The sequence below is a fragment of the Anolis sagrei genome, chromosome 2, assembly GCF_037176765.1.
Source record: "Anolis sagrei isolate rAnoSag1 chromosome 2, rAnoSag1.mat, whole genome shotgun sequence".
NCBI lineage: Eukaryota > Metazoa > Chordata > Lepidosauria > Squamata > Dactyloidae > Anolis > Anolis sagrei.
Window position 1 is genome coordinate 246,462,829 of NC_090022.1, and position 72,089 is coordinate 246,534,917.

The window sequence follows — 72,089 nt, forward strand, 5'->3', positions numbered from 1 at the left end:
CCTATCTTGGGTATTTATATATACTGCTTCATGCACATAAACACAGTCATGGATAACTAGGACCACAGATAAGAGGATCCATGCTCGGTGAATGCAGACTATTGCCACAAGCCACAGAGGTTTATTCGATCTGGCCAGAAAGGATGCAAATACAAGTGGATGCTTTCAAAGTCCAAGCATAATTTTGAATACAGAGACACCAGATTTTGTACATTTTTAAATCTCCTACTCCCTTCCCTGATTGGCCAAGAAAATGTGTGGTTTGGATCTGTGCCTTAATTGGCTGGGGCTCTGATGATGTCACCTCCTCCAGGCGGGGATTCTCTCTGACAGAGAGGAGATGGCGGATTGGTCCTGGAAAGGCCAATCAGCTGTGGAAGGTGTCCTCATGTGAGGTGGTGAGCTCCAGAAGACCAATGTCCATATTTAGAAATGCTAATGAGTTTCTGATTGGTTTAATTGTCCAGTTCCAGGAGATGGGGAAATATCTTGAGGAGAACAAGATGAAAGGTCAGAGGAGCAAAAGGTGACGATCTCTTCAATCAAGCCTTTCATTTGAAATGAAGGAGTTTCACAAATGTACATATTCTAAGCTTCCATTTCCGGGGTCAGCAATCTCTCAGCTCAAGTGGGGTACTTGGCTGAGCAAACATTGGCTGGCTTATCAGATCAGACAAATAAACTTTCTATCATTCTACACATATGCACAATGGATCTTGATTATCACCTTTGCCAGAAATAGCCGGGGGTTAGCCTAGCGTTCCCTGTCTGGGAAATTTCTCAGTGAGGTGGCTGAGAGGTGAAAGTCTCTGAGGCCAGTTTGGTTATACTTTAACATAAATCACATATAGTGTATACACACATAAAGGGATAGAAATAGTAGTAAAGGATACAAGGTAGGCTGAAAGTTGAAAGAAAGGATACATTTTATTAAGGGTTCAAACAGTAAAGCTTTTGTGTGGAAGTCATTGTTGCCAGTCTGCTTTGAACTTTCAGTGATGCATATCTGCAGACTCTAAAAAACAATAAAATTCATATACTTCCATGCTTGCGACCCTTGGGAAACTATCAATCATTGCCGGGAGAAGGGGTACTGTATTCAACAACAATATTTCTTTCAATGTGGCCCATGAGATGGTAATTATGTTTTTCTAGTATATCGTTCACCAAAACTGTGCTGTTCGAGGATACCTTATTGTTTGAGGGGAAGAAAATGCAATTCTTTCCATTCCCCGTTTGCCATACTTAAAGTTCAACTGAACTGACAGTTGCACTTTGTTGCAAAACTTCCAGTGAGAAAGTTGCCTCTCCTGTACTTGAGAAAGAGGACTACAAAATGACTTGTAGGCCAGCTCTCTCCTTCAGTACATTGATGCTGCTTCCCAGCAACTGTTACCTGAGCCAACTACTGCACAACCAAATTCAGGAGTGGGCAATGTGTGGCCCTCCAGCTATTGTTGATTGCAACCCCCAGTAGTCCAAGCAAAGCATAGATAATTGTGAAGGACTATGGGAGCAGTAGTCTAGCAATATCTGATGGCCACATTTTCCCAATCCCTAACCTAATGACAGGGCTATATCAAAAGCACTGAAAAACCTCTGATTTTGAATCTGAGGGAGATAGGGCTCTTGCATCAATAGTATGTGAAGGGCATGGGGCTGACAAAATAATTCCCCATCTGAGCAGCATGGTGTGACAATCCCACTTTTCCATCTGGACTTTTTGAGAGGATATTGACATATAGTTAAAAAACATTGATGCTATGCTTAGCGCACGGTGAATGATTTTATACCAAACTACATGGTGCAAAACATTTATTTACTAACTTGCTGTTCTGCAAAAGGTCACTAGGAACATAGCTATCTTGTTCAGTCAGTGCTTGGCTGTAACCTAGATATCTTTCTTTATTGCAGAATAAATAATGTATTATCAACAACCTATGAGACTTTTGTGTGTGTCCTTTTTCTCTCTTGCCTAATAACTTATGTTTATCTTGGCCAACTGCTTTGTCTTGATTCTTTGATCAGGAGGACCGTGTAACTAAGATCCTTTATCAATTGAAGCTCATTCAAGTGCTTTCCTTGTGGGTGCCTTGGAGACAATGTAGTCTGATATTAAATTAGTTTGTAGGGTTACTAAGGCAAAGGTTCTCTTAATAGCTAGCCCATATCCCTGCAATACTGAAATATTTCCATTGCCTTTTTTCTTTCTCTTTGCTCTATTCTGTTCCCAATATGTACAAAATAAAACTACATATTTAAAAATATATTTACCTGCAATACTAGCAATCAGAAAGAATTCTGTCCTTGCTGCAGTATACAATATATTGCATGTAGATTTAGATCCAAGAGAAGCTTTTGAAACAGATATTTCTAAAATGCCTAATCTCAATTTTTATAAAAACCACATCTAATAAAGGTCATTTTGATTAAAAGATCAAAATAAGTTCTCAGCAGGATCTTTCAAGACATTTAAAGATCAGCCATCCCTTAAATTGCCAACATGTAAAGCTTTATATTCAGCAGTGCTAAACAAAAATTAATTCAGTGTCTATTCATTATTTTAAAACAGAAGAAGGTTCTCTTAAGATTGCAAATATTAAAGATCAGTCAACACCATGCAGCACTGTTCTTAAATATCAGATTTTGACCTGTCCTGCTTTTTTGTAGGTAGCAAATATTGGTCAGATAATAATAATAACAATAACAATAATAATAATAATAATAATTATTATTATTATTATTATTATTATTATTTGTACCCTGCTTTAGCTCTCCCAAAAGGAAACTCATAGTGGCTTGACATAAAAACATTAGTATACAATTTAAAATAAACAAATATGCAAACATTAAACATAATTAAATATAAATAGTATTAAACATTCAGTTAAAAACCATTAAATGTAGGCCTCTACTTTTCAAAGAAGAAGCACATATGTGAAGGCTAGCCAGGTATATTCTTAACAATGGAAACTGTCAAACCACTGTCAAAGATAAATACCATCTTGTGCTAATAAAAAAGTAACTGTAGATTGCATTTTTGACTAATAAAAATAAACTTTAACTATATTCTGCCCTAGCTCCCTGAGGGGACTCAGGGCCAATTACAGTACACATATATGGCAAACATTCAGTGCCTTTATACAGTCTAACAAAGACAGGCAGTACATAAACAGAGGTAAAGGCTTCCCACCTTTTTCCATCTCTGGCATCTGGAGGCTGTGCTCAACTCTGGCCTTGGGGGATGGTGTCGCTCCATCTTCCATGCTGAGGAGCTTTGTTGTCTAGATGCTCTCCCAATCGAATTGTCGGCATGTCCGCAATGCATGACTTTTTTTACCTTCCTGCCAAAGTGGTACCTAATTATCTACTGATATTACTGTTTTTGAACTGCTAGGTGAGCAGGAGCTGGGCTGACAGTTGGGAGCTCACCCCAACCCGGGATTGAACTGTCAACTTTTTAATTGGCAAGATTTTCAGCAGCTGTGCTAAAGCCCAACTAGTTTGCTGTATTTGTGCTGCTTAAGAAAACCGACATATGAAGCACTATTTGTAGAAAGATAATATAAAAACACAGAGCATATATGGAAAATATGGAAAGGCTATATATTGCATTGCACATTAAATGATATCAAACCTGACAGATAGCAGCGTTACTCTAATGCAACAACATCATCAAAAATTGTGTGACATGGCTATTTGTTATAGCCATGCCATCCAACATTTCAATGGAGACATGTGTGGCCAAGAAACAGAATGTGAACAATATGGCAAAGTTATGAATGAGGAAAAAGATAGGAGATGTTGCAGCAGTTTGCTTTTGCCCAATTTACTGGCACAGGCAAAATCCTATCCTTCATCTCCTCTCATTCCAGCTGAGTTAATCAACTGTAAACTACACTCAGCCTGAGAAATAATCCTTAATTCAGGGGAAGAAAGTTACCGAGAGCATTATGGTAACACATAATGCTTTCATTATTTTAAAATATGTTTACCCTCTTTAAAATACTGAAAACCTCTGGAATTCCTGGCAAAATATGCTTTTAGTCATTTGCAACTGAGGAGAACTTGTAAACAACCTTATTCTTCAAACATTCCTAGTCTGTCTGTTACCAAGAAATCATATTTACTTCTCTGATCTATCTCCAACAAAGTAGGTTTGAGAACTAGAAACATGATGGATTGATCCCTTCCCATCTGTTCTCCCTTACCGGTTTCCAGGTGACAAATTGAGGCAGCAATACAATTAAAAAACCCAAAAACCCTCTTAACAGAAAGACCTAACATTTTATGGTACCTTCCAGCTGAAACTCAAAAAGTTACTAAACATTAATCATTTAATTTATAACCACCATCTGGCAGTCTTAGGCAATTGACCACCTGTGTCTAGAACAAATGCACCTGCCTCTAAAGTCAGCTTTCTTCCCCTTTGTACCATTTATCTGTTTACCACAACAGAGTAGGGCATGAGCAGACATTGTCACTTCCAGACCACTGAAAAAGGACCCCACTCCATGGCAAGACATATCCCCCTTGCATAAGATAATAGGCCCAGCTTCTTAGTGGGGCTGGGAAGAATCCCTTCTGGAAAGCCCACTCTTAATCAAAACGGATAATACGTATTGAGCTAGATGAGTTGATATGATCTGATTCCAGGTAAGAGCTTGGAAAAATCACTCCTTTGAAAAACAGTCACCAGAACCATTAGTCAAACTTGCCATGTTGTCTGGGGGATTCTGGGAGCTGTAACCCAGAAAATAATTTTCCAAGTTCTGTTCCAGACAATTCCAAAGATAGCAATCAATTTGCTCGATGCCAAACCCAGAAGACTAATCCAGAAATTGAATCACGACCCGGGACAACTCCAGAGAACTGAGCAAGGAGCATAGAAGGCTAGTTTCGGAAGATAATGCAGTCAGCCTCCTACATTTGCTGGGGTTAGGGGGACAGGGCCCCCATAATAGTAGCATGACTGTATGCTGTTAAACATGCATTGGAGGACCTTGAAATTCCAACAGATACATTTTCTCTAAAAATCTCTAAGTCCTCCAGCATGACTGGAGGAACACCATAGAGTCACATTAAAGCAGTGGTTCTCAACCTGGGGTCCCCAGATGTTTTTGGCCTACAACTCCCAGAAATCCCAGCCAGCTTACCAGCAGTTAGGATTTCTGGAAGTTGAAGGCCAAAAACATCTGGGGACCCCAGGTTGAGAACCCCTGCATTAAAGGATCTAGAGATCCCCAGAGAGCATTTTAAATCAAATCCATAAAGTCAAAACTGCAACTGTAGTGGGATGGCTGTAAAGAAGGAGAGCATATTCTCCCACATTTCACAGATGAAAGCTGGAAGACATGTTACTAAGCAGCATTGAAATGGGTCAATATGGAAAAGTTATTAATCAGTAAGAGCACACAATTTGGGAGAGGCTGCATTAGTTTGGTTTTTCCTGAGCATTTTGGGAAGGGTGGGATTCAGACCTACTCTGTTTCCTCCTGCAAAATTAATTGAGTGTGAACTGGGTTGTTGTAGGTTTTTTCGGGCTGTATGGCCATGTTCTGGAGGCATTCTCTCCTGACGTTTTGCCTGCATCTATGGCAAGCATCCTAAGAGGTTGTGAGGTCTGTTGGAACTAGGAAAATTGGGTTTATATATCTGTGGAATGACCAGGGTGGGACAAAGAACTCCTGTCTGTTGGAGCTAGGTGTGAATGTTTCAACTACCACCTTGATTAGCATTTGATGGCCTAGCAGTGCCTGGGGGAATCTTTTGTTGAGAGGTGATTAGCTGTCCCTGATTGTTTCCTCTCTGTTGTTTTGCTGTTGTAATTTTAAAGTTTTTTACTACTGGTAGCCAGATTTGTTCATTTTCATGGTTTCCTCCTTTCTGTTGAAATTGTCCACATGCTTATGGATTTCAATGACTTCTCTGTGTAGTCTGACATGGTGGCTGTTCAAGTGGTCCAGCATTTCTGTGTTCTTAGATAATATGCTGTGTCCAGGTTGGTTCATCAAGTGAGTGTGAACTATTTTTTTCACTTTGAACTCAGTTTGCAGCAATCAAAATTAGCTGAGTAAGAAAGGGTTGTTTTTTTGTGGGGGTTTTGTCATGTCTGGAGCATCTTGTGAAACTGCAAGTCGCTTCTGGTGTGAGAGAATAGGCCGTCTGCAAGGACATTACCCAGGAGATGCCCGGATGTTTTTTGATATTTTATCATCCTTGTGGGAGGCTTCTCTCATGTCCCCACATGAAGAGCTGGAGCTGATAGAGGGAGCTCATGCACACTCTCCCCAGATTTGAACATGCGACCTGACGGTCTTCAGTCCTGTGGGCACAGGGGTTTAACCCACTGCACCACCGGGGGCTCCTAAAAAGGAGTAGGAGAAAAAGAGAAATATGGCCATTTTAAAATGTCTCGAAAGGTGGGATGATGGAGATTTAATTAGAAGTGTCTGGGGGTGTACGAAAAGCTACAAAGAGGGAGAATGCAAAACTATCTGAAGTGATACAGGCTGGAAAGCTTGGGGAAAATACTTTTGGGGCAGACTTCTCAGAATCCTCCACCCTGTAGTCCTCCCAAAAAACTTATCTAAATGCTTGCAAAGTAGCAATGCTGTACAGGCAGGAGACAAACCTTGTCTTAGCTCTTTATGTCATAATGGACAAACACTAGCAGACTTGCTTCTGGCATATGGTTCTGCCATGAATGGTTTCCAGCAGCCTGTGGTTTGTAAAAGAGCCCCAATAAACGCTCCTGTGGTGAAAGAATAAAGTGGAATCCACACAGCTAAATCTTTTATGATGTTTATCTTAGTGTCTGTCTCTGTGGTCTTTGACCCTACTGCAAAAAGCAACAAAGAGACAGAGGTACTATCTAGAAAATGTAGAACCTGCACTCCTCTGTTGTGTTTTGGATCACTTGTGATTATATTTATATCTCTGGCTAACTGGCTCTGTCCATGAAGAATCAAACAAAATGTGACATCCGATGGCCTGCGATCACATCTCTCACTAAAAAAAAAAAAGGAAAGGAGGGAAAGGAAAGGAAAATGCAACATTAAAGCAAGGGAATTCAGACCAGGGTTCTAGCATTAAGGTAAAATCTCTTCCTGCTGCACCCTTTTCCTAATCTAAAATGCACCTTGATTCCAGAACAGGTAAAATAAAGAGGGGCAAAGAAGCAAAAGATGAAGAATGTTTACAGAAGAGGAGCCATGAATCTTTTTTACAAGGGTTGAATGAAAAGTAATGCCTCCACCTTCATACTCAACAGATGGCAGTACTAGTATGGCTTGTTCAGTAGACTCTCCTCTACTGTTCCATTTTGGCGGGAAGCCTTAGCATTGAATGGTTGTGTTGTTGAAGTGCGAAGTATGGAACCCTGCAAAGATGGTCAGTCAAGGTGACTTAAGCAACAAGCAGTCATTGAATTCTTGACAATAGAAAGTTTCACCCCAAATGAGATTCATCAGAGAATGCAAGTTGTTTATGGTGATTGTGTTGATGTGAGTACTGTGCGAGTAAGTTTAAAGATGTTCAGTTGGGAACATCTGACTTGCATGACAAACAAAGAGTTGAACGTCCTGTGACAGCAACCACCGAGTTTCACATGAAAAATTGACACATTGATTCAGGACAATCGTTGTATCACTCAGAGAGAAATTTCAAGCATAATTGGCATTTCACAAGAACATGTGGGTCACCTTATTGCAGTGGTTCTCAACCTGGGTTCCCTACAATTCCCTACAATTCCCAGAAATCCTAACAGCTGGTAAACTGGCTGAGATTTCTAGGAGTTGTAGGCCAAAAATACCTGGGGACCCAAGGTTGAGAAGCACTACCTTATTGCTTTGCTTGGCTATTGGAAGATCTGTGCACAATGGGTACCCGGGATGCTGATGCCTGAAATGAAAGCGCACAGACTTGAAACTTCAGGGACTGGATCTCACCACTGTACAACATCCTCCATACAATCCAGATTTAGCACCGTCTGACTTCCACCTGTTCCCGATAATGAAAGAAGATCTGTGGGGACATCATTATGCTTCTGATGAAGACATTGAAAGAACTGTGAGACGCTGGTTGCGGAAAGAGAGTGTCGACTTCCGTGACGGCTTCAGAAAACTTGTTCATTGTTGGCAGAAATGTATCCAATTGTCTGGTGGTTATGTATAAAAGTGAATAGTGATAGTTAAAGAGCACATTCTAAAGATTATTTCTGCATTTGATTTATTAAAATATTCCCATCCAAGCCCAAGTAACGAAGGTGAAGGCATTACTTTTCATTCTACCCTCGTATTTTGCATGTTTACATTTGAGGGGGATTTTCTATTCAAAAATCCCATATTTGTTACAAAACTGAAGGGTTACGGAGCTTTGGTGAACCTATGATGGGGCTTCAAGGATCACAACAGGCAGGTCCAGGGGCCTCATACAGTTTGCAACCTACACCAATAACTGCTCACCTATGATTGAAAGAATATAGCACTGTCCCTGGGACAGAAAATAGAACTCTCTCACACATCCTATTTCATAATTCCAGCAGAAATTACATCTATTAATATATAGTACTTGATACTTTCACAGGTGGAAAAATCAAGCAATAGATGACAGCTACTAAGTTAGCAACGATGTGGGATCACTCCACATTTATGCCATTCTTGGCTATTCACGCTTTGCCCAACAGTTTCTTCAGATAGCAGATAAAGAGTGGGTAGAACCCTTGATTTTTCATATTTATCTCCCACCTTTCAGTATGAAGTTCAGTTGTCTGCTTCCTATTTTTGCCCTTACAGCAAACCTGTGACCAAAAAATGATGCCTGCCCTAAGATGATTCAGATATCTTCATGATTTCAAGGTGATCTCTTCCAACCTGAGCTATAAGCACCAAACAATATTGCTTGAGAAATCATATAAAACTAATGTTTATAAATATTTACAGATCTTCAGTTCTACACTTTTCAAAACATTCTGTTTCTTATAGGAAAGGGAGATCTAAAAGCCCATAATTTTCTGTATGAGTCCCTTTAAGACCTTCAGAGGAAGGCTTATTCTTGGTCCCATCACTTCACAGTTTGTTTGTTTGTTTGTTTGTTTGTTTGTTTATACCTTGCCCTTCTCACCCCAAAGGGGACTCAGAGCAGCCTTACAGATAGGCAACAATTCAATGCCATATAAACAAACAGTCAATTAAAATAAGCAATTGCATTAAAAACAGAATTAAAACATCTTAGTTCTAAAATTTAAAAACCACGCAGTTCAAAATCATATTCTGGAGCCATTCCAATTGTCAATTTCACATGTCAATTGACTATTTGTTTCTCGGACACTTTAGTTGTTTTCAAAATACCCAGTTTATTCACAGATATTACTGTGTTTTAAATCTAAAATTTTATCATTTGATGATGTCCATTCGCTTGTATTTGTTTAAATGTATGTTGTACTGTTTTTTAGGTTTATGTATTTCTATTTTATCTGTGGAACCCTAGAGTGCTTTTGTGAGCCCCCCCCCCCCCTTTGAGGAGATGGTGGCAAGATATAAATAAATAAAGTTTGCTTGTTTGTTTATATTCCATATGCATTTCTAGTACTGCATTACTTTACTGACCAAAGGCTAAGTCCCACAGCCATGTCTTCGCTTTCTTTCTGATTTTGCTTTGGAGAAAGTTCCATAGCCAAGGAGCCACCACTGAGAAGACCCTGTCTCTCGTTTCTCCCAACCACACCTGTGAATGAGGCGGGACCGAGAGCAGGGCCTCCCCAAAAGATCTTACCCTCTGAGATCGTTCATAGGGTGAGATGCATTTAGACAGGTAAACTAGGCCGGAACAGTTTGGTAAGGATCTGGGAAACACCCTTCTCATTGGCTGCCCTCAGATTTTGGAATTCCCTTGCATGGTAGGTTCAGTTTGTCCTCTCACTCCTTTACTTTTGTTGGCAAAGGAGTATTTTTTCAATCGGGCATGATTTTGGCTGAAAATCTATGTGGTATGTTGTTGTTGTTCATTCCTTCAGTCGTCTCCGACTCTTCGTGACTTCATGGACCAGCCCACGCCAGAGCTCCCTGTCGGCCGTCACCACCCCCAGCTCCTTCAAGGTCAGTCCAGTCACTTCAAGGATGCCATCCATCCATCTTGCCTTGGTCGGCCCCTCTTCCTTTTTCCTTCCACTTTCCCCAGCATAATTGTCTTCTCTAGGCTTTGCTGTCTCCTCATGATGTGACCAAAGTACTTCAACTTTGTCTCTAGTATCCTTCCCTCCAGTGAGCAGCCGGGCTTTATTTCCTGGAGGATGGACTGGTTGGATCTTCTTGCAGTCCAAGGCACTCTCAGAACTTTCCTCCAACACCACAGCTCAAAAGCATCGATCTTCCTTCGCTCAGCCTTCCCTAAGGTCCAGCTCTCACATCCGTAGGTTACTACAGGGAATACCATGGCTTTGACTAGGCGGATCTTTGTTGCCAGTCTGATGTCTCTACTCTTTACTATTTTATGGAGACTGGACATTGCTCTCCTCCCAAGAAGTAAGCGTCTTCTGATTTCCTGGCCACAGTCTGCATCTGTAGTAATCTTTGCGCCTAGAAATACAAAGTCTGTCACGGTCTCCACATTTTCTCCCTCTATTTTCCAGTTGTCAATCATTCTTGTTGCCATAATCTTGGTTTTTTTGACGTTATCTGCAACCCAGCTTTTGCGCTTTCTTCTTTCACCTTGATTAGAAGGCTCCTCAGCTCCTCCTCACTTTCGGCCATCAGAGTGGTGTCATCTGCATATCTGAGGTTGTTAATGTTTCTTCCAGCAATTTTCACCCCAGCTTTGCATTCATCAAGCCCCACACATCGCATGATGTGTTCTGCATACAAGTTTAAAAGGTTGGGTGAGAGTATGCAGCCTTGCCGTACGCCTTTCCCAATCTTGAACCAGTCTGTTGTTCCATGGTCAGTTCTTACTGTTGCGACTTGGTCCTTGTACAGATTCCTCAGGAGAGAGACAAGGTGGTTGGTATGCCCATCCCACCAAGAACTTGCCACAATTTATTATGATCCACACAGTCAAAGGCTTTAGAGTAGTCAATGAAGCAGAAATAGATGTTTTTCTGAAACTCCCTGCCTTTCTCCATTATCCAGCGGATATTGGCAATCTGGTCTCTCGTTCCTCTGCCTTTTCTATGTGGTATAGTGTTTATTTCTTTATTTGATCATTTATTTTTAAGCATGTTGTAGCCTGTCTAGGATTCAGCATAAGGACAAGAACAGACTACAAACTGAGTGAATAAATAAATACATACCATGGGTCACCTTTTTTCAACTGTTTTATGCTTTAGTAGTGGATCTGGGATAGGAGCACACTTGCAGACCACTTTACAAGCAATAGCTTTAGGTTCAGCGTTTGCATCTCCAGATAGGACAGGAAAAATGATTAACACTAAGTTTTATTCTAGTATTGGGCTAGATGCTTTGATTCAATATAACATAGTAGAGGCCTGTAGGATTTTTTTTAAAATGAAGCTTTTTCTTCTTCTTTTGATTAAAGAGATAAGGATTTTTTAATTATGGGAAACCTCATTATGCACAGATGTTTCGACTAAGCAGGTGCAATAAGAAAAACTGTGATTGTTTTCCAATATGGTATTACTTGTTGCAAATATATTCCAGCAGCTTTGGTGTATAAAATGAAAGACCATGCACAATGAAGACAATATTTGGAGAAAATGATAAAGAGAGCAAAAGAGAAATCTAACTCTGGGAGTCTTGGCAGAGGGAGCTAAAGCTTGAAAAAAGACAGCTTGAGTTACAAAATTTTGATAACAATCTTCTAAGCAGGGATAAGACAGAAAAAGTGACTTATACTGGGGACAATGTCCAGAAAATCAGGGCTCATACCTGATGAGGGACAATTGAAGAGTGTGCTGTTACAAATATATTCTATTGGGAAATCAGTAAACTAATGGTTTATTGATAAGCAGTCACTTTTTGAATATTCATTTATTTTTATGAACCCATTTAAATTATTAACAACTTGGATTTGTGCATAAAGAGAGGAAGCATGAGTACAATATCTTTCTGTTTCTTGCTGATCCTTATTCTGACTTCCTCTATTTTGTTTTCTGTTGCCTCATTTCAGGAGATGTTTCCATCCAGCACTCAGTGTCACCTATATAAGTAAGTGATGATGCAAACTTTCTAAGTGATCATTATCCAAAAGGCACATAGAGTCCTTTCACTGTGTGAAAGAGACACAGGGCAGATCTGGCCGAGGGCAGCTAATCATAGCTCAGGGAGGCTGTGAATATGGGCTAGGTATGAGTGAACAGAATATAACAAAATCAGAGGCTTGTCTTGAGAGCAAGAAAAGGTTTGAAGCTGAAATAGATAGGGTTTGGTCTTGGCAGAGATAGGGGACTTTGTTGCACAAGGTAGGCAAACTGGCACTGCGCCTGGACTGTCATCTTTGGTTATCGTCCTTATCACATGATAGTGTGTTTATCCTGCTACTAGTTTTCCTTTCTCCCCCTCCCAATGATTCTCCCTTCCCACCTATTAACAGGTAAAATCCATAAATAACTCTCAATCTTCCAACATCCCCGTTACCTACCATGACATAATGGATCCCTTCAATTTTTGTGTTGATATGCTGGCAATAAGATGATATCTGGAGGGGGGATTTACCTTCTCTCCCTCTCATTATTCCCAAGATATATATGCGGATCTATCTATCTATCTATCTATCTATCTATCTATCTATCTAATATGCTGAAATGACACATTATATGGAAAGTTAAAAAATAACTAAAAAGGGAACTGCAGTATTGTACAAAGGTGCAATTATGCAGAAGTATGATCATGGACTACATAATCGTGAATCAATGCAATAAATAGAGGTACATATTAAAGGCGATCAACTTGGAATTTATGGTTGGTGTGATAAAGTCTAGGATTTGACACTGAAGGAGATTATTAGTCAGAAAGCATAAAGAAGGAGGAGGAGGAGGAGGAGGAGGAGGAGGAGGAGGAGGAGATCCTGTTTGTATTTTGGATGGTTCCCTAAAAAAAGAGTTATGGACCCAGTCTATGTGCGTGTGCTGAAAGAAAGAGTGTGAAAAAAATGAGGAAGGCCAAAAAGAACAGAGAGGGTTCTTTAAACAGGTTTTAAGGTTATTTGGATTTTTTTGATTTTTGGTGCCTCTTCATTTTTTTGAGACATGCAAAGAATGGAAAGAAGACAAGAGTTCTTCCTCAATCTTCCAAAACTGGCAGAAAATGAGACTAATTATCTGGCTTGGAAGAAGGAATTGGAGTTACTTCTAGATTCAAGGCAAACCAAGGTCTAACAGAAAGATCCACCCCAAGCTGATGATGATGATGAGTCTGAAGCATGGACAGAATTTGACAGATAGGTGAGAGCCTTAATTGCAAATTCTTTATCTGAGAAAGCTTTTGAATATGTTAAGAATGATACGTCGGCAAGGGCCACACTTGCACATCTGGAGAAAATTCACAGCAAGAGTTCATTTGATGGAAGCATGTTGATGTATCACAAGCTGTTCACAGCTAAAATGGATTCTGAAGAAAGTTTGGATGATTTTCTGCAACATGTGAGATCTTTAATTGATCAATTAAGATCTATGGGCGAGAATATCAATGACAAAATTGGAATAGCCATAATCTTTAGAGGAATTCACAAAAGTTATGAAACTTCTGTATTAATTATGAAAATACTCATACTCTGAACCAGACGATCTAGATTAGAGGCCAAGCCAATTTGCAAAGGGGAATATATTCCGTTTAGCACAATAGAATTGTGGAGACTCTATTGACCACCTCTGTGAGGTGGTCAATACCAAGGAGTCACTGGACATTTTTCAGCTCTTTCATATTCCTGGCAGGCCAAACCAGCATGCCTGACATGACTAGACTTACTAGACTTACTCCTGGTTTCATTTTTTGGGCATTTTTAATTTAATTTTATGAGGTATGTGGGCGTGTCGATTTGGAGGTCACCTAAAAATAATAATTGTTGAAAGTTTGGAGCTGAGGGGACGGGGACGGGGTGTCATGTAGTCTACATATTATTGTTTTCCCACCTCTGCATTAAAGGAATGGGGCAGGCTATAAATGTTGAGGAACAACAGTTGAAATGCCCGATCCTCAAGTTATTCCTCCTGTGATCCCTAACTATTTTCTTCTTATGAAGGAAATGTCCAGACCTTGGCTAGAGTGCAGTTGACTGCAGATGGTTGAAGTTGGAGAAAAGAGCAGTGTGTGCCACATAGAATGGCCTGAATACCCTTCATCCCAAAAGGTAACTGCCCTCTGATATTTTGGAAGATCCTAATTGTCAGTTGCCATTTCACCAACTTCTGCACAAGTCCAGGAACAAAAACCTCTGGAGCCAGCAAATGATGTGCAATGTAGTAAGAATCTTGCAGCGTGACTACATCCCCCATGATCACCAATCAGAAAATTGTATCATGCATATTTTTCATTGAGAGAAAATTCCAATGGGTCTTTCACTGAACACAAAAGTGTTTATGGTATTGTATCCCGACAGGGAATCTCAGGACTTGAATATATAGCCCTATGATTCCTAGAAGGAAATGATGCTTCATGTATAACCTGTCACCATTCTGGGAGGAATCAGGAAGCATTTCCTGTGTTGAGGGAGTCCTTTGACCTAGCAACAACATCAGTACCAATGAAGGATTGGTGAATGGAAAGAGAGGAAGAAGCAAACAAAAAAAAAAAAGCAGCAAATAGTTAAATTAAGAGTTTCATACTGAACATCTTCCCTGTTCAGCCTGTCAAGTTATAACTACAAAACACTAAAAATCCTCAGGGAAAACAGGAGGAATGTTCAAAGTTATTAGCACTGTGCCATATGTATTATTTGGGAGTATTTTATGTGACAAAATAGAATCAGCGTAACTTTCTGTAGGGCTTTTGTTAGACAACATTCTTTATTCAACTATTTTATTCAAAGAGGCTATCAGTATAGAGAATCTTCTACTAAGTATCAGGAGAAATCATCTATATTGCTTGTCATTGTGCTGAGTGTCTGCCACATTACTGCAAAGTCTGAACTCTGCGTTAATTTGATTTAAAGCAGATTTTGACTATGTTGTGATATAGTCATTTCCACAACTCAGCAATCACCAAACACTTTCTATATGATTTTCTTAAAATCCCACTGAGGTAGATACAACAGATGTTATATTTGATGGTAAAGATAGATACTGGGAAAATGCAAATATTATAATCTTGGGTAATTTCGTGAGTAATTCAAATGTTTCAATTCTTACTGTCCTGTGAATTGTTTTCTTGTTGGTCTACATCCATTGGTCTGTTAGAATTTTATTAATTTTATTGTTTACTGAGCTTTGTGACTTTGCCACAAATGAACTTGTTCACTGACCTGAGTGTCAAATGCTTTAATGAATTATAGACATTTTTCTCACAATGTCAGCAAGGTAATCAAAAGGTATGAGCATATCTGTCAGGCTTCTTCTTTTCCAGCCATGCAGAATCCATCTGACTGTTTATTAATAAATGAAGACCCGATGCTGCTAACAGATGTGCAACTGCCAGCAATGACAAATGTGTCTTTGCATAAGCAAAGTGTCATCAGTAGAATGTACACTAAGAGCTTGGTGAGGGGTTACATGCTTTTCATGGAGAAAGTCTCTATTTAGACTTCTAGCATCTCCATTTGAAACAGTGAGGTGATGCGAAAGGCCTGAGCCAAAAGCTCTGGAAAGCTATCGTCAGACTCAGTAAGTTTTTCAGGCTGTATGGCCATGTTCCAGAAGCATTCTCTCCTGATGTTTTGCCTGCATCTATGGCTGGCATCCTCAGAGGTTGTGAGGCCACCATATAGACAATTTTGGAGTATTTAGGAATTCCAAATAAGAGGTCCTTAACCTGTATAAATATTTTAATCTATATAAATAAAAACGTAATTTTAGTTTGTGGGATTAACATAACTGAAAAACCACTGGACGAATTGACACAACATTTGCACACTACACCCTTAACAGCCCAATAAGTGACCATCACTCATAGCCCCCTCCCCCCAAAAAAAACAGCAGAAAGGATTTAAAAACCAAAAAAAAGCTAAACGACAATATAGTGCATATTTCCAATTTCCTATTCCTGGACTGCAACTCTCAGCAATTGTCCAGATAGATAAGATAGTTAGATTACATATAGGTAGGTAGGTAGGTACGTACGTAGATCGATTGATCAGGAGGACTGCTGGGAGTTGCAGTCCAAGAATAAATAGGTAGAGAAGGAAGAAAGGAGAGAAAGAAAAAAGGGAAAGATAAAGAAAGAGGATGGAAGGAAAGAGGTAGAGAAAGAAGGAAGGAGAGAAGGAAAGAAAAAAGGGAAGGAAGGGAAGGAGAGAAGCGGGGAGGGAAGGTTGGCCACAGCAACACGTGGCAGGTACAGCTAGTAATTAATAAATTACAAAAATAAAACAACCAAACTGAATCTAAAGTATGTAAAGTGGTTTTCATCCTCTTTGCCAAATTCAAGCATCACAGCAAAGGAGAATTAATGAACAGAGTTAATTTGATACAGTTTTGCTTATTCCTTTTGGATTTGAACATACATGTAGAATATAGATTTGTTATTCACCTTATAATGTTTGGACATGCTCATTTTCAAAAGTTGTGGGCTACATTGCAGATTTCCATTTTAGACAGGCTCATTTGTTGTTTTGATGAGAAACAACAATTAATATCCTATCCCACTAACCCCTTTAGGAAAAGTCTGCCAAATTTCACAAGTTATTTACTGGCTGAAGATGGGATAGAGGATATAGAAAGAACCATTTGGGAAAAGGAGAATGGTTTGGATCTGGAAAACTGTGACACCTAGCTCTGTGCAAACGTTCTCTTTCCTTGCTTCCATTCTCCATATGACTGTAGCTCCCATCCGTCTTACCCAGCAAAGCCATGGCTGAGAGATGAGAGGATTTCAACAACATTTCGTGGACCAAGCATTCCATTTCCCATCCTTGTTCTTAAGATTGTATAACCATTATTTGCTTTTCCATTTAAAAGAATGGAAAAATCAGTTCACTTCAAAGTGTATAGACGCTTATATTTGCACTGAATTAAAATTCAAGGAGAGCAAATTACATTTAGTTTCTATTTGCTGACATTCCCGGTCTATAAGCAAATAGTCTAAAACATTAATGGTGTCTATTCTTAGTCAAGCCAAAAATGTATTATACTTCAAATTGCACCAAAGCATATTGTACTTTAGTACGCTTTAGCACAATTTTCAGTTGCATTAATTAGCAGAGGGGAAATCAGTTGAGTATCAAAAAGGAGTCAGGGGAAGATGCAGCTACATACTACACTGTGACCCGTATGTCCCTTTCTTGTCTTTCTCCTTCAAACATACTGCCACCATCTCTCTATTATTCACACATTTAAAATTCAACAAATTATTGCTACTAAGCAGGTCACTAAATAGGTCTGTATTAAACATTAACCCACATAGCTCTTTGCCTGTGTACCCTTCAATTACTCAGATTATTCATATCGATTTGCTAAATTATTCAGCATGTCCTTATGTACATTAATTTGTGGAATCAATTTGTGCTTAATTTCCTGTTACATTTCTCTGGAACTCGTGTATGTGTCTGTTTTGCTACTGCAGTATTGATGTTGTGCAAATTGTTCTGGCTTGCTAATTCATCATTTTAAACATAACCTACATTTTTCTAACTTTTCAACTAGTAGCATTTAAAGGAAATGGGACATGACAACCAGGCATTGTTTTTTGCCTTCTTATACCTCCCACTGTGCTCAACAATTATATCGGCACACATCCCTGATAAGTTTGCAGGATTGCAGGATGCAGGGAACTCAGGGCAGATTACAGTGCACATATACATGGCAAACATTCAATGCCAGTTAGACATGCAACATTTAAAGACAGACGCAGAAGCAATTTAACATTCCAGCTGTGCTCAAGCTTTTGATTCCGGCTCGATTCCGGCCAGAGGGGGAGCTGCCATTCGTCTAGCTTGCTGTCGACCTATGCAGCCCGAAAGTCAGTTGCATCTGTAAAGTAGGAAATTTAGGTACCACTTATGCGGTACCTATTGTGATGCCAAGTACTTTGATGGAGTACCTCATTCTTAAGCACACTGCTGGAAGGTTTTATGGTGTCGTAAATTAGTTAAATTAGCCTCCCCGCATAAGCGGTACCTAAATTTCCTACTTTACAGATGCAACTGACTTTCGGGCTGCATAGGTCGACAGCAAGCTAGACGAATGGCAGGAAGCTCACTCTGACTTGGGCTGGCTTCGAACTCATGACCTCTCAGTCAGTAGTGGTTTAATGCAGCTAGCTCTCAGCTAACTGCGCCACAGCCCTGTTCCCATAATGGTGAGGTATCTAAATAACACAGACGTCACCATTATGAAATATATGCTATTAACAGCCTCAAAAAGATGGTCCTCGATTGAGGAGCTTGCTGTCCACTTCCTTGTTTTAATAACATCCAGGAGGATTATTGTTCTGATATGCATAGTGTTTAATATCTCAATCTACATGTTGTTTGCTTTTCATTTCCTTAGCTTTTTGTCATTTTACACACACACACCAGTAATGCGACATCCATAAACAGGCAAAAACAACATCCCCAACCAAGTATTCTTCCCATGAGCTGGAGGGCAATTCCCATTATCCCAGCCAACATACCTAAAAAGGGAAGCCTGCAGAAATGAGAACATATCTTTTAATGAGGACACAGAAAATAGCAAAACAACAACAAAATGTCAACACTCACCTGACATAAACTTCATTGAAAGTAGACTAGAGTCTCGTTTAGCCACTATTTACCAAGATTTCTTCCTTTTAGAGTAAAAAAAAAAGTACTTAGCCCTGCCCCCTTCCATTATAAATCTCTCCCACTTCAAGAGTATTGAAGAAACTAGCAGAGGACACTTCAGAACCACTGGCAATAATTTTTGAGAATTCTTGGAGAACAGAAGTCTCGGCAGACTGAAGGAGGACAAATGTTGTCCCTATCTTCAAGAAGGGAAAAAGAGGACCTAAACAATTACCATTCAGTCAGCCTGACATCAATACCAGGAAAGATTCTGGAGCAGATCATTAAGGAGCCAGTCTGTAATCACTAAAAAAGTTTAGTTTTGTACTTACTTACTAAGTAATCACTAAGAAAAGAATGCTGTAATTACTAAAAGTCAACATGGATTTCTCAAAAACAAGTCATGCCAGACTAATCCTGTCCCTTTTTTCGATAGAGTTACAAGCTTGGTAGATGCAGGGAATGCTGTGGATGTAGCATATCTAGATTTCAATAAGGCCTTCAACAAAGTTCCCACAACCTTCTTACAAGCAAACTAGTCAAATGTAGGCTAGGCAATGCAACTGTTTGGTGGATCTGTAATTGGTTAAGCGATCAAACCCAAAGGGTTCTCACCAATGGTTCCTCTTCATCCTGGAAAGAAGTGAATAGAGGAGTGCCACAGGGTTCCATCCGGAGCCCAGTACTGTTCAATATCTTTATTAATGGCTTAGATTAAGGTTTAGAGGGCAAACTTATCTGATTGCCCAGTGACGTAAGATACTCCCAAACATAAGCTGGGCTACTTGAACCGGTCTTTTCTTTCCAATGGCATTTAATCCTACATAATTAGATTGCCAATGTTTCCTACTTAAATTATTAAGAATGTCCAAAATCCTGCTAAATGGTAATGGAGCATAAAGTCCCACTGGTGCTCTTATGAGAACAATGCAAATGATGGAAATAGCAGCAGAGATCTGGTTGACTTTCTGACCATACGTGCATGTGTGTGATCATGTGTCCATACACCAACCAGTCTTTTTTTAAAAAAACAATTTTACTATATGTTTTAGAGAACATAATGGTAACTGATGGTTCCCATATTGTTGTGGCAGTGACCCTGATCCAAGTTATAATCAAGGCTTCAAAGGAACACTCTAAGTAGTCTCAGCCCCTTGGATAGCTCATTTAAAGCTATCCAAAATCTATTACTTGGAAGAACAACTTTGATAAGGAGCTATTGGATACCTCTTTGTACAAATGTGTAAGCTTGCAACTATCAATGGAATTAGGAGCTAGCCCAAATGTAATGCTTCAACAAGATTAAGACCAAGATATTAGAATTATAGAATCATAGAGCTAGAAGACACCTCGTGAGCCATCCAGTCCAACCCCTGCCAAGAACCAGGAAAATCACATTCAAAGCACCCCCGAAAGATGGCCAAAGATTAGACTGAATATTGCTTTTTTTACACCTGGTTAAATATGCCTGCGTTTATACTACACAGTTATTACAATTTTGCCAGGATGTTATTCTGATATTTTTCAATACATTACATATTTTATCATTCAAGCGAATAGACCATATTTTCTGAAGTGAGAAGAAATATCAAGGCAAACAGTTCATGGTGTTCCATTACTCACTGTGTTCTTAATGTTTGGCATGTTGACTAAATGCCAATCATCCTTAACTATTCCTAAAAATGATTATTGTGGAATCAACAGGCACTCATTTGAGCCACCATAACAGGATGTGCTGATAAATGATAAATTATTACTTCTATTTCTATAATATCACAATGGAGAAGAAACATTCCTCACATTGATATGTTATTTACTCTTCTGTACTTGGGCTGACACATTGCTTTGCTCAAGTGAGAATTAGTCCTTCCTGCTGTTTCTTCACTGGAAAAGAACCTCACATGAAGAATGTAGCTATAGGACCATATTTTTGTAATTTTTAAATCAGAACATTCCCAAATTTGTACCTGGCTGGAAAGAAGTTGGGATTGCAAGCATTTAAATTTGGGAGAGAGAAAAATTGACAGATTCACCCTTCAGGCAGAGGGCTTTGAGTGCTTATTTCTTAAAAGCCTGTCTGCGGTTGGTATCCTAATGACTGGTCCAAACCAAAGTAAACATATTCAATCAATTTTTGAATGATGAGTCCACACATAGGTAAATCCCATTAATTGAGCCTGGACTAACAATAGTATTTAAGCCTTGGTTTGGTTGTTTCATTAATGGATTTATATCCCACCTTTCTCCAAATATGTGTTTGAATCCCTGAATATTCAGTCATATGTATGATATTAAATTAGGGTTGCCCCTCTATTCCTCATCTTTAATCACTTACATAACTGGGAAATACAATATGGCCGTCTTTGTAGTAAATAACTGTTTGGTGGCACAGTGGGTTAAACCACTGAGCTGCTGAGCTTGTTGACCAAAAGGTCACAGGTTCAAGTCCAGGGAGTGGCGTGAGCTTCCGCTGTCAGCTCTACTTCTGCCAACCTAGCAGTTCGAAAACATGCAAATGTGAGTAGATCAATAGGTACCGTTCCGGCAGGAAGGTAACAACACTCTGTGCAGTCATGCTGGCCAAATGATCTTGGAGGTGTCAACGCCGGCTCTTCAGCTTAAAAATGGAGATGAGCAGCAACCCCCAGAGTTGGACACGACTGGACTTAATGTCAGGGGAGAACCTTTACCTTTACTTATAGTTAGCATATGGGACTAAGAATTTTGCATATGTTTATAAGAACTTACATGTTTATTGGTCTTGTGCTTTCGGGGTAAACTTTACCCCATTTCATGTTCTAGCTTTTGTTGGAGGCCCCAATCCATTTTCGAAAACTTCCCAAAATCAGGAGAGTTTTTTTCGGATTGGGTCCCCAAAATTCAGACCACTATGGGGGGGGGGGGTCCCACCCAGTGGCAAATCTCCCACCCAGTGGCACCTCTTCCCAGTGTTCTTTTTACCTGGCACCTGCTGTTGCTCGTCTGGAGTAAGGCACTCAGCTGCAGGCAGGCCTGGAGCTTGCCTGCAGACCCCACCAGCCACCACATATGCCCCACCACGCTCTCAGTGTGTGTGTGTGTGTGTGTGGCGGGGTCTGCAGACATGCCTGGAGTGTGCCTACAATCCCCTCCAGCAGCCACACATGCTCAGCCACACTCTCGGAGGGTGTGTGTGTTGTGGTGAGGCCTGCTGGCAAGTCCAGAGTGCACCTACAGGCCTTGCCAGCCACCACACATGCCCTGCCACACTCTTCGTGTGTGTGTGTGTGTGTGTGTGTGTGTGTGGCGGAGCCTGCAGGCAGGCTTGGAGTGTGCCTGCCGCCTAGCTAGTAGCTACAGGCCTGCCCAAATGCAGTCAAGCCAGCTTTCGTGTCAAGCTGAAATTGCCTTCTTGCCTGCATTTGAGATTTCCATGTGTGGAGGGGGTTTCCTGCTTCTGAAGAAACAGAAGACACAAAAGAAACAAACAAATTTTGTGCACATGACTAATGTTTATGAAATTTCTTCATAACTTGAATAGAAAGAAAACGAGACCTTAAAAGAACTCAAGCGTGGGACAGAGAGCGAACAATGAGAGATGTATTTAATTTATCCCTAGATGAAAAGTAAAAGTTATGCTAATTATAATTTTTTCTAAAGGTAGTGTTCAGTTGATGCTTATACACTTGGTTTTTACCTACATGAATTCCAAGCATGTGTTGCTTCATCCTTAAGCTTGATTACTATTGAAATCACCAGGAGATGCAGAGCCAACCTTCAGAAATGGGGCTACAAAGTGGAATCCTCGACATGCGAGTGTGGAGAAGAGCAAACCACTGACCACCTGCTGCAATGCACCCTGAGCCCTGCCACATGCACAAGGGAGGACCTTCTTGCAGCAACACCAGAGGCACTCCAAGTGGCCAGATACTGGTCAAAGGACATTTAATCAACTCTCATACTCACAAATTCTGTAATCTGCTTGTTTGCTTTGTTTCTGTTAGAAATGTAATATAATTTGACTGGTTGTTCTGACACGACAAACAAACAAACCAGGAGATACAACAATATGGATTCATTCTATATAGTAACATAATGTTATGCAGGAGTCTTTTCCCCACAAATGTGAAAACACATTAGTTCTATGAGGTATTCAAAATTACTATGACATATTTGTATTGCATTTTCAAAAGCAAAATGGTTTAATTTCTTTTCAATAACAGAGGAGCAGTGCACAAATTATTCACACAAAACCAAATACTTAGAACCAGAAGGTTTGTTTTTGATAATCTCCAGCATTAGAAATCTTTTATTTATAAAAGAATGTGCTATAAAATAAAAGGTAATAAACATTTTGGCTACAAATCTTTAAGATGATATACACAGGATTAAGATAGATGTATTGTTGTGTAATCCAAGTGATTTTTTTTTGCTTTATGCTCTTTTAAAGATTCAATCAGGAAAATTGCTTTGAGACTATGAAGAAGCAAAATCAAATTGCTCTAAAAGCTATTGGCTAGGGACAATAATATTACTAGATAAGTTGTTCATTCTCTATAGTCATGCTTGCAACAAGAAAAGTGTGACCTAACTTCCATTAAGTAAAATTTCAATTTGTAATGTTGGAATATTTTAGATGTGAAAAATTACTCTGCAGGAGTCAACTGTATACCATGCATCTGTGGACAAGTCTACATAGGGACCACCAAACGCAGCATTGCCCAAACACAAATCAAGGAACATGAAAGGCACTGCAGACTGATTCAACCAGAGATGTCAGCCATAGCAGAGCACCTGATGAACCAACCTGGACACAGCATATTATTTGAGAACACAGAAATGCTGGACCACTCTCACAACCACCATGTCAGACTACACAGAGAAGCCATTAAAATCCACATGGATGTGGACAATTTCAACAGAAAGGAAGAAACCATGAAAATGAACCAAATCTGGCTACCAGTATTAAAAAAAACCCTCTAAAATTATAACAGTAAATAAAGAACAATACTCAAACATAGGGCAACTCCAGACAAGAAACAATCAGGGACAGCTAATCACCTCTCAACAAAGGATTAACCCAGGCAGTAACAAACCACTCCTAAAAACTGTCAGGCCATCAACTGCTAATCAAGGTGGCCAAGTGAAACATTCACACCTAGCTCCAAAAGACAAGAGTCCTTTCTCCCACCCTGGACATTCCACATATATATAAACCAAATTTTCCAAGTTTCCAACAAACCTCACAACCCCTGAGGATGCCTGCCATAGATGCAGGCAAAATGTCAGGAGACAATGCTTCTAGAACATGGCCATACAGCCCGAAAAACATACAACTCCAGTGATTCCAGCCATGAAAGTCTTCAACAATACTGTACATCTCCTAATATTGCTTGTGAGTTTGCATGCAGCTTACCCAATACACACATTTCATAACTTTTGTGAACACATACTGTACTTTTGTATACAATATTTCAATGAAGAACTATTCTGCTAAATTCACATAAATGTACAACATTAAAAATAACTGTGCCCCAATCCTCTAATTAGTCTGGAGAGTATATTAGTCTGGGTTAAAATGCAGATTGCATTAAATTTTATCTCATATTTACATTAATATCGTGTACACACTGAGATACAACTTTCCCCATTTCTACCCTCTGTCTTGAATACTCTTCCACCAGGATGTTAGGTAACTGCTTTATATTGGTTTGTTCTAGCCTACATAAGTTTCCTCAGAGATCAATGGATCAAAAAGTGGAAATCTTAAAAAATGAATGAGTATACAAATATTTGTCCAATGTTACATTCCTACTCAGTAATGAAACCTGCTATAAGACCTTATCAAATCATAATGTCTCTGGTTTGTATGTTTTATTTATGTTGCAGAATGAGGTGATGTGTATGTGTGTGGTGTGTGGGGAGAGATTCTGTTGTTGTTTGAGGTTATGGACTAGAAAGAAACAACTGTAGTTCAGTTCACAGAATATGGTAAAAAAGAAAAGAAAAATGAGAATTGAGAACAAAGGACCCAATGAGAATGTGATGTCTAGATCCCTACTTATATATTTCCTCATGCATATATTTAAATATTTATATTCTGCCTTTTGATCCAGTGCGTGCTATACAGTAGAATTAGCAAAGCAACAATAGTCAGGGTCATTAAAAAGAAAGATCAATACACAAAAACAAAAAGAAGCATAATAACCTTGCTTTGTGAGAAACAGAATTCTAACAAAAGTCAAAACAATCCCATTTCCTAGTTCTGAAGACGAACATTATTAAAAATAAATTGATTCCAAATTGTTGCTGGGAGAGTAAACTTTTGCCACCATTTTATGCACTACCCGGTAATTTAGTTCCCCAGATGTTCTGGGGAGGTACTTGTTGTTGTTCATTCGTTCAGTCGTTTCCAATTCTTCATGACCTCATGGACCAGCCCATGCCAGAGCTCCCTGTCGGCTGTCACCACCCCCAGCTCCTTCAAGGTCAATCCAGTCACTTCAAGGATGCCATCCATCCATCCTTTTTCCTTTCATTTTCCCCAGCATCATTGTCTTCTCTAAGCTTTCCTGTCTCCTCATTATGTGGCCAGAATACTTCATCTTTGCCTCTACTATCCTTCCCTCCAATGAGCAGTCAGAGGTACAGTTAAGGTTAAATTTGGGTGCACTGGGCATATGAATTTGTTATCTGTGCATGAATGAGAGTGTGGTCTCAATTTGTTAATCAGCTATTATAGAAACTCATTAGATGATAGATAACTAATATTTATCATTTTAAACTAATCAAAGCCTTATTGTACTACCTATTGAACTGGCTTCTAGCCCCCGGTGGCACAATGGGTTAAACCCTTGTCCTGGCAGGACTGCTGGCCAACAGGTCAGCGGTTCAAATCTGGGGAGAGCAGGTTGAGCTCCCTCTATCAGCTTCAACTCCCCATGTAGGGACATGAGAGAAGCCTCCCACAAGAATGGTAAAACATCAAAACATCCAGGCATTCCCTGGACAATGTCCTTGCAGACAGCCAATTCTCTCACACTAGAGAAGTTTCTCAAGTCACTCCTGATATGAAAAAAGCTACTGAAATCCCAAAGAAGTACATGCTCCTTCTGAATCGTTCCTTGTACAGTACAGCCTGTTCTTTCGTAATCTCTCCAGCACCTTTACTAATATGCTACTAGACCTATTTCTTCCACACCACAGTCCTTTCTTCTCCTTCATAAGAACAGATGAAAAGCCATGCCAAACCAGGACTTGCAATGCTAATATCTTAAAGTAATTTTCTGTGAAAAAGTAAATTTACAAGTTGTTTCAGGTTTCCCATTATTATGTGAACCAGAAATAATATATAACCCTCATGAGTAGTAGTTACTACCAGCTCTATTTTCTATTAAGATGTCTCATCCCTTTTAAAAGCCATCTGAGCTGGTAGTCATCAGTACATAATCATAATAATCATTATCATCGTCATTAGCATCATCCTTATTTGTACCCCACTTCCTCTCCCCAAAGGGACACAGAACAGCTTACAGCAAACAAATGAATACAGTAATATAACACAGACAATAATCACATATCACTTAATACAAACAAAATAACACAATAATATAAACATTAAGAATGGAATATCTGAAGGAAGGGAATCCTGTAGTTAAACTATGTGCTGTGAAAGAAATATTTCCTTTGTCGGTCCTTAATCTTACATGAGTTAATTTTGGGCTCCTCCAGAACTGGTTGAAAGCCTCAGGGTTTAGTAGAAGTTGTACCGGTACGTGTCCCTATCAGGAGAAGAGGAAGAGCAGGAAAGGGCCAAAAGAGCGAGCAAAGGAAGAGAAAACAGGTTAATGAAGAAGCCAAGCAATAGTGGAACTTCATAGCATCAGTGGAAGGTAAGCATATTCTGACCTTTGGCCGAGGAGGAAGAACTGTGGGTCAACTGTTCCATCTCAATCCAAGCAAGGCATGCAAGAAGGGAAGACCACCTTGTTCATAACTGTGGACAAATGCCTGTTTAAATCTCGCCACATTGTCCTGAAACTGTTAGAATGATTTCCCTCATCTTTTTCCAATTATGCACCATAACTTTACAAGATCCCACATAGGATAGCATTTCCATCATGAGAAGGATTATCATATTCTGAGGATGGAATTTTCCAAGAAATTCATTCATTAGTTTTTCAATACAGCATTCAATGGGACAAAGTTTTTCCAGTCTCCTCCATCTCTACATGATATATATGCATAGCCTTCCCTTTTCAGAACTACGTATCAGTATTAGGTGTATGAAATACCTGGCTCTATTCTCAGCAGTCTCTTGTAATATCTGAAGCATCATAAGGGTCTGTGTCATCCCATATAATCTGTGAGTATCTTCCCCAGCGTAGCCGGGCCATTGCAAATGCTTAGATTCACTGCTTCTGACTAGTAGCTTCACAAGTCCCTTTTTGTTTGTCCTTGAAAATGTTAGCCTGTAAATACATCTTCATGCAATTTCTTGGCTTAATGAAATTCAAGCATTTGATCATTCAACTTGTCTACCTACGTCCCCTCCTCTGCATTTTACCATTGATTAAGTGTGATGCAGTGAGGAACTAGGCCTGTGTTGATGTGATTTAAAGATCTGCTTAAGCTGCCATCTCATTTGGACTCATCTAGAAGAAATTACTTTTAAACGGCTGTTATTTGGGACCAATAGTGCCAATGCTCTTCCTGCATACAAAGTGCTCTGGTAATGAAGTATTTAACACAGTGCCAACAAATTCTTTTAGCAGAGAGCTGTAGACCTCTTAAACTTCTAGAATAATCAGATATCCCAAAAGGTCTAATGTATGCCACAAAGAACATAACAGTAGAACAGCAATTAATGAACAAACCAAAAAGGACCAAATTGGCACATTTTATAATTATGTTTGAAAATAAAGTAAAATGGTGAAGGTCAGTGGTTCTCAACCCGTGGGTCCCCAGGGGTCTCCCAGAAATCCCAGCCAGTTTACCAGCTGTTAGGATTTCTGAGAGCTGAAGGCCAAAACATCTGTGGACCCACAAGTTGAGAATCACTGGTGTAGGCAGATCTTCTGGAGATCTTACAGGACATCAACAGTTATTTAAAATGTTATCCCTTGTAAGAAAAAAAGGCAAGAAATACTGTACACCGCAATGAGTCGCCTTCGGGCTGAGAATTGCGGTATATAAGAGCAGTAAATAAATAAATAAATAAATAAATAAATAAATGATCTGTCTTGTTGGGTCATCTCATGTTGGCAGTCACATGTCCAATATAAACAAAGTATCATTTGAATGGGTCTCTTTGTATGAGTGAGGATGCTTGCTCGCCATCTTCTACAGTGCTCTGTCCAGCATTCAGATATTAATCTGAACTACCAGGAAGTGCTATAGTTCAATCAGCCTCTCCTGAGCTTTCAGCTATGATTGGATAGGGCATGAATAGGTCTAGAGTAGGCATGGGCAAACTTTCTACCTTGGGGGCCACATGGCGGGCCGGAGCAGGGTGGGCAGGCCTGGAGGGAGGGGGTTCTCCCCAAGTTCTCTCTCTGCCCTTTCCTCTCCTTCCTCTTCACTTTCGGAGGTAGAAAGTGAAAGAAAGATGTTTGGATCCCAAAAGGTTTGGCCTTGGTCAGGATGAGATGGTAGAAGGAAGAGAAAATGTGTATCCATTAGACCTCATATTGCCTACTACTGATATAGAATCCTAGAATCCTACAGCTGGAAGAGACCCCCAAGGGTCATCCAGTCCAACCCCCTGCCATGCAGGAAGGCACATTCAAAGCACTCCCGATAGACAGCCTCTGTGGAAAAACCTCCGGAGAAGGAGACTCCACCACACTCTGAGGCACCCCATGCCATTCTTACTGTCATGAAGTTCTTCCTATTCTTTGCAGTCAAATCCTTTTCCCTGACATTTGAACCCATTGCACCCTTGTGCCCTGGTCTCTAGAGCAGCAGAAAGTCAGTTTTCCCCATCCCCCTCCTTCTCTTCCTCAATGGGACACTCTTTTAAATCTTGAAACATGGTTCTCATGTTCCCTCTCTGCCTTCTCTTCTCCCACCTAAACATCCCTCAGGAGGAAAGAAGGAAGGAAAAAGAGAAAGAAGGGAGGGAGGAAGAGAAGGATGAAAAGAAGGAAGGAAGGGCAGTAGGGAATGGAGGGAGAGAAGAGAGAAGGAATGAAAGACAAAAGTGTGGAAGGGAAGGAAGGAGGGAGGGAGAAAGAGAAAGGGAAGAAAGAGAGAAGGAATGAAAGACAAAAGAGAAGGAAGGCAAGAAGAAAAGGGAAAGGAAGAAAGGACAGAAGAGTGGAAGGGAAGAAGAAGGAAGAAAGAGGGAGATAAGGAGGGGAGGGAAAGAGAAATGAAAGACAGAAGGAAGGATGGCTAGGATGGTAAGAGAAAGGAGGGGTTGAGAAAAGACCCCAAGGGGTTTTCATTTAATCCCTGGGCCTGGGTTTGCCCATACCAGGTCTAGAGTCTAGATCGCACAAGTGGATTGTACATTGGGTCAACAAGGAGCAACAGCGAGGGAGGGAAGCCACAATCACAAGGAGAGGACTCTTGGAATCAGAGACTGAATCATTGATACAACACTCTGTCCTCTATTGAACAACAGTGAAGGAACTCCTGCTTGAAGCTACTTAAATTCCTTTTCTTCCTTCATACTTTCCCCATCCCAAACAAGAAAAGAAGTTGGACCAAGAAAATATGAGCAGCCAGGAGAGAACTGAAGTTACAAAGCTGCCTGAAGCTAGAAAGTAACACGCAGTAGAAACTCTTATTTGAAAAGCTGTAGGGGATTTGCTCAGGGGCAGCTAGAAATAGCAGATATGAGACAAAAGATTAGCCAGACAGCCTACTGGACTACGGAATTCTCCAAGGCAGACAATGTGCTTTTGTAACCGCCAGATCTAAACTGAGTGCTTACATAATAACATCCAAACTAAACCCATTCCCTCCTTTGTGAAGGATGGTTCTTCAAAGAGTTTGTGTTAGCTTTGTGGCCTAGAGTATTGCATTCCTTCAGTGCTGTAAGGTCTCCTGGTAGGTCCTCTAGCAATGCATACATTGAAGACTGTGTGAACATATGATAGAATGCTTCTTTCATGCTTTCTGGTGGCTTCCTTCAGGAGCTAGAAACACTTGATCCTGAACTAAAGCTACGTTAGTTCTTTCAGGAGTACATCTTCCAGGTTAATTCATGCCCCCATGCTTGGGGATATGCTGCCCCTCCTTTTTGTTTATCTGTAGAATTAATGAAGTTTGAAACCACTTTGACTGCTATGGTTCAATGCTATGGAATAATGAGAGTTGCAGTTTTACAAGATGTTTTGCCTCCTCTGCCAAATAGAGTTAGTGTCTCCTCACATTGCAACTTCCATGATTTCACAGCATTGAACCATAGCTGTTAACGTTGTATCAAATTACATTCATTCTACAGTGTAGAAAGACTTTATCCATAAAGACGAATGTGGCTTTTTATCAAGAAGACAGTTGATGTTACATGTATCTTGGATATTGGGAATGCAGATTAAGCTTTGTTTATCCAGAAATCCTGAAGCCCCCAGTGGCACAGCAGATTAAACCACTGAGCTGCTGAACTTGCTGACCGAAAGGTTGGAGGTTGAATCCATAGATGAGGGCGAACTTCCGCTGTTAGCCCCAGCTTATGCCAACCTAGCAGTTCGAAAACATGCCAGTGTGAATAGAGCAATAGGTACTACCTTGGTGGGAAGGTAATGGCGCTCCTTGAAGCCATGCTGGCCACATGACCTTGGAGGTGTCTACGGACAATGCCGGCTCTTCAGCTTAGAAATTGAGAAGAGCATCACCACCCAGAGCTGGACATGTCTAGATGTAATGTCAAGCGGAAACCTTTACTTTTTCTTACCAAGAAATCCAAAATCCAAACACCCCAAAACCCATTTTTTTGGTGACACATGCTGACATTCACTTTTGTGGTGGTGGATGAGAGATGGAGGGAAGGAGGGAGAGACGAAGTTAAATACTTGAATTCAAACTGCAGGAAAAGAAATTCCACCCAAACATTAGGAAAAACTTCCTGAAGGTAAGAGCTATTTAGCCATGGAACATGCTGCCTCGGTTATCTTTTCACCTTGCCTAAAGGGCCACTGTGTGTTAAGGGTCTCAATCTTAACAGAAGGTATACAGATACCCCCCAAGTAAAGCCAGACACGATAGTTTTCCTGAAGGCTCGGGTATGCCACCACAGCTACTCTGCTCCCTATGATTTCAGGGAAGGCATTGAAGCATCCCCCAACCTACCAGCTGTACAAGGAAGCCTTGTCCATCCTCAGAAAAATCTGTGGCTTTTTCCATATTTATGGGGGTTCTCTATTCCTAATCTCCATGAATGTGGGGAGCTGACTATATATGTAGAGCTGCTGTGAGACCATTATATCTGTTCATATCACTAGTAATGGACTGGAATGTGAGATGTATGATAATTCAGTTGTTTGACTTTTTAATCTCCCTTTAACACTTTTTTTTGTTTCAACATCTACTACATGGATGTCAAAGATTCTGATGAGATGGACTATGTCAACAAAAGCTTATGCTAGAAATGTCTTCTTCCTAATTAGTCTCAAAGGTGCTATTGGATTCCTTCATGTCTTTTTATGATTTTCCTGTTAAAGGCTGACCCTCATTATAGAAAATGAAATGCTCTACTTTGGCACTAGTGCATTTTTGTATTGAAACAATTGATCACACTAAAATGGATTGGTTATGCTGATTTCCCTTTCTCCTGTAGCCTTTATCACTTTTCAATGCAGTAGGAGCGGGGTTATATTAGTGAGAAATCCTTCTCAGACAAAACTCTTCTCTTCTAAGTAGTATACTCTGTACTTTCAAAACAGACAGGAAGAGAAACATCAAAACAATAGAAGAAATGGAATATTAAAAAGGTCATGGCTGTATGACACAGTATTTTAATTCGCAAAATATGGGATGCACTTTAAATGCCTCTTGGCACATCATTGCAATGACAAATATGGTAATAAGAACCGCAGAATGACACAAGTTGTTCTATTCACTTGACAAAGCGTATGCTGAGAGTGCAAAATGGTGAAAAATTAATCCCCTCCATTGTTATTGTTTAGGTAAAGGTTTTCCCCTGATATTAAGTCTGACTGGAGGTTGGTGCTCATCTCCATTTCTAAGCCGAAGAGTCGGCATTGTCCGTAGACACCTCCATGTGGCCAGCATGACTGTATGGGGTGCTTTTATCTTCCCACCAGAGCGGTACCTATTGATCTACTCACATTTGCATGTTTTCGAACTGCTAGGTTAACAGAAGCTAGGGCTAACAGTGGAAGCTCACGCCGCTCCCCGGATTCAATCCTGCAACCTTTTGTTTATCAAGTTCAGCAGCTCAGTGGTTTAACCCACTGTACCACTGGGGGCTCCTTGGTATTGTTTAGTCATCCACTTTGTCCTCAAACATTTTATTTCAAAATATGATATAAATTGGGTTGTTGTAGGTTTTCGGGCTATATGGCAATGTTCTACAAGCATTCTCTCCTGACGCTTCACCTGCATCTATGGCAAGCATCCTCAGACCTCACAATCTCTGAGGATGCTTGCCATAGATGCAGGCGAAACGTCAGGAGGGAATGCTTCTAGAACATGGCCATATAGCCCGAAAAACCCACAACAACCCAGTGATTCCAGCCATGAAAGCCTTTGACAATTCATATGATACATTTATTTAAAACAGCTTAATATGATAAAGGAAGGAAATGAGTTATGTTTTTACTCTAAGTTATTTTTTTAAAAAAAACTACTTTAATTTGTAAATAAAATCATCAAGCAACTGTGCAAGTAACCTGTCTTGTATCCTTTTATTTTCTACTACTATATTAAATTGACTCTCTTTTTCACAAAATGCTCCAGTGGAGCTCAAATCCCATCTCACATGAGTGGATAAAATTGATAAAATCTGTTAATAGTCTTCTTAGTAAGCCTATTAATGTAGCCTATTTCTACAATCCATTAGAATATATGAGAGAATGTGTTGTTATTGTTGATGTATGGTGTTCTCTGTGTCCTTAAAAGCTGTATGTTTCATTACCTTTGCATCATTGTATTGCGGCTCCATTTTGAGTATATTTCCTTTTGATTAAGGACAAGGACAAAAGTGGCCATTATCTCTGCAATGTGCTATATGGAAACTATTGAAGGAGGAACTACAGCCTTCTCAGATAAACTGGAAATAGCAGGTATAATAAGGTTTAGTTCTAAACAAACACTTGGTCATGTTCACTTACTATCCCTTGGAGCAGTTGTGACTGGGGCCTTCCATAATAGTGTGGCAATGCATCTGTTACAATTTGGCCATTGCATTGGTACCAAGGGCCTTCTTGTTAAGTGCTTTATAAATCACAGACACATGCCCTATCTTCCTGTTGCCAAGATAATATTGTTCACTGGTTGTCAAATGTACAGCTGGGGCATGTGACCCACGTAATGCTGCAAAGCAGGTAACCTGTTAATTCTGCATTTAAATTTCGTTGCCTTATCATCACGATTTCCTCCTCTAGATGCATAGTCCTCAGTGTAAAGTGGTTGAACCTTTCTCACACACTAGAGCTGAAAAAGTAGGCAAAGAGTATGCATCCCATCTGAAATCCTCCTACAGAATTCTGGGATTTGTAAGACCCAGGACCTCTCTGGCTGAGCATTTTAAAAACCCCTTCCCTAACTACAAGCCCCAGAATTTTGTAGGAGGCAGCCATGGAATTTCAGATGGGATGCATACTTTTTGCCTACTCTTTCAGCTCTAGAGTCATAAGGAATGGCTTCCAACAAAAATAATAGTAAGCAGATGTCTGTGCCCTGTATACAAGGGGTTGATGATAAGTCTTTGGCTTTGTGTTCTGTTTTGTTTCTATGGTAACGAATGTTACATCACATGAAAGCCCTATGTGTCTCATATATGTTTGCAAAATTCTGTGTTTATAGCTTATGGCTACAAAATTTTGTGTTTGTAGCTTATGGTTTGTGATCTAGGCATGTGGGAAAACAAAATGGTGGAGTCTAAGGCGCTATTCACAGCAAATGAGAGCAGAAGATAAAATTATTGTTTTAGAACATGAAGAAGCTGTCTGCAATGTGAATCCCCAAATGTTTGACAACAGATCAGAAAAGCATGCAAGTGAAAACTTCCTGGTCCTTTTGTCAGCATTTCTGGACTGATAAGAACTTCCTATATTGACTGGTCACTATGGATGAGATCTGTATTTATTTGTATGACCCTGAAACCAAGGAGCAGTCAAAAGAGTGGAGGCACAGTGGTTCTCCTCGTCCAACGAAGTTAAGGGTGCAAAAATCAGCCACTAAGGTGAAGGCATTTGTGTTCTGGGATAAGGAAGGTGTGCTGCTAGTGGACTACTTTCAAAATGGTTCCCTCATCAATGCAAGGAATTACCTTGAACTTTTGGACCAATTGAAGGCAGCTCTGAAGGCCAAAAAGCATGGCAAGCTGTCCAAAGGAATCTTGTTCTTGCAAGGCAAAGCCTCCGCTCACACTGCACAAGTGACCATGGCAAAACTGGTGGAGCTAGGCTTCCAGCTGGTTGACCACCCACCTTATTCACCGGATCTAGTTCCCTCTGACTATGATCTGTTTCCAAACCTGAAGAAACACCTCAAGGGTACCAAATTTCACACCATTTTCTGATGCCATGGCTGCTACGGATGACTGGTTTGAGGCACAACCAAAATCCTTGTTTTTGCAAGGCTTACGGAACTTGGAATACTGATGTAAGAGGTGTGTTGATATCAGTGGAGAGTATGTGGAATAAATGTAAAGTTTTATCTTCCTATCTTGTTTCTTTCTGGATAAAGCCAAAGACTTATCAGCAGCCCCTCATATAACAGCAACTCAGAGCTTATTATGATGCAAGCATATCATATTGGATGTACCTTTCAATATATACCCACCTGTAGTAATTTGCTGGATGGCCTCATAGTAGCTATGCAGAATATGGACCACCCCAACACCCTTCTGTCTCAAGTGGGTGCTAAGATGATGCTCTGTGCTTTATTCCATGTCTGCATAATTTTTTCATCTACAAGTATAATCCTCATTGTAAAGCATAGTCAGACCTTTCTCCATGTTCAACAAAAATAATAGTAAGCAGATGCCTGTGCACTCTATATTTCAGCAGGTCTATGCTCATTTTGATGCAAACTGAATCTTATCTCAGTGTTGAGGGGATAGTTTCCCACACCTTGCCCTGACAGCAGTTGAGCTTAGTGGCTCAGAGCTATCTAACCTGGGGGATTTCGAGGGAAAGAGGGGAGGGAAATGCCATATTTCACAGCATTCAACATCTGAGGTGGTTGATTTATCCTGCCTAATAGTAAGACCAGAAGTGGATGTTCCTGGAAACTATTATGCTTCTGAGGAAATGGCCATTCTATGTTATCTATTCCCAGTGCCAGGTATCCAGAAGTGTGATGGCTCTGTACATTAGGTTTTAGTTTATCTGCAACAGTAATCAAGTAATAGATTATTCCAGAATCAGATTCCACTCCTTCAACCCAGTACTTTCCAGATTGGATTATAATTCCTACCTATGTATAGATGGTATCCCTGTGGCTGTTAACTGTATTTATACCCTGCCTTTTCCCCACAGCTGGGACTCAGAGCAGCGTACATAGCCATCTTCACAGCAGTAAGTGTGGGCTTTCAAGATATTTCCTACTTATAGTGACACCTAAAGCAAACTTTTCATAGGGTTTTCTTGGTAAAAAATTCTTCATAGGGGCTTTACCATCACCTGCCTCTTATGCTAAGTGAGTTTGACTTGCCCAAGGTCATATAGTAGGTTTCTTTGGTTGAGTAAAGATTTGAACCCTAGAGTCCTAATCTAACAGTGCAAATATTATACCATGCTGGTGCTCTTTCAAGGAAACCTACACATTAAAATACAATTTTAAAATATTCAAAATATTCAAAAACGTAACAGTTAAAACATAGAAAAGAGCACTATTAAAATGGAAGTGAACTTTTGGTTTCTGATACATTGCCACATCAAACCATGTCAGAAACCAAAAGGACTTCAAAGGCAATCTCATGTAGATCGTGTTGCAGTAGTCTATTTGAGATGTAACAAGAGTGTGGACCATTGTGGCCAATTCTGACGTCCCAAGGTAGTTTTGCACCAAGTCAGCTTTCTACTAAAAAGCGAATGGGACAGGGGCAAATATCAAGGGTGTCCTGCTGATGGGCTTTATCACTAAAATGCTTTTCAACAGATCCAGAATGGCTCTTCATATGTCCTTAGGTTATGCTACCATCAGTGCTTTTTAGCATTTCTCTTTGACCTGCTTAAGCTTTCTACTTTACCACTTCTATTTCTTTTTCAGTTTTCTCTAGTTTTTATTATTTCATCTTGCTTCTATTGCTTTTTGTGCTTTTTATGATGAAACTCTTCCCAAAAAAGAATACATTGAGTCTTCTTATTCTGATTTTTGTTCTCTTGCTTTTCTCTATCTCCACATATCTTTGTCTCTTCCTGTTTGTACCAAAGTCATTCCAGCCAGCCATGCAAGACTTTTATCTTTGTGTTATTGTTGTCTCTGTAAAGTATTCATTGGTACATTCTATGAAGGACATTATACCAAAATAAATCAAATTCTTACATTTTTATCACTCAGCTCTTCGCAGATATATTGTATGGGAAAATAGATCAGATTTTTATAAATATGGTCTTAGGTGAAGCATGGTTTTTCATAAAAGGCAGATTTTCTAAATTGCTCACAAAAGATAAGCTGAGAAATGCAACTGAAGAAAGTTCTATTACATCTGTGTGTGTGTGTACATATAGTTGAGCCTTCCTACTGGAATAATAGAATTTAAGGCAGCAGTAATGCAAACTATAACAAGTTCTATTCATCTTGCCATACATGAAAGCATGATGAGAGGAAGACATACCCTTCCCCCTCTCTTAATATGATGGAGTACATAACACTAAGTTTAGGAGACATGGTAAAATATAACAAAGGAAGGAAGGAGCTGCCTAATATTATATAGAGGAAAATGGAACAGCCACCAAGAATTCAGAATTTTATCTAATTTTTGAACTGTGCATACATTAAACTGGAGATCTATAAACCCAGTAATGCCATCATAAATATACACCCTTGACCTGGGAGGACACCTCCTTAAAACTATCTTTATTTGAATCAATGTATAGAAGACCTAACAATATTTGAATATAATAATAATAATAATAATAATAATAATAATAATAATAATAAATGTTATTTATACCCCACCCTCTAATGAAACAGTTGTTTTCCCTACCTTCATTGCTCCATTAAATGAATCAGTGTCACTCAGTAGTACTCCGTTTTCTTTCCATATTCTTTCACTGCAGTTGCCTTCACACTGCAAAGATTTGGCCCTGGCTACCATCCCTTTCCCTGCTCATTGCTAGAAAAAAAAAACCCTCCTCTCTTTGAAATCCCTCCAGATCTGAGAAGTTCTGAGCATGCTCAGTCTGTCCAAACACTACGTGCTGCCGAAGGAAGGCACTGAGAGCAAAACATCCGGATCATTTCAAAGAATCCACTTCCACACCACCTTCAGAATCATTGGAAAAGAATGCTGCCCCCCACACTTAAAATACGCAAAGAATGCTGTACCCTACACTTGAACCTAATATGATGAACACAGTGAGTTACAGGATTTTAAGTATTCGACTCTGTGGAATTTAACTAATATGATGAAGTGGTAAGAAATAGCCTTATGTTTAAGCATTTTGTCTGCTTTGATTGAAATGTATAAATAATGAATATTTCATACCCCCTTTTAATGTTAGACTATTATACTATATAGGTAAAGGTAGTCCCCTGACATTAAGTCCAGTCATGTCTGACTCTGGGGTGTGGTGCTCATCTCCATTTCTAAGCCGAAGAGCCGGCGTTGTCCGTAGACACCTCCAAGGTCATGTGGCCGGCATGACTGCATGGAGCGCCATTACCTTCCCGCTGGAACGGTACCTATTGATCTACTCACATTTGCATGTTTTCGAACTGCTAGGTTGGCAGAAGTTAGGGCTGACAGCGGAAGCTTACGCCGCTCCCCGGAATCGAACCTGCGACCTTTCGATCAACAAGCTCAGCAGCTCAGTGCTTTAACCCACTGAGCCACCGGGGGCTCCTATTATACTATATAGCTGAGATCTTTATTGTGCATTCTTATAGCCTATGTAATAAAATAAAATGATTTTTTTTAGGAGCAGGTTGACAACTTTCAGAATCCCTGGAATTGGTGGACCAGAATCTCCCCGTGGCCATAGCTAATACGGCCAGAGGGAGATTCTGGTCCACCAATTTAACTTTTCCCAACTCTCTCTAGACCTCTGTGGTAAGCAACTTGATTCTTGTTCCCACTCTGAATTCTAAAGTAACATCATTGGAAGCAAGAATAAAGGATCAAAAATGGACAGATTTATGTTTCCACATTTAGTATGCTTTCCTCTGCCTGTGATCCCAGTAACAAGGACCATCTGCATGCATAAAATATTTCCACCTAGATGAAATTACACTTTGATTATTCTCCATGGAAATCTGGACTCTTTTTGAAATATAAATACAGCTGAACTATGGTGCCTTCCCTTTCAATCCAGTTCGTCTGCTGCCCTAATCTTCCATCAGCTGCTCTCACTTCTTTCAAACACATGTGCCATAAATCTGGGTCTGAAAGTTTCCGAGAGGGAACATGGCTGCTGCCTTCTTTATGCAGAACCTTGTTCATAAATTGATAATGATGCGGCTAGGAGCTATTTATAATTTCACTCCTGTGTCAGCTCTTTAAGAGTAAACAATTATTTCAGTGTGCAGTGTGCTGCAGATCAAATCTCTAGGGGCAACTCTGTCAGGTTCAGAGACAGTATGTTCCTGGAGATCAGCTGCTATGAGCATGTCCTGTGAATTGATCTTCCCAGACCATCTGGACGGCCACTCCAGGAAACAGGATGACCATTTGTTTTGATCCAGAAAACCTACTCTTGTAAGAGCCAGTCCCAGTTTCTGAAGGTTTCATATGACCCTCTGGTTTGGGTTTTTCTATGTTCTAGTCACTATTAACCCAATGTAAAGCAGATCTGGTAGAGGTTATTCAAAATGCTTGGGACCAGAAGTATTTTGAAACATCTATATTTGCATATTGCATAATGAGATATCTTGGACATAGGGCCTAAGTATGAACATGACATTTGTTTCATATCATATATTATGTACATAGCCTGAAGTTACTTTTATATAATATCTTAAATAATGCTGTGCATGAAACAACGTTTGTGCGCATTGAACCATCGCAAAGCAAAGGTGTTGCTATCTCAGTCACCCATGTGGACAATTCTGGAGTATTTTAGGTTTTGGAATTGAAAGAAGTGATATTCAGTTTGCAGAATCAGTGATATTCTAGTTATGATTAATTTATTTGCTCGTTTCAAAATAGAACTAATTTTAACTTTACTCTTTGGGTTTTTTCTCCAATAAGGCACTCTTCCATATTAAATTGTAACCAATATAAGGAAATATTTTTGAGTTATCTGGACAAGTAATCTGGACCTATATTGAAATACACATATACACATAAATGATAAGTCTGCTTGAGTACAAAAATACACCAGAATCATTCACCCTCACCGCTGTTCGGATGGCCAATTTCAATGGCACCAGAGTAGGCAGACAGGTGAAGATAGAAGCTGGGGTCTGTTGTTGCTGCAAGATGCTTTCAAATCTCTGTTCTCACGGAGAGGTAGAGTGGTGGCATTGAAATGTTTTTATGCAAATAATCATGTGTAGTTTTTACCTAAAATAAAGTTCCCTATACTTGAAAAATATGGGTTTTTAACCATTTTTGCAAACCTGTTTGGATATTCTTTCTATTTATACCATTGAAATATTATTCATGTCTGGCACTGATTATCTTCCAAAATCAACAACATTTGGTTGGTTATCTAGTATATCTTCCTTAGAGGTGCAAAACAAGTTATGTGAGGAATAGGGTCAGTCATATTCTAAGATGGGCTTAGTGCAGTATGTTTAAAATATATTTCATTAATAATGGATAATTGTATTTGTGGATAATCATGAATCCTTTTTAAACAGAGTTTATAATTCAGATTAATATATTTAAACTAGGTAGTAAATTGGCATGAAAGCTTTCCCTCATAATTTAATTGCTTAAAGGAGAAATGGAGGGAAGTGATTTCCTACATGTTTGGTTTTCAAATTACCTAAGTACCTCAATGAAATTCTCAAGATATTGACTTTGAGTCAGTCCAATGGATTTGTTAGAGTCATTCACTTCTGATTTTTAAGAGCAGGCCAGTGGATTCTTCCACATCTATGACTTTTCTTTCTCCCCATGAGCCCTGATCTGAAGCCTTAATGGACCTGTAAAAATCACAAATCATTAGGTTTGATGAAGAAATCCAAGATCTACATCTTGCAAGATTCAAGTCATGATTTCATTTATTCATGTATAGATCTGAACAAACACCTGTCCATAGTAAAACACATAATGGCATTCCAACGAAGATATCATCTGTACAAAATAGCATACAGTTTATTAGTCTTGTCTAACATAAATGGGCTTTGCTTACTTACTTATTTACTTAGGTGATCCCTCATTGTCCAAGTATGATGGCCTTCCAAGTGTAGTTTCTTGCCGGTGGATACATTAGTGACTGTAGGCCCTATTCTTGACCTGCATGTTCTTTCACAGCGAGAACATTGGTTTCCAGGTGGAAGGCAGTCCCAGTCAGGGTTGACTTGACAGTCAGGAAGAGGAAATGGGCTTTACCTATGTGTTGACTTACAATTCAACAATTGATTGAATGGTGGCACTCTAGTTAGGACTAAGGACTTGTCTTTACTGGCCCTATACCCTGATGTTGACTAGAAGTTATTCTTGAATAATCAGATGTCCAATCTATAACACAGGGTAAAACTGGTTAACTCCATGTTAGGAAAAACCAGGAAATGTTCTGGAGGTTTCAGCAAAATTCCGGAACAGTCTTACACTCTCATTTTAGTGTGGATACCTGAAACAGTTCTATTTTGAACCAGTCCACTGCTGCTGCTGCAATCCCCCTTTCCCTCCACTCTGCAGCACAAGGGGAAAGGGATGGAACAGGGCCATATCATTGCTGTCACCATGGCAGCCAGTCGCAGAGCTCCAGAGAGCTATAGGTCATTGACAGGCACCTTTGCCGACATCAGCAAAAGCCTACATGGGTTCAGTTTGACTGGATGGTCTGGACTCCACTCCTGTTGTCACGTCTCTGGGACGCAGCATCTGAACAGCTCCACAAATCCAGAGCCAGTCCAGAACATGCCTGCTCCAGACTGGCCCCAGATTATAATGCACATGTAGATGAGTCCTAAGTAACAGAATGATAGAGGAGTTTTCTAATACTTTTCTTATAGGGGAGCTCTTTCCACATTGAACCAAATTGTCCTTTCTTTGGTGACCTTCTGTCATCAGGTTAAGATGGTTGTGATTCCCCAAACTTTGGGACCCATAATGCAGAGAATTTTAATAAAAAAAAAACACAACAAGAAACTTGTCAGGTTGTATTGTCTTGGTTGTGGACAAAGGCATTTTAGGTGAAAACACAGTGGTTAAAATCCTGTGAATGACACATTCTGGCTTCATCAACTAGCATATGATATGTTTAGAATGTTATGGAATGTTATATTCTATGCAGTCATACCTAGGCACTTTAAGATTGAAACTATGATGTGCTTCTTTCTTTAGCCGGGTGGACCGCGGGGCCTTTCTTTGAAGCACAGGAGTCCCAGCAAATAAAACATCTCCAGATTGAACATCAAAAAAGATTTTTATTTTCTCAAAGTCCTTGACAGGCTTGGCACAACTTGTTGAGGTTACAAAAACAAGCAGTCAACTTATAAAATCATGTGGATGTCCCTTTCTTACTTTTCCCTTCAGCTGCTGAGTTAACTTCTTCCAATGGTGGAGAAATTCTGGAATACTCTCTACCCTAGCCCTGAGTCGCTATACTAGAAAGAGCAGGTCTTTCCCTATCTAAACTCGAAGCTAGCTTGGAGGTGAAGTAGTTAGAGCTTCTTCCAATGGCAGAGAAATCCTGGGATATTCTCCGCCCTAGTGCTGAGCTGCTATTTTAGAAAGAGCAGGTCTTTCCCTATCTAAACTCAGAACTACTTTTGAAGGCAAGTGGTTAGTACTTACAATGGCTTGTCTGAGCTGGCCTGGCTTGACCACAAGCACATCTGAGTCTTTTGTTATTCTGTAGAAGGCAGAAGAGCTTCTCAAAATGGAGATTTCATCCCCAGGAAAAAGGTGCGGTCTCAAAATCAAAAAGATACTTTTGCAAGCCAACAGCAGCAAAGGCTTTGCAGGCTGACTTCAAGCATCTGTTAATGGTTAACTATCAGGGTGTTGCTGAGTCTGTAACAACCCTGGAAAAATGCAAAAGGGGTGCTATTTCCTACAACTATGGGGCAATGCAAATCAAACTCCTGGCAGACGGAACATATTCAATAGCTCTTTGTATAGCACTCACACATATAGAAGGCAGTTTCCAAATGCCAAAGCATGCCCCTACAATCATTTAGTAGTTGGGAGGACAAGGTATTCAGACAGCATTCAGCTTGACTTCCATATCCAGGGAAAGGGAACGGCTCTTGCCTTCCCACAAATGCTAATGTACACCAGTGTAGTAACTACAGATCTAAGAAAGAGACTGAAAGTCATCCTATGAATACAAAATATTATATCAGAACTTGTCAAGAATATACTTACTTGGTAGTAAGTTTCACCTTTAAATCAATGAAATATCCACATACATGTATTTATGATAAAGGTGTGAAATGCCTGTGTAATGATTTCTAGTCATATATATGCCAGATTTTGACTGTACCAATATCTATTTCCCATTATGACCCTACATATAATAACACTGCTCTTGTTGTTTACAACTTGAGGGCTTTCTGGTCTGACTGTGGAAAGGGCCTCTTTGTGCTTTATCAATAAAAGAAATGGACAGCATAAAATGCCCTAAGAAATTTAGGAGGAAAAAAGCTTAATCACAAAATGCAGGAAGAAGTTTCACAGTGATAAAGTATATCAATAATGTGCCCGGCCCATATGGCATGAAAAACTATTTAATAACTACCAAAACCTGCGCAATAATAATATGGAGCAGATCATCTACTTTGGATAACTAAAATTTCAGATGCCCTTGTTAGTCCTTTCTTTCATAGTCATGAGTTACTTGGAGGCATAATTACTTTTATAGCTAAAAAGATGAATTTTCTCCTGGGGATTAATTGTAGCAATTTAAAATACCATTGTGGGTCGTTAACATCTCTTAACAATCACTGGGAGACTCATGTTGTAAATGTTAGCAAGGCTATTCAAAGCATGGCATAAATTCACAACCTAATCATTTAATGTAGCAGAGTTTCTCAAGCAATATACATTTCCCTCTTCCTTGGACATGTTGCCATGATTACCCCCTACAGTTTCAATCCCTCAAAATAGAAAATGGCCAAATGCAATATTGACGTATGGGACAATGATGTTATAAAGATAGCTCATCATTTTATTCAATGATTGGAAATACCGAGTTGGTGACAATTTTCCTTCAGGAAATCTATACAGTATGAATGATAAGTGTGCATCTTTAAGAGCCTTGCGTATACGTGCCAGGCAGAGGATCCAGGCATGTTGTACATCAGTAGTTCCCAACCTGTGGGATGCAGCCCACTGGTTGACAATGAAACCTAAAATGAGGTCTACGTGTCTAGATTGTTAAATATGGTTTTCTGTGGGCGAGCAGATAGCGACTATTGGATGGCATATATTCTGTATCAGGAACTAGAGTTGATGTGGTCTATCCAATGCAATTTTCTGAATCAGCACCTCAAATAACCAAACTGAATCTAAAGTTGAACAAAAACTGATTTATAATCCTGTTGGAGAGTGGTCCCTGGCCAAAGAGGTCCCTGGTCAAAAAAAGGTTGAAAACCACTGTTGAACATGGTGGTTGAAGTGTGACATGGGCCCATCTATGCTGACTACTTATCATAAGGCTCACAAGGGACACTGTTAGAATTTCTTTTTATGGTAAATGCTATTATCTCCTGCTGGGGAGTATGGAATTGAACTAGGAGTCAATGGAAACTACATCTTCCTTGTTCAGCCAGTGTTGTTTTCTACCAGGTAAAACAGTACTGTGGTTTTCTGCACTTCCCTAGCTGGTCCTCCTGCCATGTATTCTTGATAGCTTTGTTTCTAATGTTTGGAAGTTTTAGGTAAATCAAGTGACATTAAAACACCTGGAAATAAAGCACTGAGTGTTAATTATTTGAAGTGCATGAAGTCTGATTCTTCAACACTCTTCACCAGTGGAAACATTTGAAGGGGCAGTAGTTGTAAACATGGAAAGATTGTGACAATGACTGAAGGACTCAATCTCAAATTGAGCACATGGAACAAACATCACATTATGCATCTGAGAAATATATTTGCTGAAAAAGGTTTCAAAAAAAGATTCCATTGGGAACCCTTTTTTATTTTCTATCTTAGACATCTACAGTGATGGCTCTAGGATTTCAGGGGCTCCAGGACACAGCATCCTCAGTGGGGCTCCTTAACTTGGAAGTGGTGGGATGTTCATGCAGGGAACCATCCCAGAATAGTTCTGATCATCTAAAGAGCTCTGTTGGCTCTCTGGCAAATGCTCAGGTAGGTCCCTCTCTGGAGTCATGTCATCCTGAGCGTATAAATACAAGGTTCCTTTTCTTTATGGACAGCCCAGATCCAAATCATATTCACCAATAAAACACAAAGTACACTGGGCTATTGGTGGGACTGGACACCCACTCTTTTTCAGTCTGTTCACTGTCATAGGATTATGATGACAAATGAAGTGAAAACAGTCAAACATCATGTACAGTGAAAAGGCCTATAGAAACTAGAAATAATAATGCAATGAATCATTTTGCCACAATGCTCTGAAGAAATCTGAAGAAAAATTAGCAGTGTCACAAATTGGGAATAACATCATTGAGGATTTTGCCTCAAGCTGTTATGTAGTAGAAATGTGTTGTTCTTTATTGAAGATGTGTTCTTAAATAACAATAAATAAAACTTCCTGCCACCCACACCCTCAATATATATAATACTGATCATTTCAGAGGTGGGAAGGGAAGCTTTGCCTTGATTCTTCCACAATCTGCACAATTCTCCTGCTTTCGGAATGCAGCCGTATCTTTGGCACTAGTGTTTGAATGCAGTGCGGCTCCATTCCTCAAATGCTAAACCAGCTGGAGCTGCCACAAATGGGTCTTTGTCTCCAAGTCTGCTATTACACCTTTCAAGACAGAGTCAAAATGCATGTTGGACTAGACCTGTTTCATAAAGCCTAATAAATAGGAGCAACCATATAGCCTTGCAGTTATGGAAGCCAGAAAGCCCTCCTTCTTGTTCTGCTTCCATTGGCAGGCTAATATTTTTTTATTATTATTCAGACAGGCTCTTAAAACTGAAGGCTATTAAGGAAAAGGCTGTAAGAGAGTGCTTTGGTTTTAAACAGTACTGTTTAATCTTTTTGAAGTATATGTCTTAAATTGTTTTAATATGGTTAATAGTTTAATTCCATTTTAATGTTGCTTTTTGTATGTTTTTAATTATATTGTAACCAGTTTAATTTATAAGTTGTTTTGACTGTAGAAAATCCTGTAGAAAAGGAGAGAAATTTAAAATAGCAGCAGCAACAACAACATTGGGGTTACACTCCCCTTGAAGGCACAGGTTCACAGCTTGGGAGTCCTCTTGGACTCATCGCCAAGCCTAGATCCTCAGGTTGCAGCGGTGGCCGGGGGGCTTTTGTATAATTAAAACTTATGCGCTAGCTGCACCCATACCTTGGCAAGTCAGACTTGGCCACAGTGATCCAAGCTCTTGTTACATCCAGGATAGACTACTGCAACGTGCTCTACGTGGTGTTGCATTTGAAGATGGTTCGGGAGCTTCAAATATTCCATCGAGAGGCAGCCAGATTAATAACTGGGGCGGCATACAGGGAGCACACAACTCCCATGTTATGTCAGTTCCACTGGCTGCCTGTTTGCTACCAGGCACAATTCAAAGTGCTGGCTTTGGCCTTTAAAGCCCTAAATGGCCCTGGCCCAGTTTACCTGTCTGAATGCATCTCCTTTTACGAACCACTGAGGAAACTATGATCTTCTATGGAGGCCCTGCTCTCAGTCCCGCCACCATCACAGGCGCGTTTGGCGGGGACGAGAGACAGGGCCTTCTCAATGATTGCCCCCTGGTTATTGAGCTCCCTTCCCAGCAATATTAGAACAGCCCCCTCCCTCCTGTCCTTCAGAAGGATGGTGAGGACTTGGTTGTGGGACAAAGCCTTTGGGGCAGTGCAATGAGGCAAAATGGTGTCCTGAGATGGTTTTAAAGCAACTTTTAATGTTAATATAAGTGATTTTAATGTTTGTATATATTTATGATTTTATGTCCCAGCATTGAATGTTTGGTGTATATGTTGTGCTCCGCCCTGATGTCCCTGCGGGGTGAGGAGGGTGGAGTACAAATGTTTTAAATAAATAAAATAAAATAAACATCAACAACTGATCACAGTCAACACAAACATCAATTGAGTGAGACCTACACGTGACAGACTCCCCTTGAGACCTTTGAAATGTTTTTGCACTTCTACATAACTAGTGACATATATATATATATATATATATATATATATATATATATATATATATATAATATGTTCATTTGTGGGATTAACAAGACACCTCTCAGGCCAAGGAGTGACCATCACTTATAAAAACACTGAACCACACACACACACACACACACCCGACCCCTCCTGCACAAGGGAAAGAGCTGGCTACCCCAGCTTTGAGAGGAAAGAAAGAGGTAGAGAAGTAAATAAGGAGAGAAAGGAAGAGAAAGAAAAAGTGGGGAAGGAAGGAAGGAAAGATGGGAAAGAAGGAAGGAAGGAGAAAAGGAAAGAAAAAAGAGGGAAGGAATGAAAGTGGGAGGGAAGGAAGGAGGGAGGGAGGGAAGGAAGGAAGGAAGGAGAAAGAATGGAGGAAAGAGACACAGGAAAGGATAGAGAGAAGGAGGGAGGAAAAGAGGAAAGGAAGGAGAGAAGAAAGGGAGGAAAGAAAGAGGTAGAGAAGGAAGGAAAAAGAGAAAGAGGAACCGACAGAAATGGAGGGGATAAGGAAAGAAAGAGGTAGAGAAGGAAGAAACCAGACTGAGGCCACAGCAAAGTGTGGCTGGGTACAGCTAGTGTGTGTATGTGTATATATATATTGGAATGTCACTGGACGAATTGACACCAAATTTGGACACAATATATCTATCAGGCCAACGCGTGACCATCACTCAGAAAAACACTAAAAAACACAGCTGAGACTTTAAAAGCCAAAAAATAAAACATTACAACACATTACAACACATGTGCAAAATATATATAGGCAAACACACATATACACATATACACAAATATATATATATATACACACACACATATACACACACAAAACACATATACACAGACTGGGCCACAGCAACACATGACAGGGGACGGCTAGTCAAATATAAACACACACACACACTATAGGTCAGCTATGGGCAAACTTTGGCCTTCCAGGTGTTTTGGACTTCAACTGTCACAATTCCTAACAGTCAGTAGGCTGAAGTTCAAATACCTGGAGGGCCGAAGTTTGCCCATACCTGCTAAAGGTTTACCTGAGTATGCCAATGAACTCATTTTGTTTTCCAGCGCCTGCTTCTTGGCTCCGGTCATCACACAGACACACAAGTTCTTTATCCATGGCCCTCATCATTGGTTCATAGCCAAAGGAAAAATAAATAATGTGTATGGCAAAAAAAAAATGCTGCATCTCTCATTGTGGTGCTGACTATCTCCCACACATAACTATTTAACATTCCAGTTTGTTTGTCATACTTAAGTCCATCTGCATATATAACTGTCTCATTTCCATAGCATCTTGCCATAACTGAAGCTCAAAGCACATAAAACATAATAGCAGGATAGGATACACACTTTTTCATTGTGTTCCAAGGCATCTTGAATCTATTTTGCATTTATATTTTATGATCAAAGGCACTAGAAGTACCCTGTAGTGGAAATTTGGATGGAGAAGGCTTTCGGTTCACTGCTATCATACCACATCCAATTGAAACCAAGGACTTAACGGTTGATTTCATTAAAATTCCAACGTTCCTTTCACTTAAAACATCCAAATGGCTTACTGTGGACTAATATAAGAAGAAAATCTGAAGACACTAGCCTTTGCTATAAAATTAAGGTCCATCTGCCCATAACATTATACTGTCTGCAAATGGTAAAATCTATGTGGCATTAAAATCTATAAATGCATTTACTGGTGCATGCCCAGTTTCCTTTGACTTTGAAAACCATGACCTTTATTTCTAATGGAATGTTTTAATAAAGAGTACATTTTTGCCAAATACTACCTTCCAGGTGAGGGAACCACTTTGGAAAAATCAATGTTGAATTTGTTAAAGGAAATGTATTGATTTGGTCCTGGGTCTGTGTGGGTGGGACAACCCAGCTGTCCAAACTATAGAGAAAAAAACAAAAGGCTTGGATGGGAAGACCCATTTTGGTTGTTAATAGAAAGACACTATATAAATGGAAGAAGATCAGACTCGGTACGTCAATAATGTTAATGAATAGCCTTTACAGAAGACATAGTGCAAATGTATAGAAGAGATTATAAATAAATACAGGGAATGATGTTGAGATAGAGAGGCTAAGCAAATATGATGCCAGTCAGGCAATGGGCAATTGCATTATTTTTAAAGTATGTAATAGGCAAACAGCTTAATGTAGATGAGAGTCTTGAAAGACAAGAGTAACTTTGGATCTCATCACACGAATGCAGGAAAAGTGGGGGAAAGCAGAGGGAAATGTCTTCTTTTGTTTCCAGCCATCAGGTCCCATGCCTTTCCATGTTCAGGGATGGCAGCCACCCCATGTCCTTTTTTTTTTTTTTGCTTCTATCCAGCTTCTCCTGTTGGGAGTCAGGTAGCACCCAACTCATCAAAAGGCATCCTGGGCTCTGTTTCTCTGTGCTGTTGAAACTGAGTCCCATGGAGTCCCACTGGAAGTGGCCTTGCATCATATGATGGCCTCTGTGGTACTCCATTTTGGCAGTGTGAAGAAACAGAGAGAATACTGATGAGGTCCCTAGATATTTCGTTTCTTGGTATTTGCAGGGGAAACAGGACAAAGTTCATTTTTGGGTCAATGGGAGCCTTCAAGTGTCAATAGGAGTGTATGGACCCTGTTCTGAATCAGTACCATTATGGGGCCAATTTAAAGGGGTCTCCCCACCTTTCCAGTTGGTGGGATTCTGATTGAGTTAATACACACTACTCCTGCTATTTATCTTAAATCTTCTTCTTACATTTTATATTTAGATGTATGATATTTGGCCCACAAGTAGCATAAGAAGGAGATGCCACAAAGAATCAGTTGGTGCTTGAGTTCTTCACCTTTGGGCATTTCTCTCCCTACACCCTCCTCTCATTTTTTTTTCTCACCTCCTTACCATTCTTTTAGTTTCATCGTGTTGTATTTTATTGTGCACTAGAGAAAATATAATGCGATGTGCGGGGCTTGACGAATGCAAGGCTGGGTTGAAAATTGCTGGAAGAAACATTAACAACCTTAGATATGCAGATGACATCACTTTGATGGCCAAAAGCGAGGAGCTGAGGATCCTTCTAATCAAGGTGAAAGAAGAAAGCGCAAAGCTGGGTTGCAGTTAAACATAAAAAAAAACCCAAGATTATGGCAACAATAATGATTGACAACTGGGAAATAGAGGGAGAAAACGTGGAGGCAGAGGCAGACTTTGTATTTCTAGGTGCAAAGATTACTGCAGATGCAGACTGCAGCCAGAAAATCAGGAGATGCTTATTTCTTGGGAAGAGAGCAATGACGAATCTTGATAAAATAGTGAAGAGTAGAGACATCACACTGGCAATAAAGATCCGCATAATTAAAGCAATGGTATTCCCCATAGTCACCTATGGATGTGAGAGCTGGACCATTGGGAAGGCTGAGCGAAGGAAGATAGATGCTTTTGAACTGTGGTGCTGGAGGAAAGTGCTGAGAGTGTCTTAGACTGCGAGAAGATCCAGCCAGTCCATACTTCAAGAAATAAAGCCTGACTACTCTTTGGAAGGAAGAATAGTAGAGGCCAAGATGAAGTACTTTGGCCACATCATGAGAAGAAAGGAAAGCTTAGAGAAGACAATTATGCTGGGGAAAATGGAAGGAAAAAGGAAGAGGTGCCGACCAAGGGCAAGATGGATGGATGGTATCCTTGAAGTGACTGGATTGACCTTGAAGGAGCTGGGGGTGGTGACGACCGACAAGGAACTCTGGCATGGGCTGGTCCATGAAGTCACGAAGAGTTGGAAACGACTGAACGAATGAACAACAACAACAGAGAAAATATCACAACCCCCATATTCATGGGGGATATATTCCCAGGCTTCACATGGGCATGTGAAACCATGGATAATAGTGAACCCTATTGAAATGAAGGACTAACAGTATTCCTATTTCAGTACTAGCTCAAGACACTTTCTATACCTTGGCATTGGCTGTTTGTATCCGCTGCCTCCTCTATTGTATCAAGATTATTTGAATCATGATGATTGTGGTGGTGGCTCCTCCTTTGGCGGCTTTTAAGCAGAGACTGGATGGCCATCTGTCAGGGCTGCTTTGAATGTGATTTTCCTGCTTCTTGGCAAGGGGTTGGACTGGATTGCCCACAAGGTTTCTTCCAACTCTATGATTCTAATATTTTCATTGTATTACATATATTTTAACTATGTTTGTACACCACTCTCATATCTATAGGGATGAAGGATAAGTAGAAATATTTTGTAAGAAAGTTTTAAAACACACTCATTTTTTAAAAAAACAAACATGTTTATTTTATTAGCTCCCTGGGAAACTGGGGTCTCTCCCCCTTCACCTCAATGCATCATTAAGTATTTGAAAAAGAGAATACTTTTCAGATTCCCCAAGCTAATATAAAAGATGTTTCCATTGTGAACAAGATCTTTAAAAGCATACCTAACAAATGTCAGCTTCTCATCAATTACGTTTCATGATGCATGTGCCACAAAGTAATGGCATACTGAGACATTTTTGTTTAAACCTTTTTAGTTTTGAGAGGCATTTCCCAACAGATGAATTAATCTTTCTCTTTCCCTTGCCATATTTTATCAATATGCTCCCAAGGAAGGCAAGCTGACAGGATTATATTGTCTGTGACAATCATGTCTGTCCGTAGTAAATGAGTTCTATATGTTTGCTCTGTCTTATCCTCTCCCAGAATAAAGGCGGCAGCCCTACAAGGAAGGGGATGTTGTCTATTTGTAAGCTGTTGGCACTTAATCTCAAAATGTCCAGACATTGATTTTCTGTAATAAAAAAGAGGAAATGGGGGGAAAAAAGAGAGAGCTAGGGCCACATTTTTCAGACAAAATCCTTTTTTTATTTTTTACACATCTTTGGGTGGAATATCAAAAGCTGTCATAATGGAATACCATGTTACTGCAATATGTTCCCCTTTCTAATCATGCCAACAGAGCTGAAAGATTTTCTTCAGAGCAGAGGACTCAAAATCTCTGTTGAAACAAAACTAGGAGTGTATCCACACTGTAGAATTAATTCATTAGGTGATCCCTCATTGTCCGAGTAAGATTGTCCTCCAAGTTTGATGTCCTGGTGGTGGGTACATAGGTGACTGTGGAACCCTGTTCTTGACCTGAATGTTCTCCTGCAGTGAGGGCATCAGTTTCCAGGTACAAGGCGGTCCTGGTCGGGGTTGGCTTGACGCGCCTTCCTCTTGGTACACTTTTCTCTTTCGGTCTCCATTCGTGCCTCTTCAAATTCTACAGCACTGCTGATCACAGGTGACCTCCAGCTAGAAAGCTCAAGGGCTAGGGCTTCCCAGTTCTCGGTGTCTATGCCACAGTTTTTAGGATTGGTTTTGAGCCCATCTTTGAATCTCTTTTCTTGTCCTCCAACATTCTGTTTTCCATTCTTGAGTTCAGAGTAGAGCAACTGCTTTGGGAGATGGTGGTCGGGCATCTGGATAACGTGGCCAGTCCAGTGGAGTTGATGGCAGAGGACCATCGCTTCAGTGCTGGTGGTCTTTGCTTCTTCCAGCACACTGATATTTGTCTGCCTGTCTTCCCAAGAGATTTGCAGGATTTTTCGGTGGTAACGCTGATGGAATTGTTCTAGGAGTTGCATGTGACGTCTGTAGATAGTCCACATTTCAAAGGCATATAGCAGGGTTGGGAGGACAATAACTTTATAAACAAGCACATTGGTATCCCTACGGATGTCTCGATCCTCAAACACTCTATGTTTCATTTGAAATAAATGCTGTACTCGCAGAGCTCAGATGGTGTTCTATTTCCATGTCAATGTTGACTTGTGTGGAGAGGTGGATGTCAAGGTAGCGGAAATGTTCAACATTTTCTAATGTTACACCATTAAGCTGTATTTCTGGCATTGCAGAGGGATTGGTCGGTGCCTGCTGGAAGAGCACTTTGGTTTTCTCGATGTACAATGGCAGACCGAGCTTCTAGTATGTTTCTGCAAAGCTGTTTACAGTGGTTTGTAGGTCTTCCTCTGAATGTGCACAGATGATGGTGTCATCATCATATTGGAGTTCTATAATAGATGTTGTTGTAACCTTGGTTTTGGTTTTCAGTCTACTGAGATTAAATAGCTTGCCATCTGTCCGATAGATGATTTCCACTCTGGTGGGAGTGAAAGCAAGATGAAGATGGAAAATAAGGTTGGGGTAATAACACATCCCTGTTTGACACCTGATTCCACCTTAAATGGGTCACTTTGGGAGAATGAATGCCATTTGAGAATGCCATGGCTCAATGCTATGGGATCATGGGAAATGCAGTTTGAAAAGGCATTTAGCACTCTTTGGCTTGGAGAGAAAACTGAAAATTACAACTCCCATGAACCCATAGCATTGAGCCATGACAGTTAAGGTGGCATCAAACTGCATTCATTTTACAGTGCAGATGCACCGTGAGGTGAAAGAACTCTCATGGGTTTCTACAACATAGATTAGGGCCTCTTCTATACTGCTATATAATCTAGATTTTCAAAAAAGATAATCTGGATTTTTAAATGGCTGTGTAAAAGGGGTCTAGGTATCTGCAAGGATGGGAGAAATTCACATGGCTCCATATGGAAAAGGTCCATGCATGTAAAATCCACATGTTTAGCTAATAGACATTTATCATGTGATTCTAACTGTGATTGACATAAATGTATTTAGAAATGCTCACTAAAGCAACTTGGCATGGTTAGCAGGTGTGAGTTTGAGACAGATGAAAGTAGATGAGACTGCAAGTTGAACAGGTACAAAGGCACTCACATGCCTACTTCATCTTACAGCTAACCCAAGGCTAAAGTATACGTCAGGTGCAATAAAACTGAGTTTCCATCTGTCTATATGTTTGTTACTGTATCACATGGCAATGGCTGGGTGGATTTCCACCAGATTTGGCAAGCATGTTTGGAAGGTCTGAACGAGACTATGTGGCCTCACCTTTAAGTGGATCCTAGCGGAACACTGCATGTATTTGCTCAAAAATTGTGGATAGATTTGCACCAAATTAGGAGAGCATGTTTGGGACAGTCTAACTCATAATACAGGCTTTACGGCAGAAGGACAGGTTGAAAAAAAAAGAGAGAACACTTGTGCAAAGTGAGACAATCACAAACATATAGTTTATGAAAAGATGAGAAATTATTCTTCAATCCAGTGTAAGTTAATGCAGATGTCTTCTTTCTTTAATTTATACAAACACAAGGCCTATTTTAAGGAAGTCGCTGGTAACACACATCAAAAAAATTAAGCCAAGCCAAGCTGGCTACCTCTCCTAATATGAAACATTTCTTGTGGGGAAAAAGCAGGAGTAATTTTAGTGGAACAGCAATAGAGCTGAAAGAGGTGCTTAACCTTTTTGCTTTTTCATTGCAACTTGCCTTCTTGCCTTTCACCACTACCATGGAGTTAGAGAAGCAAATAGCTCTTACAGTTTTGTAACATCATGACAGAGAAAGAGACTTGGCTGGATATAACACCTGGAAAACAAAGGAAATAGAGAAAGGGTTAAGCCCTAGCTTCCTGTGGCTACTTTCTGATTATCACCCTCTCTTCAAGCTGCTATTTTCTAAAAGACGTAGACATCAGAAATGAAAATCTATCACAATGTGTACTGAGATCTCATGTGGATTTACATAACTTTTACAGGTGACATGTCCTTCTCAAAACTATGCCCCCTTCTACACTGTCTTTATATCCCAGGATCTTGTCCCACATTACGTGCTTGAACTGAATTATATTAGTCTCCATTGCCATATAATCTGGGATAAGCAGATAATCTGGGATCAGACCCTGGGATACAAGGACAGTGTAGAAGGGCCTCAGTTTGAGTCCCAATACTAATTTTCTATCTCTGTTTCAAGTTGCCACCTTTTGTTCTGGCATGGTTCCTAGACAGACAGGATTGTTGCCATAAACAGACTAACAACAGAAAGTTAGTCTTCAGGTACTATCAAACTGAAATAGGCGGAGAAATGTGGGGATCAAATGATGAAACTCGGGGTATTCCCGAATCTCTCCTTAGTGTTAGCTTAAATTTAGTTTAGAATTTCAGAGCCAGTTCAAAGACATTGTAATAGTTTCTGCAAAATAGTCGCAGATGTCCATCCATGTGGACATAACAGAGCTTAGAATACTGGGTCTGAAAGAGATTAGTGCAAGGAAAATGGGAATTGTGGTATTTATTTATAATATCAGGAGCAAACTAATGTATTTGAGAAAACACAAAGTTTAAAAACTTGCCATTCTATTAAATGTCCTTTGACCCGTAGCTGGCCACTTGGAGTGCCTCTGGTGTTGCTAGAAGAAGGTCCTGCATTGTGCATGTGGCAGGGTTCAGACTGCATTGTAATAGGTGGTCTGTGGTTCCAGCCAGAAGCAGAATTGTGGTACTGATCCATGAGGACAAAAAAACGGTTCACGCTGGAGCTGGTCCTGTGCTCCACATTAACTCCAAATTGCAGGGCGGCTCTGGATTTCCACCGAAACTTCAAAGCATTCCCCAACATCATGTAAACTGGATTAACCTATTTTACCCTGTATTATGGACCAGAGGTCCCTGTAGATTGGATATCCAGGTTTCTGCCCTACACTGATTCGGGACCAGTGTACACAAGTGTTCAGTCTATGAAAGTTTACGCTAGCAACATCATTCGCTCAGGCTGGATCTACACTGCTAAATAATGAAGCTTGACTTGTATTATATGGTCAGCGTAGACCAATATCATGCAGTTCGATGTAGTTAAACTGCATTAAATGTGTCTACACTAACTATATAATGCAGTTCCAAACTGCATTATATGGCAACATAGATATAGCCCCAGTTAGTCCCTATGGAGCTACGGGGTTCCTCTGGATACTGATATTTCATACTAATGCTTGTGATAATATACATTTGTTATATTTCCCCAGTTTCACAGAATTCTGCAACTTTCCTAATACACGTTGAAGTTCCTGAAATGCTTCTATGATCTGAAAGGCAAAATTTGTCCTCTCTAAATAGTTTAAATGTTTTCCTTAGATTGATAATGTCTGCACTGGAAGTCTGCTCTGGAAGTTTTAAAAATAAATATCAAATCCAAATGGAAGAGATTTTGAAAAACTTTCTTCTGAGATATTTTCAGACACTCAAAAATGGCAGCATTCCAAATATGCTAAATATGATATAGTCAAAAACAGGTTTTGGATATGGCACAATGTACTGCTTGAAAGACTGTGGATATAATGGATTTTAATTTTAACCCTGCCCTACACCTACATACAGATACAGTGGGCCTGCAATTTGTGATTTGTTAAAAGCTGCACTGATCAGACTTCAAACAATTTGCTTTTAAGACAGAATTAGCAGTTCCTGACATGGAAACAGCAGTGGATGTCAAACACTATTAACATGTAATGGGCTCTTCTACAGGAAAGAACTGCAGAAATAATACATTTTGAACAAGACGAAGAAATGGAAGCATTTATTGGGTAGTCTAAACAAGCCAGTAAAGGTGACAACAAAGTATACACCTTAATTAAGAGATCAGCCTACCTGCAAGGTGGAAATGAACAGAAATGTTTACAATTTATGTTTGTCAAAGAAGCACCCCTCTTTAAAGAGTTGCGATTCTCCTGGGGAGGATTTCATTTGGCAAGCTTTAGTGTGGTTTATCACTATCTGAAATGTAGTGTCTCTTTGGGGATTTTTAAATGCATCTTTCCAAGAATGGCAACCTACTGAAGAACCAAACACAACATGCCAGGTGCGTATTTGGCAATTCACACACAAAACAGATTGTATATCTGGTCCAACATTATTTCTTTCAGCATTTTTATTAGTCCTGTGACAAAAAGCATTTTGGAAGCTAAACAGAGATGGCCTTGGTTAGTACTTTGTTTGGAGATGGTCAATGAATACTAGGTGCTAGATTTCAGAGGAAGTGGCAAAACCACTTCCAAGGATTCCTTACCTTTGAAATTCATAGCGTAGCCACAATCTAGTTCAGTCTAATGCCTCAACGCCTTAATACAGTTCCTCATGTTGTGGTGACCCCCAATCATAAAATACTGGAAGGTAAAATAGACCTTGACATTTGGGAGTTGTATTTCTGGAAGTTGTAGTTCACCTACAATCAAAGAGCATTCTGAACCCCACCAATGATGGAATTGGGCCAAACTTCCCACACAGAACCCTCATGACCAACAGAAAATACTGTGTTTTCTGATGGTCTTTGGCAACCCCTCTGACACCCTCTCACGACTCCTCAGGGGTCTTGACCCCCAGGTTGAGAAATGCTGGTCTAGTTGTTTAACAGTAAAACATGCTGCCTTGGAGTGTGGTGACATCCCCTCTGGAGATGAGTGCATGGCAAGGGGTGGACTAAATGGCTCCTTTTGGGAATCAGCCTGTGCTTGTGTTTCAGGATCCTGATGTGGGAAATGATGAGGGAAAGGATGAGGGAAATGATGGTGCCAAGGCTGAGGTACAAGATGGAGATGGTTTGGTCAATGATTTTCAGGCAGACAATGACAGAGAGGCCCCAGTGCAAAGGGCAGTTTCTCATGAGAATATTCCTGCTGGGCCTAGCAATGATAGTTCACTCCCTCTCTCTGTGAGCTCTCAAGATTTGGGTTTAAAAAACAGTCTGACACCTGGGAATTTTAATGAGCAGCCAGATAGGGAGCTGAAGAATAGGCGGTTGGAGATTAGCCAGGATCGACAGCAAACTCAGTGTTTACGTTGCTCCGAAAGGCTTCGTCTGATAAGGGTGTAATGTGGGGGGAAGCGAAACCAATTTCTGAGTTTTGGGATATAAGGTTTGCCTCAAGGGGAAACCTGTTAGATCAGGCATCATTTGGAAACCAAGTTCATGTGCCATGGAAATCTTGTTCCTGTGGAGTTTTTTTAGCCTTTTGGATTGTCTTTGCATCTTGTTTGATCCCTGTCTGGATTAATGCTGTCTTTGATTGCTTTTATTACTTGTGTGGACATTGCTTTGTGGTACTGCTTTTAATGGACTTATTACTTTTTGGAACCTTCTTATTTTCTTACAAGCATTTATTTCTTCTGGCTATTTACTAAGCTTCAATAAAAGAAGATTTTTTTTCTTCACGCTTTGTGTGGTGTGTTTTAAAGTCAGTGAGCTTCTTCCTCACCTGGAGTGCAACAGCTCCTGTGGTCTTTTCCAATTCTATGAGTCTATTATTTGGAATAGACAGGTGATTTGAAGGCACATATACACAGAGAGTGGCAAGAAGCACAGGAAATGTAGAAAGCGATAGTTTCAATCAAAGCCCTTTTCACAGAATGCTTCCCATACAGTAAATGGTGATGACTCAGCCTCTTGATTGAACTCAGTTAAACAAACCCAATGCAAATTCAGCTTTTTAGTCTAACATCTAGGAAACAAGACATTGCCAGGGACTAACAGGCTAACAATCAAGATTCAGCACTTATTGTGTGAATGACATTCTTAAATGAAAGCACTGTAATACACAATAAAAACAGTTTCATAACTTGTTTAAATTAGATTATATTTCACACCATAAATGAGGCAATAAAATAAACCCTTGCATCTTTCCTGCTGTTCCCAGTGAATGTTGTCAAATGGAAAAAAATGAAAGTCAGATGGATTTAATTAGCTATTAATTGAGATTGCTGCTTTTACACAAGACATAAAAACAAAGAGATCTTGATAAGTTTAGATTCAAAGGAGCACATGAAGAACTGTGCTTTTCTAATTGGGTTTTCTTGACTCTGACTCCTCACTCTTGCTCTCTGGCCCCTTGAACCCATGGGATATTATATGGGCTATTGCAGCAAGATAAGGGGATCAGTAAAAATTGAGAAAGTGTAGGTACAAGTGGAAATTTATTTCAATTACTGCGAGGCACCTTTTGCTCCAAACCATTATTATTGCAAACTTCTCACTGACACAGAACATGAAATGGACACCATTGCAATAAATATATAATTCAAGCTATGTTGAGAATCCATTTTCCCTCTTAGGGTCCCGTCCAACTCGGTTATTCTTGACTCTTTAAATTTCTACAGCTACATTTCCTATTGACACAAGACCTATACGGAGATTGCCTGAAGCACACTTGGTCAGAACCTTAGATTGTTAATAATCCTAGCAACATTTCCCAATGTTTTCCCTTTATTAAGGAGGCTAGCTGATGGCTTTCAATAGCTAGTTTTAAGAACGAGCTATTCCAGACTAAAGCATGAGTCCTTGCAATATATATCCTTGGTTTTATAGACTGATGTTGTTTCCACTTCCACTTAATTCTATTCTTTTGAGAGGCTGCTTGTAGTGATTTCTTGGGTTTGCACTAGAGCTCTTTCCAACTTGACGTTGTTGCTGCTGCTGCTACTGTTGTTTTTGCTTTTGCTGTAATATATCAAAGGTGTGTTTTCCAGAAATGCTTCTATGATCTGAAAGGCAAAATTTGTCCTCTCTGAATAGTTTTAATGTTCTTGTTAGATTGATAATGCAAAAGTGTAATTTCAGTTGTGCAAGAGAGGGGGGGGGGAGAAGGCATTTTGTATTGATCTGTCTCAAAATTTTAAAAAACCCCATATGAGGGTGGGAATAAATTGTTGCAGTTAATACACTGAATTGCCAGAAAGTAGTCTGGGGAAAGAGAATGGTCACTTAGATTAAATACAAAACTTAGAACTAAGGGAACAAATGTGGCAAGCTCAATGAAACCTCCATCACATGTTTAAGGAAATGGGCACAGACTATTCTGGAAAGGAGTACATCATGGACTTGGGATCTCATTACATTAAGGCTGGGACCTGCCATGCATCATGACAAATCCGGTGGGATCCGGGGGTGGGGAGTGAGGAACCTGTCACCTGCATCACCCGCATCACTCACCTTCCCCCTCATCCCATCCCATGGGAGAAAGCATCTGCTCCTCAGCCCCCCCCCCCCCCACCTACATTGTTTCCTATGCAACATGAGAAGCCTCCCGTGTTGCCATGGTGGTGGCTTACAACACTCCCCCTTCACTTGTGGCATGGAGCTTTGCCAGAAGTAGGTTGATATTGTAGGATGAGAGCTGGTGGGTTCCATGCTGCAAGTGATTTGGAAGTGTTGTATGACAGAAAATTTTGCCTATCTGATGAGGCTGATTGAATGGTGGCATACCTTTCTTCTCTGTTAACTGAAGATTATATTATAATGAGTGTTCAGGGGAGCAGAGTGAGAAAGGAGGAAACAAGAAACAGAAAAAAATGAAGTATGATACACAATTGTTTAGAGCAAGTCAGTTTGAGCCAAGAGACAGAGCTCTTGAAATATCTTAAAGTGTTGCCTGTCCCCTAGAAATCTAATGTGGAAGCAATGAACTTTGAAACATCTGTTGGAGTGTTTAATGTCATACTTTGACCTATGCTCAAGGTATGTGTTTATAAACTAAAAGCAAATATTGTGAAATGCCAATAAATCTTCCAAAAGGAAACCAGGGCCAGAAAACACTGAACCCTTAAAACATTCTTCTCAAAAAAAATTCAATGAAAAGAAAAATTATTGTTTAGGCAAATGTGAAAGTTAGTAAAGAGAAGTTATTTTCCTCTTTCTTCTATCAATCTTTTGTGACAACATATTGAATCTACTTTTTTAAAAAAAATAGCAAAGATAAAACAGCATCTGCTTTGGGAACAAGCTGTTTACGGACACCTTTCCACCCCTCTGCCCAATATGGTGAAAACATATGAAATCAACATTTTTGGTAGATATTCAGGTAGTTTCCTAAAACTAACTTTTCCTTTTTCAAAATATAAACACAAATCAGTGTTTAACTGCCAGATGGTTAATGAAGGCAAGCCAGGCAACTTCTATAATTCACAATAATGAGTATGGTAATGAGCCCGCATTATATACTAAACTGCCAAATGATACATAGTACCTACTTCACATAACAAAGCCCTTGGAGTAGTTGATACTAAAAAGAGAAATGTTTTATCTCAAAGAAGAAATATTGGAAGTATAATTAACAGCCTTCGTTAAACACTCACTTGAACAGCACACTCAATGTTTGTTATAAGCAACTGTTCTCAACCAAATATCTTTGTCACTTAGTGTAGCCAAAATGCAAAAGCTGGTCTATAAGCAAGAGGGAAAAGGAGGCAGCCACACATGCAATGGGTTTGGTTATTCTGATAAGGAAAGCTTTTGCTTTCTTTTTTGCTGATAAATCTAGAAACAGCTGTAGATAGTTATTAAACTCGATTTTGTTTCTGATACACATACAGCATGGTATGAGCTGGTACATAAGGGTTAACAGACTTATGATTTGATACTAAATATTTTGCACTGGCCACATGCACGATGGAGGACCTTCTTGCGGCAACACCAGAGGCATTCCAAGTGGCCAGATACTGGTCAAAGGACATTTAATCAGCTACCAAGTTTGCAAAATTTGTGTGTGTGTTTTTTTATCTGTTTGTTTGTTTTTTTCTGTTAGGAATGCAATACAATGTTCTGGTTGCGGATGACACGATAAATACTGGCTCATTTACCTAAAATCATGCACAGACAGTGAATGTGGTATCTGGGGGAATATTTTTGGAAGGAGGGACTATAAAGTTTGGTAGGCCAAAACAGCAAAGGTGCTTCTCCCAAAACAAGGAAACTAATTCCCATGAAAGGTGTCACTAGGGGCCCTTCTAGACAGGCCCTATATCCCAGGATCTGATCCCAAGTTTTCTATTTATCCCTGATTATCTGGCAGTGGGGACTCATATAATCAAGTTTAAAGCAGAAAACCTGGGATCAGATCCTGAGATATAGGGTCTGTCTGGAAGGGCCCTAGGAAAATGTCTGCTTCCATTTGTTACCATTCTGAGATCTAGAAAACAAATTTCACTCTTCTGCTGTAAGATGTCTTCAGTTGTGCACTTGGAGAAAGGTAGGATATTGATTAAACTGTCATCACTCCATCTCTGCAATACTGTTTGACCATATAAGACATACATTTTTCAAAAGCTAAGCCATAATTTACCAAGACCAGGACTTACATACTCCCTCATGCTTCCCATTTTCTCCTTCCTTTCTCCAAGCAATCCTTAGGCTACAGAACAACTATAGTTTTCTGTTATTTTGAAAATGAAAAGCTATGGTTTAGGGAACAATCTGCCAAGACAGAAGATTCATTTTCTCCAATGTGATCTTGCTAGAAGGGCATACATTTGTTGTTGTTAAGGGCCTTCAAGTCATTTCTGACTTATGGCCAACCTAAGGTGAACCTATACAGAGTTTTCTTGGCAAGAGTTGTTCAGAGAAAGTTTGCCTTTGCATTCTTCTGAGGCCTACAACAACTCACTTGCCCAGGGTCACCCATGGCTGAACAGGGGTTCAAATCCTGGTCTCCCAGATTCCTAGTCCAAACTCAAGGTCAGACACCATCTTCTTCTGTTGCTAAATTTTAAACCTTCTTCCCATTGAAAAGAGGTTTAAAATCTGGCAGCAGAAGGAGAGAGGCAATGGGGGTGAAGAAGTGGCAGCAGAAAGAATGAGGGATTGGGAGAGGGGTTTAAAATAAGGCTATTTGTGCTGGGAAGAAGGTAAATGGAGTGGTAGCAAAGACCCAAGCTAGTTAACCAGCAACTACAAATGTATGAATAGAAACTGTGAAAGGGAAATCCACAAGTGTGGCACGCTGACTACCATTTAACACACCTAACTGCGGACAGTCTCCAATTTACAAACAAAATAGGTTCTGTAGGTTTTTTCTTAAGTTGAATGTGTATGTAAGTTGGAACAGGTACATTTTAAAAGTATAACTCTGCCATACAAGTGTGTGTGTCCTTAACCCCGTTTCTCAAACCCAAACTCCCTTGAAAGGAAGAAAGAAAAGCAGCCTAGGAAAGGTGCTTCCTTAACCCCATTCCTCAAATCCAGACCCCTTTGAAAGGAAGAAAGGAAAGGTTTCCAGGAATGGAAAGGGGAGCCTTGTATGTTCCCCATTGCCACCAATGAGCTGGATCTTCTAAGATCTTTCGGCTGCCTAGCCAAAAACAAATTTTCCATTAGCTGATTTTCGGAAGGCTCATGAATCTGGATACCCAATGAAATTTGGATATGAAAAATGGTATCCGAATTGGACAAGCCATTGTTAAAATGACCCATAATTCACTCAACAAGGAGTGAGAAGAGGGAAGAGGGTGTGCTACCTGATAACTAAACTTTAAATCATTTGCACTCAAAAGCTAAGCAGTGTCAGGCCCTATTGCCATTTGTATAGAAAAACACTAGAGAATTCCAATAATCTCCAGGTAAGATTAGGAAAATAACCCTGTCTGAAATCTCTGGGAAACACAATTTACAATTTGCTATTATGCTTCTGTATTTGTGCAAGGGATGCTGAAAGTTTGGCTATAATTGCGTCTGAAGACAGCTAATGTCTCCCTGCTATCTGAATTTTTCTCATAATATTGTAAAAGTTAATAGAATGTGGGTCCAATCCCCCAGAAACATATGCCCATGTCCTTTTAAAATTAAACATTGTTGTGTATTTTTCATAGCTCCTAAGAAAGTGGAACGGAAACATTTCTCAGGAAATGAAGCCTGATATTCAGGATATCCTTTCCCAGAATAAAAAGACAGCATATCCGTTTTTTGATTTGAAGAGTTACTAATGATTGCAATTAAAAACAAACAACTGAAAATACGTAGATGGATAGTAAGAACTGATTCTAGAACAAGCTGGTTACCAATTTGAATAAATACCCTGACCTTCTGAATATTTCTTAATAATGTTGAACATATGACAACAACTAAGCAGGATAAAACCCTCTTCAAATAAAACTTCTATTTTCTCAAAGGATGTTAAGATATTTGTTCAGCTGAGCAATAATTTATTTTCTCAACTATTTAATGAAGACAGTAGCCATGGGAATGGATTTGGCACCAAACAAATATCATGAATATTCAAGAGTGTGTTGCTGTGTTTAAAACTGCATGAAGTGTACAATCAAAATATTTTTGCTGACCACACAAACAACCCCAAGTGTCACAAACACAAGCTTTAGGAAAAGTATAATTTTGTTACTTCAAGGATGTCTTTCTAGCATATGAATTATGTTACACAACATAGTGACCTGTCAAAGCACGATTTAAGCTGCAATAATGTGAATGCAAAGTGATCCTTTAGGGCTAGCACATTTTAATCAACTGAATAAAAAAGAAACCTTCGGTGTATCTGCAGTGAAGAATTAATGCAGTTTTATACCACTTTAACTACTGTGGCTCAATGCTATGGAACCCTGGGATTTGTAGTTTGGACAGAAACCAGCAATCTTAGAGAAGAACTTGAAAAACAGTACTTCCCATGATTCCAAGCATGGGATTTAAAGTGAAGTCAAACTGCATTATTATTATTGTTGTTGTTGTTGTTGTTGTTGTTGTTGTTGTTAATACTCTGTTTTATCTTCCCCAAAAGGAGCCCCCGATGATGCAGTGGCTCCAATTGTGCCAGCTCCAGTTACCCATGCGAGGACATGACAAAAGTCTCCCACAAGGAGACTTATGTCAGAAGTCTCCCTCAAACATCCAGGCGTCCCCTGGGCAACACCCTTGCAGACAGCCAATTCTCTCACACCAGAAGTGACTTGCAGTTTCTCAAGTCACTCCTGACATGAAAAAAAAATCCCCCAAAGGGGAGACTCAAAGTGACTTAACATAAAAGCATCAGCATAACCATTTAACATATACAAATAAACTAACATTAAAACAGGATTCAATATAAACAGTATTTTAAAAATCTCAGTTAAAAATCATTAAAACAAATTCAAAGTTAAAAAGTTAAAAACCAAAGCATTAATTGCATTAATTCTATAGTGTAGATGCACTTCTAGGATTGAGTGTTCACTCACCAGTATCAGTGAGATGGCTGTTCGAAATGTTACTCCAGGATACTGACCTGGAGATTATCATATCTCCAAATCAGTATCATAGGAAACTCAAGTTTACCAATCAGATAGAGTCTGCAAATTTAATACCTACATTCAACCTTTGGTCATCCAATGTTTTGTATTATCCAACACAGTCTGCCTCCTGCCTGGAATAATGTCCGGGGAAGTAGGAGGGGGTGGGAAAGGAAGAACTCTTGTCTGTTTTGGTGGTAAATTCGTAAATACAGTAATTACTACATAACATTATTGTGTATTGAACTGCTTTTTCTGTCGATTTGTTGTAAAAAATGATGTTTTGGTGCTTAATTTGTAAAATCATAACATAATTTGATGTTTAATAGGCTTTTCCTTAATCCCTCCTTATTATCCAACATTTCTGCTTATCTAACATTCTGCCAGCTCATTTATGTTGGATAAGCGAGACAATTGTATTTATATCTCTCCCAAAGGACGCTGAATGTGTGAAAGTCAAGAATGGGGATATATTTACTTCATATGGTCAGCATCCACAGATTTTGACCATGTAAAAAAGGCTATTTATTGTGAAAGACTAAACTAGGACATTCACACATATTCATAATGAGGTTGGAAAAAGTTGGATTGAAATAGATAAATTTATTCGTCCAGGCACATGGCTTTGAGTACAGATAGTTCAGTTAACAACGTGCATGTATTCCTGCGCAATATATTTTCAGCAGAAAGTTTGGGATCTGAGGCAGATGTCACATAGAAAGAAAATGCATAGGTTCCTAAGTTATAAAAAAAATCAAGAGCAGCTTGAATATGTTTCAGCAGAAATTTAATTCAGAACTAAAGATATGTACATGTGAAATGCAGTTCAGGTAAGCACTGCATGAATAAACAAATCTTCTAGATACCACTTCAAGGCTTCATCCAAAGACATTTTTTTCCTTTCACCAACCTCCTCTTTTCTAATAATTTGCATTTTGATGGTGAAACATACAGATTTATGTTTTTTAACTTGCTGAGGGGAGCACGTGCCACTCTATTTTGCTCTTTGTGCCAATTCCAAAAGCAGCTGCTCTTTACCTTGTTCAATGAAAGTATGCATAGCTACAGCTGGATTGGCTGTTCTTTCTGTTCTTGCTTAAGGTTTATTGCCATGTCTACTATAGATGTACTCCTGCAACCCATCACTGTCTGTTTGTGTTTCTCGACTGTTCTCCTTACTTTCCTCCCAGTGCCACTGCTGCCAGAAAAGTCTATCTTAGAGCAAAGACAAAGCGGAAAGGAGAGCTGGGCATAAAACTACTTTTTTTAAAAAGAAGGTTCTCTCTCACAAGCTTTGCTAACTGAAGTGTCTCTATATTATCTTATTAAAAACTGGGTTTGGATCTGCGTATTCAACAGTTAGAATCATAGAATCATAGAATCATAGAATCAAAGAGTTGGAAGAGACCTCATGGGCCATCCAGTCCAACCCCCTGCCAAGAAGCAGGAATATTGCATTCAAATCACCCCTGACAGATGGCCATCCAGCCTCTGCTTAAAAGCTTCCAAAGAGGGAGCCTCCACCACACTCCGGGGCAGAGAGTTCCACTGCTGAACGGCTCTCACAGTCAGGAAGTTCTTCCTAATGTTCAGATGGAATCTCCTCTCTTGTAGTTTGAAGCCATTGTTTCGCGTCCTAGTCTCCAAGGAAGCAGAAAACAAGCTTGCTCCCTCCTCCCTGTGGCTTCCTCTCACATATTTATACATGGCTATCATATCTCCTCTCAGCCTTCTCTTCTTCAGGCTAAACATGCCCAGTTCCCCAAGCCGCTCCTCATAGGGCTTGTTCTCCAGACCCTTGATCATTTTAGTCGCCCTCCTCTGGACACATTCCAGCTTGTCAATATCTCTCTTGAACTGTGGTGCCCAGAATTGGACACAATATTCCAGATGTGGTCTAACTAAAGCAGAATAGAGGGGTAGCATTACTTCCTTAGATCTAGACACTATGCTCCTATTGATGCAGGCCAAAATCCCATTGGCTTTTTTTGCCGCCACATCACATTGTTGGCTCATGTTTAACTTGTTGTCCACGAGGACTCCAAGATCTTTTTCACACGTACTGCTCTCGAGCCAGGCGTCCCCCATTCTGTATCTTTGCATTTCGTTTTTTCTGCCAAAGTGGAGTATCTTGCATTTGTCACTATTGAACTTCATTTTGTTAGTTTTGGCCCATCTCTCTAATCTGTCAAGATCGTTTTGAATTCTGCTCCTGTCCTCTGGACTATTGGCTATCCCTCCCAATTTGGTGTCGTCTGCAAACTTGATGATCATGCCTTCTAACCCTTCATCTAAGTCATTAATAAAGATGTTGAACAGGACCGGGCCCAGGACGGAACCCTGCGGCACTCCATTTGTCACTTCTTTCCAAGATGAGGAGGAAGCATTAGTGAGCACTCTCTGTGTTCGTCCACTTAACCAATTACAGATCCACCTCACCGTAGTTTTGCCTAGCCCACATTGGACTAGTTTCCTTGCCAGAAGGTCATGGGGGACCTTGTCGAAGGCCTTACTGAAATCCAGGTACGCTACATCCACGGCATTCCCCGCATCTACCCAGCTTGTAACTCTATCGAAGAAAGAGATCAGATTAGTCTGGCATGACTTGTTTTTGATAAATCCATGTTGACTATTAGCGATGACTGCATTTGTTTCTAAGTGTTTGCAGACCGTTTCCTTAACAATCTTTTCCAAAATCTTGCCCGGTATCGACGTGAGGCTGACCGGACGGTAGTTGTTTGGGTCATCCTTTTTTCCCTTCTTGAAGATTGGGACCACATTGGCCCTCCTCCAATCTGCTGGAACTTCTCCCGTTCTCCAAGAACTCTCAAAGATGGTTGCCAATGGTTCCGAAATGACTTCCGCTAGTTCCTTCAATACTCTGGGGTGTAGTTGATCTGGCCCTGGGGACTTGAACTCATTAAGAGCGGCCAGGTATTCCTGGACGACTTCTTTCCCAATTTGGGGTTGGATGTCCTCCAATCCCTCATCCACTCCATCTTGCTGAGGTTGAAGACTCTCTTTTTGTGAGAAGACCGAGGCAAAGAAGGCATTAAGTAGTTCTGCCTTTTCCCTATCCCCTGTCAGCATTGCCCCATCTTCTCCGCGAAGAGGTCCTATCGCCTCCTTGTTTTTCCTTTTTCTACTGACATAAGAATAGAAGCCCTTTTTATTGTTTTTAATGTCCCTGGCAAGCCTGAGCTCGTTTTGTGCTTTAGCCTTGCGGACCTTTTCCCTACAGGTGTTGGCTAATTGTTTGAATTCTTCTTTGGTGATTTCTCCCTTTTTCCACTTCTTGTGCATGTCTCTTTTGTGTCTTAGCACAGTTAGAAGTTCTTTGGACATCCATTCTGGCTTCTTTGCACTTGTCCTATTTTTTCTCTTTGTTGGCACGGTTTGCAATTGCGTCTTGAGTATTTCACTCTTGAGAAATTCCCATCCATCCGTAACTCCCTTGTCTTTTAGTATCTGTGTCCACGGAATGCCGCTCAGCGTTTCCTTCATTTTTTGGAAATCAGCTCTCCTAAAGTCCAAAATGCGGGTTTGACTTGTCATAGTTTCGCCCATCCTTTGTACCTCAAATTGCAGGAGCACATGGTCACTTGCCCCTAAGGATCCTACCACTTCAACCGCATCGATCAGGTCCTCCGCATTTGTTAGGATGAGATCAAGAGTAGCCAATCCCCTTGTTGCCTCTTCTACCTTCTGGACCATGAAATTGTCTGCAAGGCAAGCGAGGAATTTGTTGGACCTTGTACTCTTGGCCGAGTTTGTTTTCCAGCAAATATCGGGATAGTTGAAATCGCCCATGACTACTACATCTCTTTTCTGTGCCTGTTTGGTCAACTGTTGGCAGAAGACTTCATCAAGTTCTTCCTCCTGGCTTGGGGGTCTGTAGTAGACGCCTACAACGACATCTTTTTGAGTCCCAGTTCCCTTGATTCTTATCCAGATGATTTCAAGCTGGTTTCCCAGATTGCTGTCTTGAATCTCTTCTGCAGCATAAGAGCTTTTGACATATAAGGCTACTCCGCCTCCTCTCCCCTTTGTTCGGTTTCTGTGAAAGAGGTTATACCCCTCGATATCTACATTCCAGCGATAGGAGTCATCCCACCAGGTTTCAGTGATCCCTATGATATCATATTTGTGGTGTTGTGCTAAAAGTTGGAGTTCGTCTTGTTTATTTCCCATGCTCTGTGCATTAGTGTAAAGACATGTGAGCCCCTGGGATCTTCACTTGAGCTGTTTAATTGGGATTATTGTGCTTTTGGTACTTGGTCCTTGTTGTGTTTGTGCAGCCCTCCGTTTAGCCTTCTGGCGATTCCCAGACATTGTGGGTAAAGTAGTGTTCGCAAGGCTGTTGTCCCCCTCCCCCGGTGGACCTAGTTTAAAGTGCGTCTAATGAGGTTTGCGAGTCTGTGACCAAAAAGGTGTTTTCCTACTTGTGTGAGATGCACCCCATCCCTTGCCAGTAGGCCATCCTCCTGGAAAAGCAGGCCATGGTCGAGGAAGCCAAAGCGTTCCTCCTGACACCATTTTCTAAGCCAGTCATTGACCTGTACTATTTTTCTGGCTCTTGTGGGTCCGTGTCTTACAACAGGGAGGAGGGATGAAAAGACCACCTGTACATTACATTCTTTTAGCTTTGCTCCTAGAGCTCGAAAATCATTTGTGATCTTTTGAAACGTATGCCTTGCAGTATCATTGGTTCCTACATGAATCAACATGAGGGGAGGACGGTGATAGGGCTTGAGGAGCCTGGTGAGCCTCTGAGTGATATGGTGTATTTTTGCCCCCGGTAGGCAGCATATTTCTCGAGCCATCCCATCCAGTCTGGAAATGACAGCTTCCGTTCCTCTAAGGAGGGAGTCGCCTACTACCAAGACCTGTTTACTTTCAGGAATGACAGGGCCCCTTTTGTGCAATGTAGTGTGTTGGTCTCCAGAAACGTGATCCTGTTGGTGTGAATTGTGTAGGTGAAAAGTGTTGTCCTCCTCCTCGACATCCCCGGTGCATTCGTCAAGGACAATCCATTGAGATTCGTCCAAGAGACTATGGTTCTCCTGTATGTGTTCCTGTTGCTCCTGGTCTATGGTTGGGGATGGTACACCTGCAGGATTGTGCAAGTGTGAATGTTGTGAAGTGTTGTCCCAGTCAGGGCTATCCCCCGCACACTGATCAAGGATGAGCCACTGATCAGTATCTAAGCCATTCTGGTCTTCCCCAATATGTTGTGTTTCTTGGTCAGGTGGTAGTTGTGTGAGAATTTGGAATCTATTGTGTAACTGCAGCTGAGCGGAAGTATTCTGAGGAGGCTTCCGGGTCCTATGTGTCCTTCTAAGGGTGACATTTCTCCAAGCCTGAGGGTTGTCCACATCTGAGGTGCTGTTCTGTTGAGCCTCCCCGTAATGTTGGTGTGATATGGGCCGCGTGTCTAGGCCAGTGTGGTGTGTGGTGTCTAAGAACAGCTCAAGTTCCTGAATGTCCTTAAGGGTGTTAATACGGTCCTCGAGTTGTCGTATCCTATGTTCCATTCGAGTGATCTGTGTACACTTGGGGCAGATGTAATTGAGTAATTGTAGTGTGAAAAAGCTGAACATGCCACAGCTTGTGCATGAGACGGGAAGTTTTCGTGTTTGTTCCATCTGGAGGTTGCTAATGACCTCCTCTTGGTGTGTGTTTGATGTTGTCTGTATGCAGGGGTGAAAGTATAGGTTACTGAGTGTACGAGTTTATATAGGATATATATATATATATATATATATATATATATATATATATAGTTTATATATAGTTTATATATGGTTTATATAGGATAACCAGGAAGCCCCGCCTCCTCAAACAAAGCAGTCAATTTTTAAACTCAGGAAGCCCCTCCTCTCAAACAGAGCAGTTAATTTTTAAACTCAAGAAGCCCCTCCTCTCAAACAAAGAGGTTAATTTTTAAACTCAGGAAGCCCCTCCTCTCAAACAAAGAGGTTAATTTTTAAACTCTTTGTTTCAGTTAATGCTGAACTGAGGGAACATCTACACTGACCATTTAATGCACCTTGAAGCTGACTGCAAACTGCAGCAGCTACAAAATATGCACTGATGGCACACCTCAGTATGAATTAAAAGGTTAAAACCACACCAGACAAAATCACAGGAAAATTTGAGTTAAATCCCTGTATGCACTTTGATGAGCCCTCAATGTAAACAACATCACATGGTGAAATCAGCTCTGCTGAATGCAAAGCACATTGTAGATACCTGCCTTTTAACATTTTAACATTTTAACATTTGGAACAAGGGGATCAGTGGGGCAGTCGAAAAACATCCCAAGAGCATAGCTAGACAGAGGGAGCAAGTATTTGATTGCTCTGGGGCAAGTATTTGATTGTTATCCCTTTTTCTTTTTTTGCTTCTTATGCCTCTGGAGCGCTGATGCACATCTCACTGAGAAATGGAAGGAAAAAAATGCAAATTCTAGAACTGGTTTGAGACTACCTTCCATGATTAATCGGTGATGTCAAAATGGGGTGCCTGCAACCAATATGGAAGGGAAGGGGTGACAGTAACAGCTAGGTGTTTGGAAGGAGTTCCATGGGCAGCTAGAAGTGGCAGCAGCAATGCAATACCAGGATTATTATTTTTTGCTTATATAGAAAAAGCTGCAGTGCAAAAGTTGGCACTATCTGCAGACTCAACACAGACTAGGAAAAAGTCGATGTGCATGTAAACACTACAAGAATAATTTTCAAAATAGGCAAGTGAGAGCCTTGATATGGCAAAAATTTTACTTTTGTCTATGAAGTCTGTACAAATGATGTCTGTACATGTGTATATTTTTCAAAAATGGTGTGCTAATTTGGATTGGGTAATGAAGTCAGTAAGTATTGTCCTACTGCTGCTTTTAGATGTGTTAAGTGCAACATGCAACTTTCCCATTTATCTTCAATTTCCTGCCTCTTTGCAAACTTTGGAAACATCTGAGCAAGAAAAAATGAATGTGACTTTTCTTAGAATTCTACTACAACTAAACAGCCATTCTGCTCCCATAAGCATAAGTCTTATCTGCTGAAATGTAAACCCCACTGTGTTGGTGTGGATTATTCCAAGGCAATTGTATATAGGATAGCAACCTTCATTCTCTGCAGCTCTTTTATACCAAATTTATACATTTTTTCCCTTTTCATTTCAGCAGCACGCAGAGCTTGCTTCTACTGGGACTTGTAACTGAATATGTAATTTAGGCATAGCTATATACAACATTTTATTCTACTTATTGTTAGGATTTATTGTAACATCTATAGTCAATAATGGTTTTTTTCTTCTTCTTCACTGTATAATGTGCCTCTGAGTTTATAAGCTGTCATTTTGCTGCTTATATCAAAGCAAGATAAAAACAAAGAATCCACATTTCCCTTTCACAGCTTGAATTTTACAATAAACCTGTTTTTTCATCCGTGTTGATTCTTTGCACACATTGTTGGAAAAAATATAATGAAATCATGTTGGCTTACTTCAGAGCAAGCATAAGAAACACTGTTTAGGATTG

The 72,089-nt window shown here is 40.1% G+C and overlaps 1 long non-coding RNA gene across 1 annotated transcript; it reads left to right on the plus strand.

Annotated features, from left to right (window-relative positions):
- Positions 1-11,997: 11,997 nt before the first annotated feature.
- Positions 11,998-26,371, plus strand: LOC132766429 (uncharacterized). The gene is made up of 4 exons (XR_010909328.1): positions 11,998-12,161; positions 13,200-13,396; positions 14,194-14,301; positions 22,585-26,371. It is a non-coding gene; the product is annotated as an uncharacterized lncRNA (long non-coding RNA).
- Positions 26,372-72,089: the final 45,718 nt, after the last annotated feature.